General features: G+C 37.5%; 2 protein-coding genes across 3 annotated transcripts in view; one reads left to right on the forward strand and one right to left on the reverse strand.

The window, feature by feature from the left end:
• Positions 1-2,082: 2,082 nt before the first annotated feature.
• Positions 2,083-47,489, reverse strand: LOC149833840 (elongation factor Tu, mitochondrial-like). 2 transcript variants are annotated; one of them, XR_016432717.1, is made up of 13 exons: positions 47,145-47,489; positions 45,564-45,639; positions 45,301-45,393; positions 45,095-45,169; positions 40,376-40,480; positions 40,207-40,297; positions 39,623-39,828; positions 12,910-12,993; positions 12,588-12,653; positions 12,444-12,506; positions 10,166-10,406; positions 5,886-6,062; positions 2,083-2,509 (listed from the first exon to the last, which is right to left on the reverse strand). XR_016432717.1 is itself a non-coding variant. In XM_090011057.1 (12 exons), the coding sequence occupies exons 1-12, from the start codon at positions 47,330-47,332 to the stop codon at positions 5,992-5,994; spliced, it is 1,359 nt and encodes a 452-aa protein (XP_089867183.1). In that variant the 5' UTR covers positions 47,333-47,454; the 3' UTR covers positions 5,882-5,991. The 2 variants fall into 2 exon arrangements, 1 of the variants encoding a protein (XP_089867183.1); XM_090011057.1 differs by lacking the exon at positions 2,083-2,509 and having other exon boundaries at positions 5,882-6,062; positions 47,145-47,454.
• Positions 47,490-61,537: 14,048 nt separating this feature from the next.
• Positions 61,538-72,089, forward strand: part of LOC149833841 (glutamine synthetase leaf isozyme, chloroplastic-like) — an 11,474-nt gene continuing 922 nt past the window's right edge. Inside the window, exons 1-12 of the mRNA XM_090011059.1 lie at positions 61,538-61,916; positions 63,595-63,866; positions 64,577-64,616; positions 65,286-65,389; positions 66,185-66,233; positions 68,627-68,733; positions 69,092-69,308; positions 70,747-70,821; positions 71,177-71,230; positions 71,412-71,449; positions 71,803-71,962; positions 72,058-72,089. The exon at positions 72,058-72,089 is cut by the window's right edge and continues 29 nt beyond it. Of these exons, the coding sequence (XP_089867185.1) occupies positions 63,601-63,866; positions 64,577-64,616; positions 65,286-65,389; positions 66,185-66,233; positions 68,627-68,733; positions 69,092-69,308; positions 70,747-70,821; positions 71,177-71,230; positions 71,412-71,449; positions 71,803-71,962; positions 72,058-72,089 (1,142 nt within the window). The 5' untranslated portion in view covers positions 61,538-61,916; positions 63,595-63,600. The remainder of the gene's footprint in view (positions 61,917-63,594; positions 63,867-64,576; positions 64,617-65,285; positions 65,390-66,184; positions 66,234-68,626; positions 68,734-69,091; positions 69,309-70,746; positions 70,822-71,176; positions 71,231-71,411; positions 71,450-71,802; positions 71,963-72,057) is intronic.

Here is a 72,089-nt window from a genome sequence, read left to right on the forward strand (position 1 = left end):
AGAATATCAATGTGATTGTGGGGATGAAGGACAACACCAAGGACATTTGGATACACAATATGAATAAAGTTGAACGTCATATGGTCATCTGAGTCATTCGACAGTTTGGGTTTGTTCAGCAACCAGTCAGTCGCTCTTGTGTAGTTAGCAAATTTTTATTGTATGCCACGAAGGATTATCCCACGATATTCTTTTCCAAACTTTAAGACTGGCATGAGGGCGACGAAGACATCAGCTTGTCATCGAAGGAAAGTGCCACCAATGATAATTTTGTAGTCGCTTAATATGTTGTATATTCTTTAACGACAGAGGGTCTTTCAGGAAAAGAAAAAAGTTGGAGAAAAGAAGAGAAAGACCGTAAGTAGATTGGAATGAGATTTGGCTCTTGCACTTGAAAAAATCTACACGCAGAAGAATATGGTACATACTCAAGAGGATATGATACGTACTCAAGCTAACCGTCATCGAGAAGCTACAATTGTAGCAATCACAGCATCCTCATTCGCAAAAATTCATTTGATTGTTTTTTTTTACATATTCGAAGATCAACATTGTAACTCATTGATTTGTATATAATGTCATTTGAATATTTTTATAAATAAATTATTATATAAAATTGTTTGTTTGTCATTAATTTGTTTATAATGTCATTAATTGAATGTTTAACTGATTTAAATGTAAAATTGAAACCACTATTAAATGATTTAAATATAAAATTGAAAGCATTGTTGAATGTTTAAATATTTTGAATGTTCAAACTAAAAGTATGGTCGAATGATTTGTATATAACATCATTATTTATATATTTATATATTTATATATTTTCAAATAATTTGAATGTCTATTTGTTACATTCAGTTATTTGTTTTGTTATAAGCGAAAATCTGCAATGGGTTTATATATGATTCAAGAAATTTATAAAAAATAAGAAATTTTTACATATTTATCATAATTTTGCAACTATGTCAGTACGATATTTACGATATCTAGAAATTCACTAATAACTTCATGCGAGACTGTTCAATATATGTGAAAAAGTAAGTTATTTGTGAAATTAGTGGTAGGAGTTTCACAAATATATTTATGCAAAATATGAAATATATGTAAAATAATCAAATACTTGCGATTTTGGTGATTTCAGTTTCACCGACACTTCACAAATAAATTTATGCAAGTTCATGAAGTATAAATTCACATAAAAAAACATGCAATTCTAGATTTAAGTGAGTGTTAGACATAGTTGTGTAGTACAATTTTATCACAAAAATAACTAAATTTGCAGTTGTAAAGGATAAAAATATCCTAACAATGTCAAATATTTGTGATTTTGAACATCAAAAGAATATCAAAAATTGTAGAATTTTTAAGGAATCAAGTAAAATTACCGATAAAGTATAATCATTTTTCAAAGGCACTTGAGCACTCAAAGTGAGTATCTTCTTTTGTTTCTCATATGTTACCAAAACTGCATTCGTTGAGTTTTTTTTATCTAGCTGAATGGCGAAACTAAGAGAGTAGAAGAGATGGGGATTCAAGCTTAAAGTCTTCAAAATTGGCTTATTCTTATGGCAAGCCAAGTTGAGTTAGAAGCAATAATGAGCCCAAGTTAAACAAGCATGAGTTATAGATGGCTTGTTTGCAGAAATTTTGCATTGTTTTAGAGCTAGAAGAAATAGGATTACAAAAACATTGTTTCAGAGTTGGAATTAACAAGATTTTACACGCTAAACCCACTTTTTGTAAATCAAATCATTCAATTATATGTTTTACATATACTTTATGATGTGCTGTGGGCAAGGGGCATGCCACAGATTTTCACCATCGGAAAAGTGACTAAAAGTACAGCAGGCATAGCCAGCCCAACTAGGTCTCTAATGGGGGGGGGGGGGCACATAAGGTATACAAAATATATAAAGAAAGAAACCTATACAATAGTGAACCCAGAAAGGCACAATCTTTTGGCTCCATTGCATGAAAACAACGGAGCCACAGTAGCTAAAAACAGTGACCATAAGACCAAAAAAACCACAGCCTAATACAGTGTATAACAGCTGAAATAAACCAAACATCAGCACATACTGGCAAACACAAATCTCATTAAAAACTGAATTATCTTTGACTCTTTTTAATTGTCTCAGGGGATGAAAAGCCACACTTGAAGCAGAGGGCAAATCTTAGGAAGTTGCAATCGGCCTTGCTGCCCAAGTGTTGAAGTTCAGGCAGAAAAATTAGTGCAAATTTTATGCAATTATCCGAGGCCCTTAGTCAACGTGCCAAGGATGAGAAGGTTCATTATAGAGTAAATGCTATCAATGATACCAGTAGAAATAAAAAACAGACAACTTTTTAAGGAGCCTGAGTTGGAGGAAAAGCTCAAATGTGTTGCAGAAACCACTTCAGAACTTGAGTACTTCAATGTTTTCTCAGGCAGTGTGGGCCTGAGTCCATATACAACCTCTCCACTCACTTCTAGATGTGGTACAGGAATTGCTGCATGATGGTTTCATCTCTGAACGATGCAGACAGATAAGAGAAGTTGGATTAGTGTGGCAAAGGAGAGGAAATTTTATTGGCAGACATCCAATTCATTATAAAGCTCAGAAACATGTTTTCAAGTTTTATTTTTATGCTTTCAAAAGGCAAAATAATTTCCAGATGCAGTCGGAATTCGGAAATTTGTATGGTTTGTTTTCCCAAAAAATAAAAAACATTTTAAATGCATCTATGCATAAGAGCAGCACGTGTTGGCAATTCCATTCATGTAATTCTTGCCATTGCACGAGATAAATGCTTTCATGATTAGTGATGCATGATACTTTAAAATAGGTTTAGACTTTGTTTGGGAGCCTTCAATTGGAGTCGTTAAAGTTTTCCCAACACTCACTGCTAGTTGAGAGTGATGCATTGCAGTTTCTCCAACACCCTTTGATGTTTGGGAACCGTGCTGTTGCCAAAATGTTCGTCAATGGAGTTGACTTCAATACCACATTTCAACAAGAGAACTGCTTTTAACATCATCTCCAGTATCACACTTTGGCACCACCATATTTTGGCAAAATCATACTTTTGGTAACACAGAGAAGTGGTCTTTCCATCCCAATGCAGGGCTCACAAACAGACTTAAATTACTTATAGCCAACAATTGTGAGGAAATCACAGGGTTTATTTTCTGAAGCCAACCATAACTAATGCACGCTAATCTGTCCCACCACAAAATGAGGAATTTATGCCCGAAAGCATATACAGCCACAAATCAGAAACAAATGACCTGCAAAAGTGAACTCTTAATATGCTGACATTATGCTTAGATCACACCATGAATATTTGGACAATCAGATATTTCTTCCTAATTTCTTTCTCACAATAGCCTAAACCAGGATTGTGGCACAAGAAACCTAAACATATAGCATATAGGATCTTTGCTTATAGCCAGAAAAGGAGGTTCGGCAGAGAGAGAGAGAGAGAACCCTAAACACCTGGACTGTCTCCGACTGAGATAACACACCCAGTGTCAGAACGGTTCAGTTGGGGCTTCCATCAAGCAAATAACGGCTTACAACGGATTTTAAAGCATGTTCCAAACATAACATTTCAATGGGAGCACAACTGCAAGAATGTCTAAGATAATCACAATAACCTTCAAACTAATCAGCTTTCTAAAATGACAGCACGTAACATATATCATCCGCTGAATACTCCCACTGAGTAAATTTCTTAGGTGATATTCAAAGAAACATGTATCTCAGGAAAAATACTAAGAATATCGAGAATATTATAAAATTTTAAGAGTCCATGGAAATTCTGAGAAGAAATTTAAGAAATACTCTCGTTTTACAAGAGCAAAAAAAGGATGGTCTTTCAATTTTAATTACAAAGCCATGGAACTAATCAATGAAAATATTGTGAAATTATAACTTTAGATTTTCAAACCATGCAACAATTTGAAATATCAAGATAACCTGACTTTCAACTTCTAATCTATGTACTTCTAATCTATGAAAACAAGATAGATTAGATATAGATTGCTTTTATGATCACAAATGCCTTACAAATCAATTTTGGTCTTTGTAAACTAAAAATTGATTGGACACTATCTAAAGCCACTCGCTTCTTTGCTATTAACTGACATCTTGTGCTACAATACAACAGCCATTATCTATGAAAACTCCTTTTCTTGTTTTCAATCGCTATTATCTATAATTTCAGATCCCTACCTTCACCATATCAATGCTAGTACAACGATAAAAAAAATGCTGGGAGAGATTCAAAACTTTTATTATGACTGGAAACACCATTATAATAGATTTACATATGTTGGTGAATAGACTGACTAGAAATTTAATTGGGAGTCCCTAAATTTCCACTTTAAACCATATTCGCAGATATCGCTGATATTTTGAAAATATCGCGATATTAAAGCTGTAAAATGGAAAAATGATATTAAAGGTAAAATATTGCAATATTTTGAAATTATTGGCAATTTATATATATCGCAATAATATCACGATAATACCGCTATCGCAACCCAGCAGCAGTTACTTTTTTAGAACTGTTAGTGTAGGGGTATTTGGAGATTTTTGAAAAAAAGGGATACATATGTCGTTAACAAGTTACTTTTGGTATAAAATTTATAACTTTTTCCTTTGGGGTTTAACTTTAAGTCTTTTAAGTAGGAGTGTCAACGGGTAGGGTTTGGTTCAGACCCATGTGGAACGTCCAGATTTTCGGGTATGGTATCAGGTCCGGACCCGGGTCTAATCGAGTCCACTATAAGAAAAATCATACCCTGACCCAAATAAGAACTACATGAACCAAACCCGGACCATACCCCGTAAAACCATCTTTTTATCATTTTTACATTGAAAATTTGTGGGTCTTAATCGGAACTCGGGTCGGGTCTGGTATAAAATTTCACAAACTATACCCGGGTGCATGTATTAATTGGACCTTCAGGTCCAGATCCAGGTCTTAATTGGGTCTTCTTATTTATCACCATACCTGGAACCTATAGGGTTTGGTTAGGATAAGGTCCGGGTAAACCAGGCCTGTTGACACCCCTACTTTTAAGTAAAGGGGGTCTTTGAACCTAGACCCCACTAATCGACACTCAGGGATGTGGCAGGGAAAGAAGGAAGAGAAAGAGGAAGGGAAGGAAGAAAAGAAGGAAAGAAAGAAAGAGGAAGGGAAGGAAGGAGATGAAGAAAAGAAAGGAAAGAAAAGAGGAAAGGAAGGAAGAAGAGAAGGAAGGAAAAAAAGAGGAAAGGAAAGCGGGGCTGTCGGTGGCTGCTCTGCGACAGGAAAAGAAAGAAAAGAAGAAGGGAAAGAAGAAAAGAAAGAACACCTACAGAAATTTTCTGCATATTTAGGTTGTTTGTTATGTTGTTTATGTCATATTATGGCTCCTTTGCTTTACATATATTTTTGTTATTTTTCTTATTTTTTATTTTTTATTCTATTTTTTAAATCCCGAGATTTTTCCGAGATTTTCCTGAGATTTATTGAAAAACCTATAATATCCAGACATTATACCTCGCCAAGATATAGCCGATACAGATATTTGTGACTATGCCCTAAACCAACTTTTGTAATAACTGGAAGCAAATTAGATAACATAAACATTCTTTTGCACAGCGCTAGCAATAAATTTTATTATTATTTTTCCAAATAACCGACCTTATATGCACTACGTAACACCAATGCAAGGAACAAGACAGAGAACAATGTGTTAGACCACATTGCACCAAGTCTGTGTCCAGACTTAATAGCATAATGTAACTGCATTGATCTCATCGTACCAAAATTGAGAGGTACCGAGTGCTTTCCAGAATGATCAAAAGAGAAAAGGTAATGCAATAATCATATCTTGAGAGTGCACCAGCAATTACCGGAACCAATGTTTTGCCCCACTGCTGCTTGAATGTGTGGATTCTCTATTTTTCCTTGCCATGTAAATGGAATTAGAAAGAAAGAAAATGGAACACCTTAAGCATGTCAACTTATAACTTTGGCCACCACCCCAGCACCAACTGTCCTTCCCCCTTCTCTTAAGGCAAATCTTTGTCCTGACATAACCATCAAAAATTGCAAGGCTTCATTTGTCAAGAAACACAAGCAACAAAATATGAGATTCCCTTTTATAAGAACAATACAAGAATACTGAAAGAATGAAATGAAAAAAAAATTCTAAACAGATGCATAATTTTAAATGAAAAAAGTAAAGGAACAAAAAAGTGAAATCCTTGACTATATGGATAGAGAAATACAATCTTCGAACAAGGTATGAACAATCTGGGAAAAAAAAAGATGGATGGAAGCAATGCATAAATTTAAAAATTCTTAAAAAGGAGGCAAGTTACTTTTTTCTTCCTTTTTTATAAAAACCAAACATCATGTAACCAGATTAATTTTTACCAAAATGAGATTGGCCTATGGACAAGAGGAAGTTCAATCAAGTCCCACTTAATTCAACACGTGAGCACACCGTATTCCACAGGCAGCAGCAGAAAGTATTCCATTTCCCCACCATCTCCCTAGGATTGCTTCAACCTTAAGTGCTCACGTAGTAAGGATGAGGTCTTGACCTCAATAAAGGTGATCCTTTATTATTACAAATTATAGCACAGAATTAGAGAAAATGCCCTAATCTCCTAAAATAAGTTCCGTAACAAGGAAATCCTTCGCAAAGAAAATAACCAAGCTTACACAGCAATGACCCCTACTGTGTATGCGTACTTGAACCTTAAATAGTTCCATTGGAAAATTTATATTTCGCCAAAGCTTCAGCAGCAAACCAATCAAGCTTCAAGAATTTTGAATCAGCTGTCAAATTTTGGACAAATAACAAAGCTTTTTAACAATGTTTCTAAATATGGAGGCAGAATTTGAGGCATTGGACCCAACTTCTGACAATGTCTCTCAGCAATGTTGACTGACAACTGTAAACTGATGAATGAAGCTTCACTCTGGTATTAGATGAAGAATTATTTCCCTCTCTTCACTCTCAATTTTCTTGCTTTCTTCCCGTAAGAACACTTTACATTTTGTTTTTGTTTTTTTTAATATCTCCACTATGCACAAGAAATCCTCTCTTCTTTATGGTATCAAAGCTGTGTTCAAGATTCTCAAACCACATCATATCTCGTCTACGGAGCATACTCATTTTATCTTCTTGAAGTCTCTTGAACCGTGCAGTTCTCTATAACATGCCCTTTGACACATTTCAGTCTAATTTCCTCTTCCACCTATCTTACAAATTGTTTTAAAGAACCTACTCTAGATCAGTTTTTCATTATTTTCTACGTACTTCCTCTTTATTTATCTGTATACCACATCAACATCATTGTATCCGTCGGCATAACATCATATATCTACTACTCATACAAGTCCAAAAAAAAAATATGAAATAAGTTTTCCTTTCTTTTCTATATATATATATATATATATATATATTGGGAATCAGTTTTTGAATTGTCTGATTACAACACATAGGCAGGATCTTATAAGGTTTCAAAAATTGATGGTCTACAACATGCGATACTTTCCTGGTTCATAAAATCATGTTTTTTCGTCGAAAAAACATGATCCAAAAGCTGGGTTTCCACTATTTTAAATAGGCTGAATCCATCCATGAAGTCAGATTGGATCAAAACAACTTGTGCATGAGAGATCCAGAGGCATTTGTACGTAATGGCACCATTACCAAATGTTACCTCACATATATATATATAGAGAGAGAGACGGAGAAAGAGAGATTAGTGTAAGTTCCAGACCAAGGTTGTCAGACTAGGAAGGGAAAGCGAGAAACGATACAAGAAGCAGAAGCGATGCATTTTAAAATGTATAGGAAGCGGAAAGCAAGGAATAAAAAAAAAGCAATATGAGAATTGAATGAAAATCGACATGGAACGCAAATAAAAGTGACTATTCTTAAATTTTATAATTTTTAGTGCAAGAATTAAATTTTTAACAAAATCTGAAAATGATGATTGCCAATTTAGAGAAAGCACATTGAGTGAGAAGCGTGAGAGGAAACAAATAAAAAAACATGAAAAGTAGAGTGAGAAAACATATAAGAATAGATGAAATGTGTGAAAAGCATAAGAGAAGCATGAGAGAATCGAGATTCCTATCAAGTTTCGAAAGCGAGTATCGCACTTCCGAAGCGAGCTTCTCACCTATCTAAGAAGCTTCCAGTAACTCTGTTCCAGACCATCCCAGACCCCTTTAAAAAAGGTACTTGCATGTGTTTAATGATTAATTCAAACCTGAAGATGTGTTTATCATTGCTTATTCACTAAGAACCATGCTTTGGATCAAACAACTTGACAAGATTTCTTGATTTTTAGTTAATCAAGTTCTTGGTGTAATATGAATAGTTGATTTTTTTTGTTCAGCCAAAAATACATCTAAATATGGAAAATGTTTAAACCAATACACGTTTTCTACTAAATAAAGCATAGAGATTACATCAATTTATTTAGATTAAATAAAAAACACATGTAAATATGTGTTTTAAAGGGGTCTGGGACGATCTGCAAGATAAATGGCCTGGAACTTTCACATTAGTCTCTCTCTCTCTCTCTCTCTCTCTCTCTCTCTCTCTCTCTCTCTCTATATATATATATATATATATTTTTTTTTTTTTTTTGGGCATTGATTTTTGAAGCCCTTCAAAAGCCTACTTATGTGTCGTAATTTGACGATCCAAAAGTTGATTCCTACTAAACAAACCACATAGATCACATCATTAAGGTTAGACTTTTAAAAAAAAGAAAAAAAAAAGATCAGCTGACTGCACCGTGTGGATATATTTGAAGGGCTTCAAAAAATCAATAACCACAACTTTTATATTTTGAAGATAAAAAAATTTATGTTCTTTTCCATTGAAAACACACAACCCAATAATTGTTTCCTAGCAAATGGACCATGTTGAACACATTTGTGGGGTCTGATTTGCAAAACATGTCATGGAATCTACTTTACATAGGTATAGGTGCATGTACCAGGTACAATGTGCCACAGTTATCGGAAGCGCCTGGATGCTTAGAGTTCACTTCCAAAGCGCAAAGAGCAGCACTTCCCTGAATGGAGGAGAAGTGCCATGAAACTTGTTCCCCTTTAATGGGAAGCGCACTTCCCCCTCACTTCTCAACTCAATTCTCTTTTGCTTCCCTCGTTTCCCCATCACTTCCGCCTCACTTTTTATGTCTTTCATATTTTTTGAGGGAAAACGTCTTTCATATTAATATATACTATTAATATTATAACAAATTTGTATGTTTTTAAATCGCTTCTTACTTGTCTTTATGGCGTTTCTTATTCACTTCCATGTCATTTTCTATTTACTTCCTACACGTTTCCTTTTTCGATTCCCATATGCTTCTACAATCATTTCACAATTGTATCCCACTTCATGCTTCCTACTATTTTTAAACACACACTCCCCCGCTTCCCCTTCACGCATCACTTCCTTTGTCCATTTCGTAATCTGGTAACCATGTGATGTACAACATGAGGATTTCTAAAATGATGGGTACAGGGGTGCAGCTACACACACACACAAAAGATACTACAATATAGAATATGCTCTATGTATGAAGCTCTAGATAGTCAATTATGAAAGTCTAAAATATGACAAAGATACATAATGAACTAATAATTAATAATCGAAAAGTATATAGTTAACAATAGACTGAAAAGTATATAGTTAACAATGGACATGTTTGATCCTTAGTATTGACCATATTGACTGGCTGAGTCACGTTTCAAACCAGTTGAATCATACACCCCCAAGTGCCCAAGTACTAATGCAGGTACTCAGGTATGACATGGGTGTGGGAGGCTGGCAGAAGCACCCATATTAAAAAATTAGCACCTATGGACATTAGGAGGAACCAATTACTCTAAACGTGCGCACACACTCACACAGAAGGGGAAATATTAGCACTTTCATAAACATTGAACTAAAATAATTAAATACCACATAAAAAAATTGGCAATTGTGGAGAGCAACAGATCCCCATCACCCTACTTTTTTCTTTTTTTTATTTAACCACTGAAAACCAGGTCATATTTCAGCCATCATATGAAAAAACACGTAACAGCTCAAAATAAATGAGTTACAAGGCGATGGGAGACTTTTCTAGTAGATTAGTTACTGATATACCTGGTTCAAGCGGAACAGGTGATATAAGCTCAAAAGTTGCTGTTACATTATCCCCAGGCATCACCATCTTTACATTTTCAGGCAATTCCACCTTCCCAGTAACATCTGCAGTCCTCAAGTAGAATTGTGGCCTATAGTTTGAAAAGAAAGCAGTATGACGACCACCTTCATCCTTTGTGAGAACATAAATCTCTGCCTCAAATTTCTTGTATGTCTTCACAGCACCAGGCTTGGAAACAACCTGGAAAATGTGGAAACCATTAAAAGCAGTTAAACCACTGAAGCAACTTATGGAAAATTGCTTCAATGGCCTGACACATGGACTTGGGATAGCTACATCATAAACTCCTATGTACAGCATACACTTGAGAAACCCAGACAACTCAGCCAGTAACATGAATAAATCACCCAAGAAAGAACAGATTGGGTCCATGGAGTAAAGTTACCGGGTCCTGTACTTTGAGCAGCAAACCGCAACGATAAGTGAATGCTTTTCAGTTCAAATGATCCTAACCTGTCAGATGGCTACAGCTGCAGATATGGTGACGGCCATTTTTAAGGAGTTCTCCATTATGAGTAGTACAGAAAGGACACGGCACAAGAGTACAAATGGAGTATTCGCGTGACAGAGATCTTAAACATAATGAAAAGAGTTGAAAATGGAAATTTATCAAATATGAAATTATTGGGAGATTTTCCGGATTCCATTATCTCGGATTTAAATATCAGCAAAAATAAATAAATTTAAAAATTAAAAAATTCTAAAAGGGAATAAAACTGCCCCCGTGGGTTGAGCACACCTGGCTAGCAGGGGGTGTGTGAAGATGCTCGAGATGAAGGATATTGAATCAAATCCCATTGCTTCTAGGATGTACCCCATGTTAAAATGTATATAAATATAATATGTATATATACAATATATATATAAATGTATCTATATGTATACATACTTAAGTATGCATACATATTTATATATGTATATATCTATGTCACATGGGTGCGGGTGCGACACGGGTGCGGCACAATTTTAAAATTTTTGGACACGGGGACTCGGCAAAAATATATATATATATATATATATATATATATATATAATTTTATTTTGTTTTTAAAATGCCACAGCACAGTCTGTGCAGTGTGCACAGTCACAGTGCTGTGACTGCAGCACTGTCACAGTTTTTATATATATATTTTTAAATAAAAAATAAAAAAAATGGTTTTTTAGGGACATTTTTGGACTCGGTCAAAGTTGACCAAGTCCAAAATGTGGACGGACTCGGCCTGGACTCGTTGACCGAGTCCGACTCGGTGTTGACCGAGTCCGGGCCGAGTCCGAAGCCGCACCCGAGTCCGCACCCGTGTCGGGGCGTGTCGACTCGGGTGCGGCACCTCCTTAGCCGAGTCCGTGTGACATAGGTATATATGTATATATACATATACATATATTATATATGTATATATTGTAACTTGTAACTATTTTTCTCTTTTTTCTTTCTTCTTTTTCTTTATTAGTTAGGTTCTTTCTAGACTAGTCAACATAGAGTTGACTAGTCAAATAGAATTGGTGTTAAATTGTACATATATAGGTGTATAATATGGTTGTATATGCATATAATACTCACTAGAGGTACTCCTTTTGTGGGTTTCTGTGAGTGTGTCCATAGTGACACTTTTGTGCTTGTCCATTTGATTTATTGGTGGACATTTTGGTTGTATTTTCTTACACCCCATCACTATCATTGGTCAGTCCATGTAAGGCATGGGGGTTGGTAGACTGTCCGGGGTTTACTACATAGGGAGGTGAGCCCATTAAGTGACTTGTGTCCCTAGGAAGGTTCCTCTTCATAAAACAAAAGGGAATATATTTATAAAAATATGTAAAATTTCAAATAAAAACTTTCAAAAGGGAATAAAATTATAAAAATGTGAAATTTCAAATAAAAATCTTTCCCTCAGACTTTGCTGATAAAATGCATAAATCACAATGTATTCTTAAACCCAAAAAAATTGCAATACTATGAAAAACCCTTGATCTTATTCGAAGCTTTTAATGTTTAACTTATCCCTTTTTGTGATACTATGGAAAACATCAAGATAATTCCCTGTGATCCTAACCCAACATAGCGGGCTCATTAGGCATAAGTCATTCATGACCCAAAACCAAGTAAACCCATTTCACTATGCATGGACCCTTTCAATCAATGGAAAACGAGTCAATAGATTATTTTGAAATAAAGATTTTCATTATATCAAGTACAAGCAGAACTAAGTCAATCACCTGACCGCGTTGCACATCACCACGTTTTAAACCACGCAGAAGAAGACCCACATTGTCTCCAGCCTAAAAAGACCAGGTTAACTCATTAATTTATAGCAGCCAGCTAAATCAAAGGAATTCTAGAACAATGGGGAAAAGATTTACTTGTCCATGATCCAGTATCTTCTTGAACATCTCCACACCAGTAACAGTAGTCTTCAGGGGACCACTCTGGGAAAAAAAACAGAAATTGATAACTCATTCTCTTAGTACTAGAAAATACAGATGAAAAGAGAACTCTGACAAATAGCCAGGACTCTAAGTCCAATGTGAACTTCAGCGACCCAGTTCTGCAATGCATCAGTTACAACCATGCATAACTGGCCACAAAATTCGTATATATAAGTTTAACATGACCAACTGGGCCTCACAAGGTATCATGAACAGGAGAATTAAATCAACATTATCCCACATATTGATACTCCACCTGAATCAACCCTAAAATCTCAACATCCTCTCCAACCTTAATAGTTCCTTGCTCAACACGACCAGTCACAACTGTTCCACGACCCTGTACATAAAGAGTAAATAAGATAGAAAACATTTAACCATGCAGATATGGTGCAAGAAAAGTAGCAATGCTCTCAGCAGTTTCACCGACACTCAACAATAATGAGTTATTATCACATTAGAAAGACAACTTTATCAATTAAACCACACTAAGTGAGAAAAAAACAAATAAAAGAGAATCATTATGTTTTCTTCTTATCTCTGAAAACATAAATCCGCCCATGATTGAGGTCTTACTGCAATGTTACAACAGAAGCTCCATATGAGAAGGATTGAACTAGCTAATAACAACTCATAACAACTCAAAAGTGTGAAAAGTTGTTTAATATAATAATGTGCTAAGAGAAGCCCATGAGAGCTCCACTCATCTGGTAGGGGAAACTCATGAACGTCACCAAATTGCTATATAGTCAAAGTAGGCAACTAGGGGGCTAATCGCCCTAGGGATCGGGTCAGCACGTGCCTAGTCCAGGGCAGTTAGATTCTCTAGACTATAGTCCAACTAATCTCTGCCTAATCATAGACTTGACCCTTTTCTTTGATCATCTATATATATACACGTTTTTTCAGATACATGCTAAGCTACTTAGACACTAACACGCTTGCCGGTGTTGGACATGTGTATGAAGAGTTAGACACAACAGGTTTTGAAAAACAAGACATCAGTCGGTTTGGACATCCACTTAGGCTCTGTTTGGGAATTGTTGTTGAAAAAGGCGATTAGAGCGGCAACGGAATCAACCAATTTGGCAACATCCTCGCAAGGATGTTTTTGAAATCTGTTAGTTTTTAATGTCATCTCCCAACTGCAGTACCAAGAAACGAAAATGATGAGGATTCTATGAATCATCTGTTGTCACTCCCAACAATGGCTCCCAAACAAAGCCTTAGTTTCACCCACGCTTCATCTTGGTCATGGATAGATCACTCAGGTTCGGGACAATTGCCAAGAACAGAAATAGAAATGCAGATCTAGGTTTGGATATTAAAGATTAAATAAGACACTTAAATTAAATGATACTAAAAAAATATTGGGACTAGGAGTAGTAATTGAATTGTAGTAAATATATGTATCACACATTACCCTATTCTATCGATTACAACTTTGCAACGAAATCTTTTATAATTGGATTCCAGTTAGCAACTTATATTTTTTCCTTTCTCCCTTCTTCCACATTTCTACCTCACTTAGGAGTTTGGGACATGTCTCAATCCCAGTATGGTTGATCATCCTCTCAAACTAACTACTAATTATCGCCCTGGTACTAACTAATCAGACGTGAACCCCTCTATCATTTGCACTATGGTATAAGGGGAATCCAAACCATCCAACACACCCAAGAACATTTGAGTCTCTCTCTCTCTCTCTCTCTCTCTCTCTCTCTCTCTCTCTCTCTCTCTCTCTCTCCTGAAAACAATCTCCCTATTTGCCTAACAATCTCACTCTCCACGCTCCCCACTTCTTCGACCCACACTCTTTCTATACACACCACTGGATGGTCATCCAACGATTGTTAAGGCAGTCGTCTGACAACTGTCGGCCAACCCAAGATCTCTCTCTCTCTCTCTCTCTCTCTCTCTCTCTCTCTCTCTCTCTCTCTCTCTATATATATATATATATATATATATATATATATATGATCCCACCCTTTCATCCCCACTCCGCCTTCTTCTACATCTATGTCACCATGGTACGGGTAAGAGTGCAGGTACAAAAGGTACGACACAACAATTTCAAAAAATGAGGGTACGAAGACATGGCTATATATATATATATATATATAGTGTGTGTGTGTGTGGGGGGGGGGGGGGGTTCCAATGCAAGATCCATAATGGTTTGTTGGTTTGTAGGTCCAATGCAGTTTTTAGTAAAAGAGGGAGTTGTGGGATGATATTTTGAATAAAAGAGAGGGGTGTAGGTAAAAAATGAATAAAGGGGTGTCCTGAAACGATATTTTGAATAAAGAAGTGGGGTATAAGTAAAAAATGAATAAAGGGGGGTTGTTCAAAATTTTTTAAAATGTATAAATGAATAAAGGGGGTCTCCTCCCACCGCCTCTCTCTCTCTCTCTCTCTCTCTCTCTAGGGGTACAAAGAAGGTGAAGAAGAAGACAAAGAAGAAGATGGAGGTAAGTACATCTCTCTCTCTCGAGGGTGGGAAGGGGGAGGTTGGTGAACGTAGGCGAGAGCCAGAGAAGGAGATAAAGGGGGAGGAGGGGAATCGAGAGACAGAGGGGGAGGAGGGGAGTCAAAAGAGCAGAGGGAGAGAGAAGGGGGTTTTCGAGGGTTTTCGGGGAGATCAGAGAGAGTGTCCCGAGTGAGGGTTTCGTGAGAGAGGGAGGAGGGGGTGTTAAAGTATCGAGGTGGGGTGGGACCAAAATGGCCCTGCCCCCTTTGACTTAGGTCAAAATAGTTGTTTCGGTACTATGTTGGACCTGAAACCGCAGCATAGTGCGAGACACGACCCGCGGCATACCAACACTGCGCCTGATACCTGTGCCAGTGTCAACACGTGTAATATCGCATATTTTCACACTTAGTCATTTTGAGATTTTTCGAAAATTTGGCTAAGTATAGAAGAAAAATCGATAGATTCTCGATTTTAGGCCGATGCTTTTCAGTCTGGGCTTGGCCCAAGTCTCATTGTCGAGGCCTTAACGAGCTATTTAAAACGTGAGAAAAAGTTTTATTTTCAACATTTAAATTCAAGCAAAATTCGAGTGAAATTCGAGTTATATATCGTTGGATGCGTCTCAAAATTCTGAGTATAACGATATTTTACTCTTTTGCATTTGTACTACAGTTGACACGAAAATCGTGCTTTTTCGAAAAAGAAGCAGTTCGTAGGTTCGGATCCGGATTTGGATCGGACTGGATCTAATGGATTTGATCCAAATTAATATGGATCTAGACTCTATACAAGACCCATATTAATCTGGATTTGATCCATCCCTAGACTTATTTGGATTTTTAGAGATGAATTTGGATCTTGGATCCACATCTAGATCCAAATCTACGCCCAACGAATTTTTTAACTTTAAATTCATTAGATACCTTTAAATTGAAGTTAATTAATGTTAAGAGGTCTCCCAAGTTAATATGGCAACTTTTGGAAGCTTATAAATTTTTATTTATTATTTAATATTAAATAAATACATAAATAATTCACCCCAATTGTTTTGGGATGAAGGCGTAGTTGTTGTTGTGTTGTTGTTGTATTTAATATTAAATAATTAATTAATTAATTTTATTTAATTCCAAAATTTTATTTTGGTATTTGTTTAGGACTCTTAGTAGAGTCCTTAAACACACAGAAAAATCTAAGAAGGTTTTAAAAAGTCCATTTAAAATGGAAACTTTGAAAAAGTCAACACTTGAGAGTTTTAAAATTTTTGGAAAAAAAAGGAGAGTAAGAGTCCATTGGAGAGCTCTCTCTCTCTCTCTCTCTCTCTCTCTCTCTCTCACATCTAGAAGGGGCTGGAGAGAGGGGGGTCACCCCCCTCTCCTATTTATAGTCAAAAAAAAAGGAAAGAAAGAAAGAGAAGGAAAAAGAGAGGAGAAGAGGGAAGAAAGGAAGAAGAAGAGGGTTTTCTTCTTCAATAATCCAACGTTTCCACCATCCGTTCTCAATTCTTTTTCGTTCTACGGTCAAGGTACGTGTCTTTCTCTTGTTTCGAATGAGAAAAAGGACATGGATATGATATCCATGCGAGATTTTAGTAAAAAATCTATGAAAAAAGAGTAAATCTGAATATTTACTCTAATAGGGGTTTTATATTTCTCTTTTATGGGGTTTATTTTATGGAAAAAAAACTTATATTGATGCTTGTATTCGGGGATCCCTAAATCGTGACCGATTTGCCATGTTTGTAACATGCGCAAATCTGGCCCGGATTTAGAGCATGTAAAATCTTGAAATCTGGATGCAATAATGAGTATATGCATGAATTTTTGTAAATGAATTTGGTGGTACATGCATGCATAATTGAAAATCTGCATAAACATCATTGTTGCCTTATGAATCTATGCAAATATGAACATGCTTATATTATTGAGTGTGATTATGCATATGAATGCATACTTAAAATATGAATTTGTCCATGCATGCATAACTGAATGAAAATATGCATATACACGCATAATCAGAAACTAAAAGTGTGTTTTTTTGCATGTCGGAAATAAAACTATATATATATGTATATATATATATATATGTATATATATATATATATATGTGTGTGTGTGTGTTGGCCTAGCTGGCAGCCCAGCCGAGTGGGGCTCGGTTGGGCAAAATCTAGCCCGACCAGGCCCAGCCAGTCGGCTGGGCAAGGGCTGGTCTGGCAGCCCTTGGCAGAGATTGTTAAACCCTACTTGGCCCAACCGGTCGGTTGGGCAGGTGCTTTTTTTTTAAATATATATAAGTTTTTTGGGGATCCCAACCGACCCCTGTCGGCTGGGCTTTTGGGTCAGTCAGTCGCCAGCCGACTGGGTCGGCTAGGCTGGGGATCTAACCCAACCGTCCCAGTCAGCTGGGTCACATGTCTTCAAAAAAAAAAATCTGTTTTCAGTTTATGATTTTTCAATGTGCTTAATGGAAACTAAAATAAAAAGTGTATATTGCCACATAAATGTATGAAATTGCTTATGGTATTAGATATAGTTGTATTCATACCAAAGAATGAAATATTCGCATGCTTGATCTTAGTATATCATGTGTAATCAACGTATTGTTGCATAGATGGTTTCATGTACATGTGCATACAAGAGATAGATGTGTTATTGCATTAACCTACTTGCATGGGTGTTCACATGTTTTAAGTGAAGAGATTCATGAGTGAAAAAATGCATTTGTGAATTAAATGAAAGCATGCATTTGATATGAATATGTGAATTTAACATGAATATGTGAACTCATGTGCATGCATATGAATATTGTTGTTCAGGGACATCCTTAAATTGGCATAAATGAACGTGTATTGACAAGCATTTGAAAGGAATGCATAGTGGCATGTATTGATGATTTTTGCATATGAATGCATTGATGATCAAAAGGGATCATCATAGGCCGTGTGAGCCTTGAGCATGTATTGCTCTTTGTTTGAGTTATTTTATATATTGCAAAAATCAAATATGATATTATTGTTCTTATTACACTGTTCTATATTGCCACGGGTTGTAGTCCCGTGAAGAGCTGCGCATGTTGATTTGCAAGCTTGTGTTATTAATTCTGCATGCTGAATTGTAATTTAAAAAAGATAAATTGATAACAAGATAAAATAAATTAAAAGAACAGTGTAATCTACGTTTCTTTGATGTCCCTTCTATAGTATGGGAATCTTGGACATTGCGATTTTGGAAAACCGTGAGGATACTAAAACTTCGTGTGCGTTGTTGTTATCCCTGAACCCGATATTGAGGTTCTTCTTCTGGCCACGGTTTTAAGAAGAATCTGTCACTTTACCTGGAGATGGTGTGTAGATATAATTGTTGTTTTGGTATAACAAGAAAGTGACACTTATGGATTTTGATGTCCCTGGTGTCTCGACATTAGATTTGGATGTCTAATGTTCTGAAGGTTGTTTTGGTCGAGGGCTAAGTTTAGAACCCAGTAATAAAATACAACTTGTGTGCTAAGTTACCCTAAGCACCTAACTTGACCTCAAAAAATTTTACCCGTTTAGAGTATCCGCGGGCAACAATAATAAAAAAAGAAACTTAAATTGTCTGTATTTAATAGAGACATGAATATAAAAGAAAACTCTGATAAAAGATAATAATTTATTCATGCATGTGCATTAAAATCATGCATATTTGTGTTATGCATTAGATCATACATATTTACTTGTTTTCTTACTTATGATATATTGGTGATTGCATGATATCTCTTTTTATTGCATGATAATTGTTTTTAATGCTTAATTGATGTTCCCTATTGCATGAATAGTTAATTGAATTATGAATTTGTCATGACTGCATTCCTCTAGAATATTGAATGAATTTTATTTATGTTTTTTTTTACTTATTTGTTTCATTAAAGAGATTCGTAAACAAAATTCTTTGGATTCTGACATTCCTACTTTTATGTTTTTACAGCCTCAGAGGCGCAGTGAGGCGACTTGCTTTCGAGAGTACTACGAAGAGACCACACGATTGCTTGGCCGATTCTTTTGGACAGCGTGGCATTTCTTTCTGCTTTATTCATATTTTACTTGCTTATGTCTCATACTCTATGTACTTTAATAAATAAAGTTTGGTTTGGTTTCAAAGATGTGTATAAGATCCCTTGTGGTTGTAACTGTAAAGGCCTCCGATTTTTGGGAATGTTTTTGCACTTGATTAAAAAAAATACTACTTTTTCATGGGTACAATTTGGGGTCGTTACAACACGGGTATGGAGTGTCGTGGTTACATAGCTCTACATCTGTCGGCCAACCCAACTGGCGGCAATGGCCCTTTATGTCCTACTCTTCTTCTATCCTTGGCCTAGCCACCCTTCCTTCGCTCCTTTTTTTGTTGTTTGTTCTCTTGTATTCTGCACCATCACCCCACCTCTGCCTTCCTCTACCTTCATTGGCCGGCTAGTGGCAGTCATCCCCTTCCTAACCCTCCCTTCCACCCTCATGGCCAGCCTCTAGTGGTTACTGTTAAATTATGTATCAACCTTGCAATCTCGTATACATATATTCATATATATATATAGAGAGAGAGAGAGACATATCCATATGTACTATGTATATATATATATATTTATTTATTTATATATTTATATATATTTATTTTTTGTCTCATTGTTCACCCAAAAAGGGTATTTCTGTAAATACTTATTTTACGCATATTCCATTTTGGAATATGATTGTAACTTTTTAAATTCTTTTATTTTTTTTCTTTTTCTTTTTCTTTTTCTTTCTTTCTTTTTTATTTTTTTGTATTTTGTGCCACATAGGGAGGCTCCCCAAAGAGTCGTTGGGGAGCCTCCAACGGTCACATATGTGACCGTTGGGGGCTCCCAACGACTCTCTTGGGAGCCACCTATGTGGCTCCTTGTTTGGTTATAAATAGGGGCCTCTCCCCTCTTGTATTTTCATGGCTTTGAGTCAAAGCCCAAGCTTCTAATAAAGTTCGAATATTTATTTTTATGCCTTTGGTGCATTTGTGAGAGTTTGTGATTTTCTGCTTTTATGCACGAGTGTTCTAAGTGTTCTTATTGTGCATGCGTGCATATATTTGTTATCAAGAATATTAAGGTCTTGATCATAGTATCTTGTTGAAGATACTTTCACATGGTATCAGAGCCTCGTTTGAAGAAGAAGGATTGTGCGTTTGTTCATTTTTTAGTGCCTCGAAAAACGTGACTTCAAGCTATTCTTTTTTTGGAGTGGATCATCTTCTTCGGGCAATATTTTAGAAGCCTCCTTTATCAAGAAAGACTTGAGAAACCCTTGAGGTACATATTGTTTTTCATCATCTCTCATCTCTAATGGGTGAAAAAGACTCTCATTTCTCTCTTGGGTTCAAACTCAATGGGTTCAAGTATCATGTTTGGGCCGAAAATATGAAAGCTCACATCAAAGGAAAAGGGCTTTGGGGCTATCTCCAAGGCTCGATTCCCGAACCGGAACCCAAGATAACCTCGCTAGAAAAAAAAAGACATAAAAATTCTTGAAGATGATGAAAGGACCAAGGCTCTTGAAGAATATACGAAAAAGCATGAAGAATGGGAAATGAGGAATTTTAAAATCCTCTCTTGGATGTTTTCGTCTGAAGAAACGAGAATTAATGCAAATATCATCAAGTGCAAAAAGGCTTCTCAAGTATGGGAATATCTTGAGAAGATGTACACCTCTAAGGATTTGTCACATAAGTACTATCTCCAAAAAAAGGCGCTAACGTTTCAACAATGGGAGATGACTATAAGAGAGTATTTTGCCGAGCTCTCTTCTATTTGGGACGAGTTTGCTATGCTCGAACCTAAGTGGAGTGGTGAAGCCATAGAGCTTTGCCATAAACAATTGAAAGAAGATAGATTTTTCAACTTTTTGAATGAGCTTAGGCCCAAATTTGAACAAATCTGGTCTTCTCTTTTATCCGCTTTCACTTCCCCCTCTCTTGAAGATGTAATTACTAAACTTAGTGGGGCAGAGACTCGGATGGGTACAAGCAAGAGCAACTCAAGTGTTCTTGCTACACCTTCCAACAATGAAGAAAATGAAGGTGTTAATGTCGTCTCAAGACCGGGGAGCAATTTAAGGACCTACAAGCCCCCTCACTTCAAGAATCAAAACTCAAGTGGTCAAGGAGCAAAGAGGGACTATAGCAATCTTACATGTCATTTTTGTAATGAGTTGGGGCACATTAAACCTATTTGTCCAAAATGGAAGAAATTGCTTGCAACGGCTATGACATCTCAACCGGAGGAACGACCTTCATCGTCAAATGGGTCTCTTTCCCTTTAACAAATTGTAGAAGCTTTACAACCCCTTCTCAAAGGAGGGATTTCCGAAGCCGCTATGTCTACTTCCTCACCACCCGGTAAGACATCTTGGCTTCTAGATTCCAGTGCGTCCTTTCACATGTCTACTATGTTGATTTTCTTCAAGCTCCCAAAAATCAATTTTGTAATGTTGCTCAAAACAAAGATATTCATGTATGGCATAAGAGACTGGGACATCCCAACATTGTTAAAATCTCTTATTTGCCTTTTATTAAACATCTTTGTAAAGAGGATTTTGTATGTAATGAATGCATTCTTGGGAAAATGAAAAGTATACATTTCTTACAAAGATCCATGTTTACAACAAAACCCTTTGAAATTGTTCATTCCGACGTATGGGGTCCGGCTCCTGTGATATCTAAAGGAGGATTCTCATACTATGTGATTTTTGTGGACGATTACACTAGATTTTATTGGATATATTTTCTTAAACATAAACATGAAGTGTTTTCCACTTTTAAAACTTTTCATATGATGGTTTTTAACCAATTCAATGGAAGTTTAAAAGTTCTTAGATCTGACTCCGGTGGCGAATACATTTCAAACGAATTCAAGAGTTATCTTGAAAGCTATGGTATCTTCCATCAAAAATCATGTCCTAAAACCCCACAACAAAATGGGTTAGCTAAACGAAAGCATAAGCATATCATTGAACAACTAGAACCTTGCTCATTTCGCAAATTATTCGAAAAAAACTCTGGGTTGAGGCAGCCCTCGCATCTGTCTATCTCATAAATAGACTTCCATCAAAAAATTTGAACAAGATTTCTCCATTTAAAAATTTGTATGAGAAAGAACCTGATTATAGCAGGTTAAGGGTTTTTTGATGTAAATGTTTTGTTCTTACTGATAAAAACAACAAACTTTCCCCAAAGGCCATTCCTTGCGCCTTTCATGGTTATTCTGAAACCCAAAAGGGTTTTCGATGTTATGATGCTAAAAATGACAAATTATATGTTTCCAGAAATGTAAGTTTTTTTGAAAATCTTAGTGGTTTCGAAAACCGTGAATCTAATAACGAAAACGTAGATTATTCTTTTTTATTTGATCTGTTAACTGAAAGTGATGATACTAGTGATGATGAGTCAAATCAGAATGACTCAAGTAATAATGAAACCAGGGAAACCAGTCCTGTGTCCTCTTCATTTCCTCAACAAGTCAATGAGGAACCTCCTAGGGATCCCATCACCTATACTTATAGAGATAGAAACACCTTCAGAAGTGCCCTTGAAAGATATGATGATGCTAGTAGAACTGTTCCTCAAAGTGAGGAGAACCTTCGTAGGACCGAAAGACATAAAAACACTCCTTCTAGGTTCATCTCATATGAATCCTTCTCACATGAACATAGAGCTTGTCTAAGCGCCATTCATTCCTACATAGAACTTAGAAACTTCGAGGAAGCACGAAAATGTCCTGAATGGATAGCCGCCATGGATAATGAACTCAGAGCCCTGAGAAGAGCCAAGACATGGGAATTTCAAGACCTTCCTAGAGGTAAGAAAACAATAGGGTGTAGATGGGTATTTAAGGTTACGACTAAGAGTGATGGATCCCTCAAAAGATATAAGGCTCGGCTAGTTGCAAAGGGGTATAGTCAAGAATATGGGATTGATTATGAGGAGACTTTTGCTCTAGTAGCTCGGATGGTTATTGTTCGATGTCTTATAATTGTTGCCTCAATCAACAAATGGAGCATCTATTAAATGGATGTTAAGAATGCCTTTCTAAACGGAGATCTAACTGAAGAAGTGTATATGGATGATCCTCCTGGAATGGAGACTCCTAAAGGAAAGGTGTTTCGCCTTCGAAAAGCACTTTATGGTTTGAAACAAACCCCCAATACTTAGTATGATAGGTTTAATTCCGTAATGATAGAAAATGTTTTTCATCCAGTTTTACTGATACTGCTTTGTATGTTAGAAAATCCAATGCAGGTATTGTCATATTACTGTTGTATGTGGATGACATGCTCATAACTGATAGTGATTCTAAAGGGGTTAAGAGCATAAAATCAATGTTAAAAGATAAGTTTGAAATGTTTGATCTGGGTTTTCTAACTTATTTCTTGAGTATTGAAGTAGCATACTCTCATAGAGGGTATTTCTTATCTCAAATTAAGCTTGCTTCTGAGATCATTGACAGATCAGGTATTACAGATGAAAAGGTTTGTGAAACTCCTTCTATAGTAGGAGTTAAAATGAAGATTGATGATGGTGTTCTCCTTTCAGACCCTACTCCCTACAGACAGCTGGTTGGTTCATTGATGTATTTGAGTATCACCAGACCAGATATCTCTCATGTAGTCCATACTGCAAGGCAGTTTCAGCATGCACCAACTTTCGTTCACATGAGTGTCACCTTGCGAGTCGTAAGATACATAAAGGGTACTCTAAATAAGGGAGTTTTTCTTTCATCTTCTTCTGATTTAAATTTAATTGCTTACACTAACTCTGATTGGGGAGGTGACCCAAATAACCGTCACTCCACCACTGGTTTTTGTGTGTTCTTAGGAGACTCACTGATTTCGTGGAGATGTAAGAAGCAACAAAAAGTGTCTCTATCATCAACTGAAGTCGAATATCGTGTCATGGCAACTACTATCATGAAAATTGTATGAATCTAACAGGTGCTTGAAGACATGGGGATCACTATTGAAGGGCCCACTAAGTTATACTGTGATAACAAGAGTGCAATTTACATTGCCAAAAATCATACTTTTCGCGAGCAGACTAAGCGCATTGAAATGGACGGTCACTATGTTCGTGAAACCTATCTAAAAGGAATCATTGATCTACCTTATGTTACTTCACAATATCAGTTACTTTTTCACCAAAGCCTTATGTGCACCTCGATTCAACTTTCTTCTTGGCAAACTTTCGGTCATCATGCCCTAAGTTCGAGGGGGGGTGCTAAATTATGTATCAACCTTGTAATCTCATATATATATATATATATATATATATATATATATATATATATATATATATATATATATATATATATATATTCATATATATAGAGAGAGAGAGAGACATATACATATGTACTATGTATATGTATCTATCTATATATATATATAAATATATATATTTCTTTTTTGTCTCATTGTTCACCCGAAAAGGGTATTTATGTAAATACTTATTTTATGCATATTCCATTTTGGAATATGATTGTAACTTTTTTAATTCTTTTTCTTTTTCTTTTTCTTTCTTTCTTTTTTATTTTTTTGTATTATGTGCCACATAGGGAAGCTCCCCAAAGAGTCGTTTGGGAGCCCCCTATGTGGCTCCTTGTTTGGTTATAAATAGGGGCCTCTCCCCTCTTGTATTTTCATGGCTTTGAGTCAAAGCCCAAGCTTTTAATAAAGTTCGAATATTTATTTTTATGCCTTTGGTGCATTTGTGAGAGTTTGTGATTTTGTGCTTTTATGCACAAGTGTTCTAAGTGTTCTTATTGTGCATGTGTGCACATATTTGTTATCAATAATATTAAAGTCTTGATCATAGTATCTTGTTGAAGATACTTTCACAGTTACCACCCGTCCCTTCTTTGCTATGTGTTTGAGGGTGGTCGGCCAGCATTTGCCTCAGTAAACCGTCAATGGCTGCCCATTGGTGATGGCATCGACCAAGAAAGAGAGAGAGAGAGAGAGAGAGAGAGAGAGAGAGGGGTGTAATGTCGAACACCCAAGTTGATCAACACATTTCAAATGTGCATGCTTAACATGCAGAAAAACGACCTTTAGCGGCAGTCAACGACCACTGCTAAGTGTCCAAAATGGCCATGCAGTTATTAAGATTGGACTGCATGCATATACGGGTCCACATCTGGACTCGTATCTCTATCTTTATAATATTGGGTCTGAACTGAAGAGTCTCAGACCCGACCCGATCTGGTGGTTATAAGTTCACGTAAAGAAATAGGGCAAGAGCATTGGAGGCTTATTGATCTGCTGTTGTGGTTCTCCCTCCTCTCCCTTCCAGCAACCAGCAGAAGAGCCGGATACCAAAAAGGTGTGTTTTCTTTCATGGTATCAGAGTCAGGATGAAGTCTAACGACCAGGTCCAATTTCACCAACCTCTCTGCATCTTCTTTGATAGTTTCTTCTTTGATCGTCCCTTGCTCCTGTGAGAGTTAACAAAAAAAAATCTCATTTTCTTCTCTGATTCGATTCTCCTTTGATTTATCGTCCCTTGCTCCCGTGAGAGTTAACACAAAAAAAAAAACCATTTTCTTCTCTGATTCGATTCTCCTCTGATTTATCGTCCCTTGCTCCTGTGAGAGTTAACACAAAAAAATCCCATTTTCTTCTCTGATTCGATTCTCCTCTGATTTTTCTGATCGTACCCAATCGTGCCCCCCTTTCCCTTGATCCTGTGAGAGTTAACACAAAAAAAAGGATGTGGCCGACCTTATTTCCCCTCTTTTCTTCCTTTTCCCTAACGTGACCTTATTTCCCCTCTTTTCTTCTTATTTCCCTAAACAATTTTCTTTCTATCGTTACCAGCCACATTAATTTCATTACCTAATTTGTTCAGATCTGATCATTCAAATTTGATAATTTCTAATAGGCCACGCTAACGTCTGATCTGATCATTCAGATCAGATCTTAACGTCTGAACCCCATATTGATTTTGATTGCGTAAAATCAAAAGGTTGTTCCTTTCTTGCATATTTCCCCCTGCTCTCGCTCTATATCTGATTTTTGTTCCAAATCAGAGGTGCATATATCGTTCATTCACGCTATTTTTTTTTAGTCAAAGCATATATCCCAAAGCACGAGTTGTTTTTTGGATCATATTTATAATTGTTCCTGATCTCGATTTCTGCAAATCATTTCTGAAGAAATATATCAAGACTACCCAAAAACAAAACAAAAACAAAACAAAACAAAAAGGAACGGACAAGTCTAGGTCATTGCTTTGCTGAGCAATTTTTCTTACATTTCTTTTATTCAACTTGTGTTCTTCTCCTTAGACAACTCGTCGTGTCTTCATGGATTCTCCATCACTTTCGTCCAGTTTATTGGCCAACTCATATCTGAGAAATTGAATAATTCCAACTACTTGACCTGGAAAAGGCAAATTTTGCCTTTCATTCGTAGTTTGGACCTCTCTGGCCACCTTGATGGAACAATCCATGCACCATCTGAGTTCATTATGCAGGAAGAGCGAGATGATAAAGGGGAGGTTTCTTACAAACTAGTTCGCAATCCAGAGTTTACCACATGGAAAAGAAAAGATCAGGCTGTCGTGGCTTACATTACCTGTACTCTTTCTCAAGAGGTATTAGTGGTCATTCCAGATTAATGTTCAGCTAGAGAACTGTGGCAGACACTAGCACAGACCTATTCACAGATTTCAGAGGCTAAGATTCTTCATTTAAAAAAAGAGTTTCAGCTCTTAAAGAAAGACAATTTATCGGTTACAGAATACATGAACAAAGTCAAGATAATCACAGATCAATTAGCGATGGTGGGTTGTGTAACTCCTGACAAAGAAAAAGTTCAACAAGCGTTGAATGGTCTAGGACCTGACTATCACATGTTGGTCACCTCTCTTCTATGCCTTCCTTCATTGCCTAACTTTGATGATATGCGGGCGAAACTACTACAGTACGAAGTTACTATTAGAGGTGAGGAGCTGATTCAAAATAGCAATCATGAGGTTCTCGTCACAGGTATGGTGGCAGGACGAGGACGTGGAGGTTTTTGCGGTGGACGGAGACAGAGAAGAGGTAATCAAGGAGGTCGTGGATTACTTCCCACACCTAATATGTCATCCAACTCACTTCCAATGAACCAGTCCTCTAGACATATACCAACGTGTTTTCAGTGTAATAAAAGAGAGTACATTAAGGCAAATTGCTGGCATAATCCGCAAAACAAAGGCAGATTTAATGGTATTGGGGCTTCCACTAGAGGACAAGCAAGAGATGAAAATGAGAATGTGAAGAATCTCTTGATTTCTGCCCCTTCTAAGTTAAGTTTTAAGCAGACTGAGCAGGAAACTTGGTACATTGACTCTGGGGCTGTTGCACATGTGACGGGTGATGCCGGTAAGATTTCTCAACTCATTCCTTATCATGGTAAATTCAGTATTAAAACTGGAGATAATGCCCTCCGTCCTATTTCTCATGTTGGAAATGTTTCTCTTTCACTCCCAAACTCATCACTTCTTTTATCAAATGTTTATCACTCACCCAGTATTGTTAAAAATATTGTTTCTGTTTCTAAACTTGTTGATGATACTAATTCTTTTGTCAAATTTACTCTTTCTTCTGTTTGTGTCAAGGATCTTCTCACAAAGAAGACGCTCGTTGAAGGAGAACGACAGGGAAATATGTATGTCCTCAAGGAGTCTCATACTGCTCGTGCCACTCCAATAAAGTCACAGAAAGTTTAGCCAGTATCATTCAAAGATTGTTTTAGTTTGTCTCAGTGTAATAAATCAGACATTTGGCATCGTCGTTTGGGTCATTGTAATCATTCATTCATTGAAAGACTTGTGTCTAGTGGACTTGTTCCACGGTCTAGTTTAAATAATGAGTCTGATATTTCTCTTTGTCCCAGCTGTCATTTATGTAAGAGTCATGTTCTTTCATTTCACTCAATAAATCAAATGATGTTTGGGGACCTGCCCCACAATCGTCTTTGTCGGGTAGCCGCTATTATGTCACCTTTATAGATAGTTATTCCAGGTATACTTGGATCTATTTTATGAAACACAAATCTGAAGTGTTCAAGTTTTTTCGTGCATTTTGAGCCTTAGTTAGTAATCAATTTGCATCTTGTTGAGAGTAGGTGGTTTAAAGTTAAACCTTCTTAGTTTGGAGGTTATTTGAAAAGTTTATTAAATATTGGACTTGGATGTAATTTATTATATTGGACTCTCTCTATTTAACATAGAGAGAGCCCTAATGTCAGAGGATCGAGTTTCTCTTCATGTGCTGCCGTCTCTCTCTCTCTCTCTCTTCCTCCCTTCCTCCTCTCTCTCTCTCTAACCAGGGTTCGGTACAGCATTCTACATCATTCTACATGGTATCAGAGCATCGATCGTGGGATCTTACTCGATCGTGATCAAACTGTTGCCGAGTTTCTCCCTGCACCAACGAAGAATTTTTTTTTCTTCTTCAGGTTAGCTGCTTGTGTTTTATGTGTAAGATCTGATAACAGATCTGGGATTTGACCAAGGTCATGGCCCAGATCTGTCATCAGATCTAAGGAACAGGATGCGTGCCTCTAGTTTCCTGTTTTTTTTTCTCCGTGATTCTCTGTTGCCGTGATATCCCTGCCGTGATTCCCTGCCGTGATTCCCTGTTGCCGTGATTTCCTGGTGCCGTGATTCCCTGTTGTCGTGATTCCCTGTTGTGATTCCCTGTTGTCGTGATTCCTGTTGTAGTGATTTCCTGCAATCTTCTTGTCGAGATTTGTTTATTTCTTGTCGTGACTTCCTGCTATTTGGGAGAAACAGCAATCGCACTTGTTGTGCTGTGCTGGTGATTAAGATATGACTGTCGAGCTCTATATGTCTGGGAACAGCCTCTGGTATGATTCAATTTATGCATATACAGAGTTGTGTTGGTCGTGACTTCCTGATGTGCTGAAGAAAAAATTATATTTTGGAACTATTATTCATGTGTATGGGTTGTTGTTCACTACTGTCGTGGAAACTGTGTTGGGAAAGTAACCTTGTTGTGAGCTGCGGTTTCTTATTGTCGTGGTTTTGTGTGTGTGAACAGCTGCTGGTTGTCGTGTGAATGTAACACACGCTATTCCCTGTATTGGTTGAAGTCTCTCCAGTTTTTTTTTGCTGAAATAGAAGTATATCTTCAGTATGGCTGAAAGTTCGAAATGTGATTCCAAATTGGAACATGTTGGAGAGTATAAGGCATTTGCCAATCCCTTTTCGTATGGATCTTCTGTAAGGTTGAATGAAACTAACTATGCCAGGTGGTCCAGAACGTTCATGATGTCAGCATCTGGACATCGTAGAAAGCATATCTTGCTGGAAGAAGAACCCATTGAAAAATTGGGAAAATATGCTACCTGGGATGAAGATAATGACATAGTTATGTCATGGATCATGAATAGTGTTGAAACCCATATTGCAGATGGTTTAATTTATTATAATACAGCCAAGCAGATGTGGGACAATCTTAGAGATACGTATTCACAAGAGACTAATGTGAGTCGTATCCTGCAAGTCGAACAAGAGATATATAATTTACAGCAGGGAGATCAGACCTTGGCCCAGTATTATGCATCAGTAAAAGCTGCATTTAAAAGACTCAATGCTCACAGACCTCTTTGTTGTTCGAAGCAGAAAGATCATCAAGAACAGACTATGGTTGCTCGGTTTCTTACAGGTTTATCTTCAGAATTTTCTGTTGCAAAAGTCCAAATGTTGACTGGATCAGATGTACCTACTCTTGCTGATGCATATAATCGCCTGAGTAGACTTGCGATATCTCTTCCACAATCACAGCATGTGACCCAGTCATCTGCTCTAGTTGTCTCCTCTGGTTATGGGCGTGGAAATATTCAGAATATCAGAGGACGAGGTCGTGGACGAGGTATGGGAGGCAGAGGAAAGCTTCAATGCACATTCTGTGGAAAATCTGGACATTTAGAAGATCGGTGCTGGGATAAACATGGCCGGCCAACCTCTTCCTCATCAAATTCTTATGCTCCTAAAGCAAATGTTACTACTCTTGAGGCAACAAAGGTACAGGAAAATATCTCTGCTAGTGACAGTAGTATCACCCTCAGTCGTGCTGAATATGATGAGCTGATAGCCCTTCGTTCTGTGAGTTCCACCCCTCTTGTAGCTGGTGTTGCCTATTCAACAGGAAATCATCTACATCCAACTAACAGTAAGTGGATTATTGACTCCGGTGCATCCAGACATTTGTGTGGAAATTCTCTTGTTTTTTCAGATCTAAAGGATATTAATGCTCATCGAGGAGTCTCATTAGCCGATGGGAGTTCCTCCCCTGTTGTTGGTCAGGGAAATATTTCTATATCCTCCTCATTACAGTTGCAAAATGTTCTTCATGCTCCAAACTTTCCTCTAAGTTTACTCTCTGTTAGTTGCCTTATAAAAGAACAAAACTGTAGAGTAATATTTGATCCGACGGGTTGTCATTTTCAGGATTTGCTGACGGGGAAGAAGATTGGTGGAGGCTATGAAGCAAATGGAGTTTACTACCTACATCATCCAATGGGTAATGTTCATGCTGCCGTGGAACATTCATCCAGCCCTGTTCAGTGGCATCGTCGTCTGGGTCATCCTTCATTGTCAAAGCTTCGTTCAGTCTTTCCTCAAATTCCTTCCACCACATCATTTCAGTGTGAAGCTTGTCAACTGGGCAAGCATCATCGAAGCTCGTTCCCTTCAAGTCAGAGTCAGTCTAGTAATAAAGTTTTTGAACTTCTTCATGCAGATGTATGGGGTCCTAGTAAGATTCCTACTAGGACTCAGTGTCGTTACTATTTTGTTATTGTTGATGATTTTTCTAAGTTGTCATGGGTGTTTTTAATAAAGGAACGATCTGAAGTTCCACGTATTATTCAATCCTTAATTCTTGAAATAAAAACTCAGTTTGAATCTATTGTCAAGATTGTTCGCACTGATAATGCTCTCGAGTTTAAATCAAAAGGTCTGTTACAATTTTACCAAGATAATGGCATCCAACCACAAACTTCCTGTGCCTATTCTTCTCAACAAAATGGGGTGGCTGAGCGAAAACATCGGCACTTGCTTGATGTTGCACGGATGGGTACGATTCGTCTTGTTCTCTCAGTAGTTGTTCAGCATGGCTGGAGTTTGTACCAATTAGATGTGAAGAATGTGTTTCTATATGGGGATCTATCTGAGACTGTTTACATGCAACAACCTCCAGGATTCGAGGTTGAGGGGGAGTGTCAGAAAGTGTGTAGATTGAGAAAGGCGATTTATGGTTTGAAACAAAGTCCTCGCGCATGGTTTCAAAAGTTGTTTGAAGTGATGTCACGTTTTGGCTTTAATAGGTCAGCAGCCGATCATACATTATTTATCAAGAAAACTAGCTCTGGCATAGTTGTTATGGTGGTATATGTGGATGACATTATTCTTACAGGAGATGATGTGAAAGCCATTGAAGCCACAAAGGCTCATCTTCAAAAACACTTTGTTACAAAAGACCTTAGTTCACTGAGGTATTTTCTGGGTATAGAAGTTGCCAGGAGCCGTGAAGGGATGGTTTTGTCTCAACGGAAATATGTTCTTGACTTATTAAAGGAAACGGGAATGTTGGGAGCCAAACCAGCAAATATTCCCATGGACCATAAAGTTCAGTTGTTTGAAGAAGCGTCAAAAACGGTTGATAGCAAAAGCTATCGCTCCATAGTAGGGAAGCTACTGTATGTGACTGTGACCAGACCGGATATTGCTTTAGCAGTAAGCAAAGTTAGCCAGTTTATGGACAAACCAACTGAGGTACACTGGAATGCAGCTATTATGATTCTCAGATATCTAAAATCTTCTCCTGGAAAGGGATTATTGTTCAGGAAAGGTGGAACTCTGGAGATAGTGGCCTATTCTGATGCTGACTATACAGGATCTGTAGTGGATAGAAAATCTACCACAGGATTCTGTGTGTTTCTGGGAGACAACTTGATCTCGTGGAGAAGTAAGAAACAAAATGTGGTTTCTAGGTCAAGTGTAGAATCAGAATATCGGGCTATGGCCCAAACAGCTGCTGAAATGATGTGGGTTCGTACTGTTTTTCATGATCTTCAGGTGAAGGTTTCATCTCCTATGACCATGATGTGTGATAACAAGGCTGCAACATATATAGCAAACAATCCTGTCTTTCATGAGAGAACAAAGCACATTGAGGTTGATTGTCACTATGTAAGAGATATGGTTCAAGCTGGACATATCAATACCAAATATCTTAAGTCAGAAGATCAAGTTGCAAATATGTTTACAAAACCCCTTGCTAGACCAAATTTCTCAAAATGTTGTGACAAGCAGAACATGATTGATATCTATGCTCCAGCTTGAGGGGGAGTGTTGAGAGTAGGTGGTTTAAAGTTAAACCTTCTTAGTTTGGAGGTTATTTGAAAAGTTTATTAAATATTGGACTTGGATGTAATTTATTATATTGGACTCTCTCTATTTAATATAGAGAGAGCCCTAATGTCAGAGGATCGAGTTTCTCTTCATGTGCTGCCGTCTCTCTCTCTCTCTCTCTCTCTCTCTCTCTCTCTCTCTCTCTCTCTCTCTCTCTCTCTCTCTCTCTCTCTCTCTCTCTCTCTCTCTCTCTTCCTCCTCTCTCTCTCTCTCTAACCAAGGTTCGGTACAGCATTCTACATCATTCTACACATCTCAAATCTAACATTTTCAATGTGATGGTGGGGAGGGTATCTATCAAAGGAATTTACTGAATTTCTCCAGGATAATGGAATAAGTCGCCGAATATCTTGTCCACACACACCCCAACAAAATGGTGTGGCGGAAAGAAAACACTGACATATTATAGAAAGTGGCATGATACGTGGTACTAATGTCCCTTTAAGCTTGTGGACTGAAGCTTTTCATTCTGCTATGTACGTCATAAATCGACTACCCATGAAATTGCTTGCAAACCAATCTCCTTATTTTACACTCTTTGGGACTTACCCTAATTATAATGAATTACGAGTGTTTGGCTGTGTATGTTACGTTCATATTGACAGTTCCCAACGTGACAAGTTTCAGAACAAGGCAAACAAATGCAAGTTTGTTGGTTATGCTGATCAGTACAGAGGTTATCGTTGCTACGATCCTACTTCCCATCAAATCAGAGCCTCACGGAATGTTGTGTTTGATGAGACCCATACCGAGAGCTCAAGAATGATAGAAGAACATAACATAGTTGGTGACGGTTATCAACCGTGGCTTGCTGTTGAGGTATTCGATCAAATGGCCACTCTCGATACTTCCTCATGCCATTCTATATCGTCTGAACAAAGTAAAACCGATGTGTGTTTACAAAGGGAAGAATCACCAAATACCCAGGACACTATGCCTGCCATTTTAGATGTTGTCAAGTTCCAAGGAGTTGTCTATGTACAGCGGAATAAAGATAATGCTCAGCAAACTGATGTGCAGCCTAGAAGACCTGAAAGGATTCGTCATCCTATTGAAAGATGGGTTAGTTATAACAACTTCTCTACGGAGTTACAGTTGTTCCTCTCTCAGATTGAAAAACAGGATGAACCTATTAGCTTTGCACAAGCGTCTGTGTCACTTAAATGGGTTGAAGCCATGAATGAGGAAATAAGAGCCTTACATGAGTGTGGAACTTGGGAGATTGTTCCTAGACCATCAGACAAAAACGTTGTAGGGTCTAAATGGGTCTATAAAATAAAGTACAAACTTGATGGATCCATCGAGCGCTACAAGGCAAAGATTGTGGCAAAAGGTTTCACCCAAGAATATGGGCAAGATTACGATGAGACTTTTAGTCTTGTGGTCAAGATGGGAACTATTCGACTAATTTGTCTTTGTCGGTTCAGTATGGATGGACTCTCAGTTAGCTTGATGTCAAAAATGCATTCTTACATGGTAGCCTGAAAGAAGAGGTGTACATGGAACAACCCTCTGGCTATGCAGAACACAGCCCCAGCACACATGTTTGCAAACTACGAAGAGCCATTTATGGGTTAAAGCAGGCTTCTCGTTCTTGGTTTGACAGTTTTTCCCTCGAAGTTCAGCGATATGGTTTCATTTGTTCCCATCTCGATCATTCATTGTTTATCTTTTGTGACTGTAAGGTACGTACCTTGATTCTTATATATGTGGATGACATTATTATTATTAGAAATTCAGATGAACACATAGAAGCCACCAAGGACTTACTGAGTCGGCAGTTTAAAATGAAAGATTTCGGAGTCTTGCGTTATTTCTTGGGAGTTGAAGTGGATAGACAGAATGAATCACTATCATTAACTCAACACAAATACACCTTGGATCTATTGAAAAAAGCAGGCACGACAGATTGTAAACCACTATCCACTCCTAGTGTATTAAATCACAAGTTGAGTTCTCAAGATGGGGAACCATATAAAGACTCCAGGCAGTATAGTAGTCTCGTTGGTATGCTTCAATACCTCACCTTCACCATACCAGACATTGTGTATGCCGTGAACCAAGTGTCACAATTCATGCATGACCCACGAACAGAGCATATGAATGTTGTTAAGAGAATTCTTCGATATTTAAAAGGAACTCTTGGAGATGGCCTAGTCTATAATCAGTCCAAGTTCAAAGGAGAGTGACATCGAGTGGATGTTTACACAGATGCCGATTGGGATGGAGATCAAGATGACAGACGATTAGTTTCTGGGTATTGTGTTTTTCTTGACGGAAACTTGATAGCATGGAGTAGCAGGAAACAGCGTGCGGTTGCACGATCCAGTACAGAAGCTGAGTATCGGTCTATGGTGGCTGCTACTGAAGAAGCTACATGGTTGAGACATCTTTTGACTGAGATCGGAGAATTTATTATGCCTACTAATCTTTTTTGTGATAATCAGAGTGCCATACAAATTGCCCTCAACCCCATTCATCACAGTCGTACAAAACATATAGAAATTGATCAACACTTTGTTCGACAAAAAGTGAAAGATTGAGAAGTTGAACCAGCCTACGTTCCCACAGCTGATCAAGTGGCAGATTTGTTTACTAAGGGACTTACTAGCATCCATTTTTGGTTTTTAAAAGGCAAGTTGTCTATGATACAAAACCATGCACAACTTGAGGGAGACTATTAAGATTGGACTGCATGCATATACGGGTCCAGATCTGGACCCGTATCTCTATCTTTATAATATTGGGTCTGGACTGAAGAGTCTCAGACCCGACCCGATCTGGTGGTTATAAGTTCACGTAAAGAAATAGGGCAAGAGCATTGGAGGCTTATTGATCTGCTGTTGTGGTTCTCCCTCCTCTCCCTTCCAGCAACCAGCAGAAGAGCCGGATACCAAAAAGGTGTGTTTTCTTTCAGCAGCGTGGTCATGCGTTTGATAGTGTTCGACGCCCAGGGGGCTCGATGATACCCCTTTTCGTATATACAAACATACATACATATATATAGAGAAACAAAGAGAGGATAGTGTGCAAGTTCCAAACTATGTCACAGGGATTGAGCTAGCAGGGTGCCGCACCCGCGTCGACGCGGGAGCGGGTGCGGGTGCGGCACCGGGTGCGGTCAACCCGATCCTGGGTGTGTTGATCGCACCCAGGATCATTTAGGTCCACTTTTTTTTTGGATTTTTTTTTAAAAAAAAATTTGCCCTATGAAATGGGCTGCGGAATTTTTTTTTTAAAAAAAATCTGCTGACAGTTGCTGCTGCTCCTGCCTTTTTAAAATCGTTCTATTTCGTAAAGGATGTTCTCTCTCCATAATAAATGATAATGATGGTGGTAGCCTTGCTCTCTCTCCATAATAAATGATAATGATGGCGGTAGCCTTGCTAATCCTTCGTAAAGGATTTTCTCTCTCCATAATAAATGATAATATGATGGTGGTAGCCTTGTTGGCTATTAGCATTCACTGTTCTCCTGACGAACTCTTCTCCTGACGAGATAGAAGCCACAGTAACCAAGATCTGCTCTTAAGCATGAACTTGTTACAGATCGACGTGGCCTATGAAGACTAATAAACCTGTGAAATAAAATCTCACAAACAAGCATCCAATGCTAGGGCTGCAAATGGATTGGATTTGTTAAGATCTCTTATCCAAATCCGACATATTATTCTTAGACATGGATTTCAAATAACACCATATTGGGGTTGTACTCAGATCTACATGACCTGGTGCGCTATCGTGCAGCTGTATATAAAATGAAATTTAGAAAAATCCGCGTCGGGGGAACCCCCTTTATATATATATATATATATATATATATATATATATATATATATATATATATATTACATTTTTGCCCCTGTCGCACCCCCGCACCCGGGTTTTTTGGAAGTGCCGAATCCCTGCACCCGCACCCATGTGACATAGGTTCCAAACCATTTATCTTCAAGACCATCGCAAACTCTTTTAAAAAACATTTTCATGTATTTTTTACTTGATCTAAATCTAGAGATGTGATCTTTGTACTTTATTTAGTAGAAAATATATATTAGTTTAAACATTTTTTATGTTCAGATGTGTTTTTAGCTCAACAAAATAATCAATGGTTCATGTTACACCAAAAACTTGATAAACTAAAAATCATGAATTCTTGTTAAATTGATTTGATCTAAAGCATGGTTCTTAGTGAATAAGTAATGGTAGAGGCATCTATAGGTTTGGAAGGGGTCTGGAACGGTCTGGGACATAAATGGTCTCTCTCTCTCTCTCTCTCTCTCTCTCTCTCTCTCTCTCTCTCTCTCTCTCTCTCTCTCTCTCTCTCTCTCTTATATGTACATGCATGCATGCATACATACATACATACATATATATATGTATGCTACAGTCATTTGTACATACAATCTAGCAGAAAACACCATCTTTTCAACTTTTTTGCAAATTTTTTGTGGATCTAAGCCTATAGTTGTGATCTAGATAGTTTATTTAGTAGTAGCATTTAGATCATGTGTTTGCAACATGTAAATAGGTTTCCCAAGGGCTTTAAAAATCAATGGCCCACATTATGCCAAAATTTCAAGAATCAAAAGATCATACTTTTACATGGAAAAAATATGATCTAAGGTATGTTTCCTAGCAAACAAAACATGTTGAACACATCCGTGAGGTCAGATTGAATGGATGTAACTTGCATCTATGATTTTCCAACTAGATTGTATGTGTTGTAGACCATAGCAAATATTTATCAGAGAGAGAAAGAGACAAATGATTAAGTAAAAAATAAAAATATATATTTCAAAAAAGAAGAAAACTTTCCCGTATGTGACACCACACAATTTAATATATATCAAAATTGTAGAAAAGGAGAGTTAGTTCTTAAATGGAGCTGACTAGGCCTTGCTTATGGTGGCAGAAAGTTTTTTTATTGACTAGCAACCAGAGAGAGAGAGCCCTTTCTATATAGTAAAGTGGTATTTTGACTCATTCTCGTAGACTTGGGTCCTAATAAAATAACTAAAAAAATAAGGTTTAAACCAGGATGACACAAAGTGTCCAACATCAGATGCTTTGTCAAACACTCAAAGGTGTCGGACATGTAACACCGAGTGTCCAACTTTTCTTGGACACTTGTATATTAAAAAAATCAAGTGTCTAGGAGTGTTAGTGTCAGCGTCCAAGTGTCGAATACCAACTGACACATTGGCCCTCCAGAAGTGTCAAGGTAGCATAGATTATATGTATGTCTTTATATTTATATATATATATATGTGTGTGTGTGTTTGTGTGTGCATGTAGATTCTAATATATATTATTGTAAATCCAGTGTTACCTTAGCCTTTTTCTTTTGGTACTGACTAGGCTCCTAGGCCCTGACTAGGTCCTTTTGGACATATGCCACATAGGCATCAATTAGCGCTTTTAACTACATAGAAAAGTTGATGGGACGTTACGAGTTTGAAACCCATAGGTGTGTGCTTTCATCATGAAGCTGAAGTTAGGTGCACTCCCTAGTGGGCAAAGAGGACCTAAGCTTCTATACCAATGAACTCTGGAGGCGGTTTTCCCCAATTATCAGAAAGAAAGAAAAAACGCTAAGAAGGAAAAACCACTTATGCCAGTGTCATGTTAAAAGTTTGCCCTATACAATCTCAAGTAGTCGTTTTTAAACCTGTACACATCCTTAGTGGCATTAGAAGTTACCCAAACATCAATTCCATAAGTTTGTGAAGCTGATGGTGCACTTGCAACTTTGCAAAATTAAGAAAATTCTCTTCTAATGAAGCAAAGTTTTAGCAATGATAAGTGCAAGCAAAATTTGAGGTCCATGTCAATCAAACATTCGGGAGTGCCCCAAACATCAATTCCATAAGTTTGCAAAGCTGATGGTGCACTTGCAACTTTGCAAAATTAAGGAAATTCTCTTCTAATGAAGCAAAATTTTAGCATGTTAAGTGCAAGGAAAATTTGAGGTCCATGTCAATCAAACATTCGGGAGTGCCCAAACGAACAAAGCACTTAGCCCAAAAACAACTAAGAGGGACATGGTTCAATCTCTTGACAAACTTGAAGAAAAATTCACCAAAGGCCAAGTAGTTTGGTGAACAATAGCCTTTCTATAGAACTAGTAGTAGTAATGAACCTGCCTACCAGTGGAGAGCATGTTCACTCAAGGCTATCTGGGACTTGCAATTTGACAAAAGGAGGTGTACCAACCAAGCAGAGTGGTCCATAATAGGTGTCTCATTATAACTGATTACCACTGCTAAAAATACAGTGCCCATGGACTTTAGGCATTCCTAACAGTACTAGAATTGGGAAATCAATGAAAGTTCAGGTCTGTGGACAGCACCAGAACATACCCTTTTTTGTATAGTCCAGGGGAAAAAAAACCATCACCGAACCCTTGAGGTCCCTCCCGGCCACCAGGATGTAGACCCAGCTTCGACCTTGCAGCAAGGGACACCACCCGTGAGTTTCAAACTTGTGACGTTCACAAGATGCCCCTACCAGAATGAGCGGAGCCCTTGTGGGCAGCACCAGAACATACCCTAAAGTACCCTGAGACTAGTAGTGAAACTACAAGGTCAACTGACCGTAGTTGAAGAAGATTATAGCTGCTTTACATGAGCATGTGCATGCACATACACACACATCACCACCTGAGAGGCCAAGAACCCCTCCCCGACCTTGCCAAACATTTTTACTAAAAGATGCATTTAGTGCATAGCATCAGAAAGAAGGGGACAGGGCACTACGCAATTTTTTTACTCTAAAAAAAACATCCCATTCACTGATTTTTCCTGATTCATCATCTGAATCGGGAAGAATTGACTGACTCAGCTATCCTTTCCCAAACTAAACCGAAAACAAAAGATAAACAGTTTGCACAATGTGCCAAGTTCCATAACTTTGGTAGTACCAACAGAGATCAAACATGAAAAAAATGCTAAAAGAAATAGCACACTATATGTTTGCAGACAACAAATACTAAAAATTCGGAAGCTGTACTGAGAATTTTACCTGAATTGAGAATACATCTTCAATAGGCATGAGGAATGGTTTGTCAAGTTGTCTTACTGGTTCAGGTATGTATTCATCCACAGCATCCATTAATTTCAAAATGGCTTTCTTCCCTATTTCTTCATTTATGCCTTGTAAGGCTGATAAGGCTGAACCCCGGATTATAGGAATTTCGTCACCAGGAAACTTGTAAAAGCTTAGAAGCTCTAGAAAACAAAATGAACATCTAAGCCCATAAAACAAATTTGAACAGAACATGTTGAATTAGAAACAAGTTACAACCTGTGCACCAAACGTATAAGACAAGGGAATGGTACTAGCCAATATTGATTGGCATGACTATAAATAAGTTCACAACTTCAACTTGTAAAAAATACAAATCACTTTTTCAAGTCATACTTATCCAGTGTTATGTATACTTTAACATAATTTGTTTATATTTTGCAGATACTATTGAACCATTCAGTTTAGTCAACCTTGTGAACTATAAATACCAATTACCCATTGTGTCAGACATAGGTCATGACTGATAAAAGTATCAGAGTGACAACAACAACAATATTAATAGATCATCTAGAAAATACCCCGTAGCTCCATCTCTACAAGTTCCAGAAGCTCTGGATCGTCAACTGCATCAACCTTATTCAAAAAGCACACCAGAGATGGCACTCCTACCTAGAACACACAAATATGAACTGTTATTTTGCTCTAGAATGGAAACATCCATCTAGCTCACAAAAATGGGGTAGCAACCTGACGTGCAAGCAAAATATGCTCCTTTGTTTGTGGCATTGGCCCATCAGGAGCAGATACAACGAGTATCCCACCATCCATCTGAGCAGCTCCAGTAATCATGTTCTGCATTTCATCAAACCTTACATATGTTACCCAAAAACAGAAAAGATAAGAAGCATGCATGCAAAGAATGCCATAAACAGGTATAAAGATATAACATTAATAATTATAGCGACTATCATTGCCGTTTCTGAAATGTTGCATATCACATGTCGATACCAAGAAGAGTCAGAGATGTGTCAAGTGCCTCGGAAACTCAACCAAGAAGTCATACAAAGCAAAGGGATATTCCACCAAGGAAAGAACAAAAGTTTCAGCTGATTGCCAACTAGTCTTGCTTATCTGAAATAAACAGATAACTTGAAACAGGGTATCTTTACCATCCCCATAATGGGACTACTCTTGCATATTCACAATTATGCAAGAGTAAAAAGCATTAATTTCTACCATTAAAGGCTTGAGAAATTTATGAAAATGCACTTCAGTAAATAGAAGTCTAACAGACCTATTCTCATAATACCACCTAGCAATACAATGAAAATGCCTGGATTGACTAATCCACAATTTGTTGCCTACTTGCATCCATTGCCTGGGCATATCAAGGATGAATTTGTTTATTAATGACCAACCCAGACGGCCATATAACTACAAAACTTTCGCATTTCTCACATAAGTTTTGACATACCATAAGTCTTCTACCACTAAAGTTCTATTTTATCGGTTGACAAGGGCAAGATAAGGTATGATTCTACAGCTAAAATTCATGACAGAATATATAGTTTGAAATGTCATCTTGCAATTTGCAAGGTCATGCAATGAATACAGAAAGAAATGAAAACCAGTTTGCAAAAAATTACAAGAAAGATATAGTACACCGTGCTTGCCGAATGGCACCCAACTGAAAAGATAGCATCACATGGTTGTATTAAACATCGGGTGGTTTTTCTTTTAACTCTTATTACATGTCATAATAGAAACAGTAGCACAGCCATATCCCAAGAGAACTACATAGAGCAAAGATCCACATCCAAGGGCAAAACCCTTCAGGTGGTTATTATTTATGGACTGCATACCTGTTGTCAGTTTGAGGTTTTAAGTTTTAACCATAGTTATTGGAAGCACTCAGAGTGGGCAGTCGGCTTTCCACTTCCCAGGAAGCCCAATGTAAGTGATAAGCCACCCACTTCCAAAAAGGAGCATGAAGCAGCCAGAAATCCAGGTTCCAATTATGAGGATCTTGAGTCCTCATATTGAAGAAATGGCAGACTCTAGTTTAAGCAACTGGGATTCTTGAAGCAATTATTTTAGTTTTGTTACCAAACAGTACCATCTATCTCTTATAATGTTTATTTAGGTTTATTAATACTTAATATACATTGCAGAATACATTTAATTGTTGCATAATTTTTTCTTCTTAAAATCTTTAGTATCTACATATACAAAATAGACTTACTTTGCAAATGTCATCTTGCCTCAGGTATTGCATATACAACCACTGCTTTTAAATGTTGCAAGTTTATTTTCATATTGTTCTTTTAAATAAAGTGAGTTAGGATGTGTATTAAGCCTTTTCCTTGCTTTTCTCATTTCTCCATAACTTCACACAAAAATCCTATTTTGCTTCCCACAACTTCTCTTTCGTCACTTCCCTCCCACTTCTCGCTTCCCCTTACTTTTAAGCTTTAAAATTGTTGTTTCCCACTTCCGATCACTTACTGCTATATTTTCTGCAGTGGCAACTACAGTTTCAACCTACCGTGTTGGTATGCCATGTGCAGAAACACTTGAGAAAAAACTCTTTGCATCTCTTTTGAAATGCTCTTTTAAGGAGGTTACTAAGAAAAGCCTCTTCACATCTCTTTTGGCAATCCTCTTTTTAAGGAGATTTATGTCCTTGTCTTGGGCAGATTGGAATATTATAATCTAGTGGTTCTTGGTTTAAGGGATCCGTTTTTTTATTATTGGGAAAGGAGAAATGGTAAGAATGATAGGTCAGTTGGCAGTTGTGAATTTTGCAGCTTGGTGGTTCATATGGAAAGAAAGGAAACAAATAGCTTCTAAGGAAAAGACGTACAGTGCCTACACCATACATTGCTATGACCAAAATATACTCTATCAAATGCAAAATTAAATGGCTAGGGGAAAACTTGGAATGGATTGGGAGGAATGAAATTAGTCATTTGCAAATTTCCTAAGTGTGGAGTTGAGGTGACACGTTGTCATGTTTCTGTAGGTGTTCATTGATTAATAAATTTCTTTATTAAAAAAATAGAAGACAGTGAATACTTGAAGTTTATAAATGAAGACGAATGGCAACTATAAATGAAGATCATTAGATCAATTAACACCACCAGAAGATGTAAATCAGTCATCACCACTAAAAATGGAGAAAGTTTTGGAACATATGAGGTTGGAAGAATTCTTAAACACATAAAAAAACAATGAACAGAATCAACGACAAGATATCTAGAAAATAACTTTATTTATATTGTCATTTATGTTATCATGAGTTATGAACTAATAGGTAAACAAGTATTAAGACCTAAGAATGTGTTTTAGTTTATTATAACTATATTTTCTCATTTATGTGCATTCAATTCTTTGTTAATTGTAACCTCCCTCTTTGCAGCAAAAATGTTAAATATACATTTTAAAGAATTTTGCTTAATAATTTAAAAATTTTGCTTTCATATTTTCAACTTTAAATTTTTATTTTTAAAATTGACGTCTTTTTCATGTATCCTTGATACAACACAATATGATACAACAAATTTATATCTTATGCCCTTCTTACACGTGTTATGCTATTCTTTTACAACATTGTTACCGCATACTGTAGGTATTGATTGATGAACAAAAGGATAAAAAGTTTCATGCACATTATACAACAAGGTCATATAGCAAGTATCCAGCTAATCGAAAGTCGAAACCTATCAAGAGAGATTTGGTAAATCCCTGGTAGATCCAATTAGACAGATGGTTGCATTTCTTATGGGCGTTTCAAATCTGAACTTGATAAACATCCAAAACCAACTATGTGCAAATTTAGTTTCAATAAGTGTGAAAAGCTGTTAGGAGATCTGGCAAGAAAATTCCCTACCCGAGTCCGATTCCAATCTAGTAATGCAGCTTATGCTTATGTTTATGCTATATCCAGTTAGATAAGATCTGGTTAAATTTAATTACATTACTAAATAGTAGCCAAATACGATAAAGTAGATTTTTTTTTAGATATGTTTTATGATAATAATAATAATAATAGTATACTTGGGTATACTAAAGAAGTTTGTGGTTGTCACATGGGGTCCAAAATGGAATTGAGTTCCAAAAGAAGGGGCAAACCTCTTGTACATATTTTTTCCCCTAATCTTAGAGTAACCAATCTATATGCAAACAATTACAAATGGAAGGAAGCTAAAAGAAGTAAATAAATGGGAGAAAAGGCAAAAAAAACAGAAGTCACAAATAATGAAAGTGAGAAAGAGCACACAAGTGTATCAGAATCTGGCTTCAAATGCCAGCATCTTTGCTTGAACAGTTCCAAAACCACGATTCACATCATCCTGAGAATGAAAGAGCCCTTGGCAGAAGGGTGAAAAAGAATCAAGAAAACTGGAACAAGAGGCCATTTGCCAATACGAGTATTTATGCCTAGCAAAAAATAATGTATGGTAAAGATAGTCATTTCTCTTCTGAAGATGGTTTTCTACAATTAATAAATGTTGCATTTTGCAGCGAGATGCAAAAGTTCCTTTTCATTTGTTATGTGGACAGATAGATAAGAAAGATGGACAAAAGAAGGCCATGTTATTGCAGCTAATGAGGAAATTATGTTGCAACAGAATATTTATTAGCAAAGAATATGTACACCTTTTCTGTAAAATGTATACTTCCCACTCAAAGTATTTTTTTAAGACAAAAAAAACATTGTTGATGGCATCACCAAAGAAATTAATGTTTTAATCACTTAATTGGATATGAACTTGGTCTAGGAAGAAAAGGAAGCTTATAAATCCATTGTCAGATGGTACAACTCACATTTCACTTAAAAGCATGTATAACATAGAACATATTACAGTAAAAAGAAACATATACTTCAAATGAGTGACATGAAATCAAGTGACAAAAGCAATAGATTGGTTCCAAGGATATTAAGATTTGATTCCAACTGTCACTATATACACATTAAAGCAAAAAACAAAAAAAAAACGTAGTTGGATGGGCAATAAGGTGCCTGTACAGGGGTCAGTTACGATATAATGCAAAGGGCTAAGGAGAAGGAAAAGTTGCAACTTGGAAATGTGTGAAAAATAAAATTGTGCATAAGATCAATCTGACAAAAAGATAACAAGGCTTTTCCTAATTTTAATTTTCCAATCCTTCTTGCTTCTAATTGACAAGTCACCAAATGTTGCCTCCCCAACTGCCTAAGCGACCTATGCAAGCTAGACATGACATCAGAATTTCCAATAAACTTTCTTTCCTTTAGGATTTAAACGCATTAAAAACACCAACATAAATCTATACTTCACAAAACTATCCATGCCCTAAATTTCTGCGACAAGAATGACAACCACCACCACCACCACCACCACCATCGTCAGCCATTGAGATTGCACTGCAAATTACAAATTGAAATAAGGGAAAACTATGAGCTGCAATTAAAAGCAAACATACTTTTACGTAATCAGCATGTCCAGGGCAATCCACATGTGCATAATGGCGCTTTGCAGTTTCATACTCAACATGAGCCTGCAGCATCAAAACCTTAGTTTTCAATTCAAGACAAGAAGGGAAGTGTTTGCAGTAATAATCCAAAAAGTTCATAAGCCCAAACTGGATAACAAACAAAAAGAACATGATGATGATGATGATATTTAGACCGTTGCAATGGTAATTCCTCTGGCTTTCTCCTCTGGTGCCTTATCAATCTCATCAAATGCAACAGCCTTAGCTTTTCCCTCTTCTGCCAACACCTGAGACAGAGAAGAGCAGATTCTGAAGAGATCAAAGACAACCATATAAAATTCCCTCAAAGATTGTATACTAATAGCCAACCTGATCCTGTGAAGTAACTGATTATGTAAAGATAGGAGAAGAGTCATACAATGAAGACACCATGGGAAAAAGGCAAGGATGATCTGACCTTTGTGATTGCAGCTGTGAGAGTAGTTTTCCCGTGATCAACATGACCAATGGTCCCAACATTCACGTGAGGCTTCCTGTACCAATGCCAAATGAATATATATGAGAACATAACATAATAATTTTAATATTTTAGCGATAAGCTAGCTACTATCACTCATATAATCAATCATTCTGGAGACAAGATAAAGAAATCCAACTGCATACACAATTAATGCCACTAGATGATTATCAACATGGTCTAAAGGGCTCTGTGTAATTATTCCTCATTGAACATGTCACAGAGAATAGCAAGATTTCTGAGATTAATAACACAAAAATAAAGCAAAGAAAGAGGATGAGACATGATGCTTTTACTTCTATACCACAGCACACCTATGTGTTTGTTAGAATGCTTCTTCATCAAGAAACAGTTCAGTGGTTAAAATTGCATCAAGCTATTACAAATGACTAGCAAATTGACAACATTAACCAAATATTACATAACAATATCTTCAAAAATAAGTGAAGGACAGAATTCATATTTCCAAAAGCAAACATTTGGATAGATACAAATACAAATCGTTTGACCAATTTATAATGGTCTATGCCAACTGAATATTCTTAAACATTACCAATGAAACTCTATGATATGGCTAAATCAAACATAGCTTTTAACCATATGCAATCCTTTCAGTGCAATTTAACATTTTTTTTACCAATATAACATTCTAGCCGTTAAACATAAGAAGGAAACGGACCAGAAAGATAAGAATCCATATCCACAGCCTAGTTTTAGAATAAATACTCCAAAGATTATCTCGGTGTCTATGTTCCTCATGTCCCATACCGAAGGCTTCCTAAATTAACGAACACTATAAGTCTATAAGCCACGCCAAGCAAACATGGTTCAACGGTAATCTCAATTTCCAATTTGAAAGATAAACCATTACTTTTTACTAGTCAAAACGGAAAAACACAAAGTGAATGAGTGGCCAATCCTCTGACACAAATACCATGAAGAAATTTAACTGAGGATACAAAAGGGAAGTCAATAACCAGGAAACAAAACCAACATACAAAAACCATTGTCATTAATAGTATGGACATCTGCCGAAAATCGACGCATTCTAGCCTGGAAGCACACTCTACTATCACCATCACACACCGGACTCCAGAGTTACTTCTACCTCAGGGGGACACTGAATAAATCCATGGGATCGGTATGGCTGTCACCAATTGGAACGAAAAATAAATGCTATGCCTGCTCCAATCAGCAGCTGCTGCATCTTGCTCAAAATGATTGGTCAAATTGGCAAGAAACCACCATTTCGACCTTCCTGATTCGTAATCCCGCAGAATGACGACACAAGATAGTTTATCGGTCTATATGGGCGACTAATGAGAAGCTAAAAGATTGCAAGAGGATCTAACCACACATTTTTTTCACTACTGATGAGTACTTTACAAAGTTGTTCGCAATAAAATTGATAGGAAAATTCGAGATCATCAAAACGAATGAACACCACAATCATCTCGAAAACAATCTAATGGTCACAAAATCAAAATAAACAAAGAAATAAAACAGAACACACTAACTTACGTGCGCGTAAACGTCGCCATCGATCGGCTCCACCAAGACCCACCAAGGGAATCGCCGTTCCGACCCCCATTCTGCAAATCGCCTACGAAATTGGGGTTCACGAACTCTCCTCTGCAACAGGAATAAAGCGGAGAAGAGAAACCGATGAGGCGCTTGGTCGAGTGGCTTCTGAGCAACGAGGACGCCATGAGAGAGAGAGAGAGAGAGAGAGGATCTCTTGGAGGAAGGAAGAACGAAAACCAGAACCCCCCTAGAAGTCGGAAGAAGGTAGCTTCAGTGGATCAATGGAGAGAGAGAGAGAGAGAGAATGGGGGAGGGAAGGGGTTTTAGACTAAGTACAGTACCAGTGGTAGAGGGAATAGAGGAAGGTTTTTAGTATGGATATGAAATGACGAAAGTGTCCTAAAACTCTTCCATTAAGGACTCGAATGTCCTATATCGGGTCAGGGTTTGATCCAAACCATAGTCTCAAATATTGGCCATTTTTCGAATATCTCTGAGTTTATCGTGAGATTTAAAAAACCAATATAATCATGAAAAAATGCACTATTTACCAAATCTTTCCTATTTTGAAATTGTTATGCTTTTATCACAATATTATCATGTTATTAATGTGGTATATATATATATATATATATATATATATATATATATATATATATATATATATATATATATATATATATATGTGTGTGTGTGTGTGTGTGTGTGTGTATTTTTTAAAATTCTTAATATTTTATATATTTCTTATTTTTAAAATTTAAATATACCGACATTTTCTCAATTTTTTCTGAGAAAAACATGCTTTTAGTGTGTCATGAGATTTTTAATTTTCCAATAAAATCCAGGTAATGAGATTTGTGACTGATCCAAACTAGCTTTGACAAAACCGGGTAAGAGGTCCAAGTCCAGGTGGTAAGATCTAGACCCTGGTTAGTCTAATGAAACCAATGCCGCAGATGTAGATTTCGGGGTTTTCATGCCAAGGGAAAATATCACGATAAATTATAAGATTTTTTGTTGTGCACAAATTTGTTAAAAATAAGTACATGTTTAAAATATTAAAAATGTAAAAATTATAAATGATATGGAGGGAACATACAAATTTTAAAAATTTAGGCATGGCTTTATCGAATAAACAGCTGATTAATGTCATGATATTCTGAACTGATCTCGTGGGTGTTCTTTTGAGAATATAGCAATAGTTTTTAAATTATGTCGATATCCATAAATATCGCGATAAAATCGTGGTCTTTTTAAAATGTCAACAGCATTTGTTACATGTAAAATTCTTAGAATCCTCGTGAACAAGTCAAACTTTGAGTATGGTTTACAATACGGGTGTAATTGGGTCGGTTCAGATTGGGTTAGGTAGAGTTTTGTCGAGCTAGCTTTTGAAATGGATCTAAAAAACAAATCCAGACCTACCCCAATTTGATTCAAATTTAGGTGTGGTTATGGGGCTGACCAAAATTATATATCTGGATGGGTTAATTGGATTCGGGCATAAATCTGATTGGGTCCAAGTGGGTTGGTTTTAAAATAGGTCCATTTTTTTATGAAAAATTGGACAAAGACCCAATCCAACTTGATTTGGGTTCATTTTTTGGGTCTGAATATGACAAAGATGTTACAGCTCCTTTAATAGGATTATATATTATCAAATATCTATTATTGAACAATTAAAATTCTGATAAAAATCGCTATTTTAAAGCTTACCAAAATTTAGCAATCTTAAGAACATTACTTGACCAATGTGTAGTATAGGCCCCGGGGGCACCTCGGAGTTTTACGCTGCTGGGCCGCCGGCACAACGACCATAGGTATGGCAGGGTGAGCCAGCGCGATCAGGTCTTCGTGCCGGGTGCAGTTTTTTCCGGATATAAATTCAAAAAAAAAGAAGAACATTACTTGAGTCAGGTTTGGATACATTTTGGTTGGGTTTGGGTCGGTCCAGGTGAACGGGTTTGGGTATAAACTGGGTTTAAGTTTGGGTCCATTCAGGTATAAATTGCACAGAACCGTACGGTTTGGGTCCAGATTTCGTACCCAGTATGAATGCACGAGTTGATCAAGATAAGGTTGAATTGGATCTAATCTGTGTAGCTTAGATATATTGGACCCAACCACTAGTTTGTAAACATCTAAACCTGACCTACCGTCAGTTACTACTCAGACCCCTTGGGTCTGTCCCGATTAACTAGTCAGGGCAATTTTAGTAGGTCGATACTGGGGATGTCAACAGATCAGATTTATTTGATATCCAACCCAATTCCAAATCAGAATTTGGCTAAGAAAATTGAACTCCATTAGTAATCATATTCGAATTCAGTTTAGGATTTCATAACCATATCCGGCAGATATCCAAAACTGATTGCATGTATTTTCTGGATTCAGTATTTACTTTTTTTCATCCAATATGATTACTCGAATATGGTACTGGCTACATCTGACCCGAATCCAAACTGTTTGCATCCCTAGCCGATACTGGCCCGGGTCGGGTCAGGTGAGACACACGATCCATTGATGGCCCCTCAGGCCTCCACAAGCGTCTGAGAGCCGTTCAAAATCGGGTTGGATCTAGGGAAAGTATTAGCAAATATAAGACATGAAAATATAAAAAATAAAAATCTAGAATTTTCAAGTGTTTAGCTAATTGGATTTGGAAGGGCATGTGTAATCCAGATAGAAAGTAATATCCGCGAATCAAGAACAGGTGCAATGTGATTGCACACTTTAAGTGTGCTGCTGCACCTGATTTGGGCCCTATAGCTGACAGGCTGTATCCAAAGTCCCAAACCAAACCTGATCCTTCTTCTCTCTCTCTCTCTCTCTCTCTCGGCCCACATATCCAAACCAAACCTGATCCATAGACTCCCCTACCTACAACGTTTGACTAGACGGGAGTACGGTTAGGCTAAATAATAACCAGCTAGAATGATGCTTAAAAGATACGTGGATCAGATCCAATAAGAACTTTGAGTATCCAGATCCATAGCTAAAGGAGGATTACAGAACCAGAAGAGTCACATGGATCACATTAAACCTAAGCCCTTACATTTTTTTTGGAAAATGATTGTAACAAAAATAACTTGTTTCCCAAAAAACCTTCCAATTTGCCAAAATTTATACAATAACTAAAACTCATAAATATTAAGCATTAAAATAACCATTTTAACCTTCACATGTGAGAATCTGTTGAAGAAGACTTTACTACTGATTTTTAATTAAAAAATTGAAAGATTATAAAGAAACACACAAAAAAAAACAAGAAATTAAACATAAACATTTTTTCAAAAACATTTGAATTGCTGAAAAATACTGAACTAAGATAGAGCCTTGACGGTGTTCCGAAAAAAGATGGACAAACACGGTTGCATCAAGTTTTATAATTCTATATTAATTTTTGGCCACGAGTCAAAAATCTGAAAAAAATAATTAAAAATGATAGACATGTCGATGTTTTGGCTTTTCAATGCCACCAAGATTGTTTTGATTTGATGAACAATTTGAGAGAAGCATCGTTTGAAAGATAAACTTTTTTGTTGTATCGCACCTTTTGAATAAAACTTAGATTCACACGATTTTTTCTGCAAACCTCACAAAGTCCACATAAAATATAAGCAAAGATAAAAAAAATGTATAAAATATAGGCAAACAATAACTAATTATCGCGAGGATAAGGAAGTTCACATATATTTTATATGATCCTAAGAAAAATGATGAAACTGGACTGAAATTGCGCCACTGCTTCATATAAAGCCTAAAACGTATTGAACCCATATCCGTGCAATTATGCAAATCCATGCTTTGGTTAGGTTTCAATACGTACCCAGTCCAGACGACTCAAAACAATCCAAATATGAGTCAGTTCTGGGTGAGGTATCCGGTGCTATCCAATTGTGAATTGCACCCTCAAATTGAATCTCCTAATTTCTTAAGTGGATAGGTCTAATGGGATTTATACTCTAAACCCTAAAACCAGGAACAATTTGAGTGCTTACAATATGTTTAGATATTTTTTAACCACCCACAGGTAAAAAAAAAAATGCTTGGTCGATATCATTTTACATAGATTACCCATTTTCCTGTCAATAGATGGCAGAAAACCTTTATTTTTTTTAAAGGCAAGCTGGGGGTGGGGAAACGTACTATATTTTGAACCTGGGGTTTGAACCCCCACCAGTTATTATTCAAACGCGTCTACTGGGGTTTGAACCTGCAACGTCCCACCACAAGGAGCCATGCACTGACAGCTCCTACCAACCGCGAGGAGGCACAGTTGGTCTGAAAAACCCTTTTGTTAACCATATTTTGTAACGGAAAAATCGGTTGTGGCTTTTAACCGTGCTATATATCTTGTGGTGGTTCATGCTCTTGCTTGTGTGAATCTAACCACAGTTTTTTTTTTTGGAAAGGCAAGCTGGGTTAGTCCGACCCCCCGCCAGTTATACAACTATACCATTAGGTTTTGAACCTGCAATGTCCCAACACAAGGTGGCCTGCACTGGCTGCTCCTACGAGACAAGGGGAGCCCCTACAGAATCTAACCACAGTTGGGTCCTTCCATATAGATATGTTTAGCATGATTTGTTTACTATGATCATCATCAACCAATATAACATGAGATTCTAATTTTCAATACTGTAAAAATCGATGGCTCACAGTTAAAGCATCATGTCAAAGTCAAATTGAACCTTTTTTTTTTTCTTTCTTGGACAAGGGAAATCCCTTCCTTGACATTGACAGGCCTCCAGTTGGTAAATCTCTCAGGTCCCTCTGCTGAGGAGTACATCTAGCTTCAACTAGGGGTGGCAAAATCTGACACTACCTGCCAACCCGCTTCTGAGCCGAGTTTGGGTTTCGCTTAAACGGGTTCGTGTCGTAAACGAGTCAACCCGCCTAACCTATTTATTAAAGGGGTCAGGTTGGTGTTAGGGGTATGCCAACCCGGCAACTAGGCTGACCTGTTTAATAAACAGGTTAGGCGGGCAGGTCAACCCGTTTACCCAAACCCGACCCACCAACTCGTTTACCCAACCCCGCCCACCCGCCAACTCGTTTACTCGAACCCAACCCGTTTACCCGAACCCGCCCACTAACCCACCAGCCCCTTTACCCGACCCGACCTGTTTATTAAATGGGTTAACCGCATTGTGTCAGGTTACCCGTTTAATAAATGGGTCAAGTTCGTGTTTGCCACATCCGACCCGTTTAATAAACAGGTCAGATTCGTGTTGAGGTATGCTGACCAGCCAACCGGACACGAATTGCCACCCCTAGCTTCAATCTTGTGGCAAGTGGCTGGTTCCCATGGTATCGGCTGAAAATCGGTGACACTTCACCCTTAATTGGTAGTTTTTTAAATAAATAAAAAACACAAAAAAAAAATTATTTTTTTATTTTAATATTATTTTAATGGTTTTAACATGTGGCCCGTTATAATTGACATGTAATATTTTGTTATTATTTTTTGGCTTGAGTATCGTATCGTATCGGCTCGGCCGATGCAGCTCAATCTGTGGCCCAACAATTCGGGTGGATACCAATACTGACAAGGGACACTAATTAACCATGAAACTTGTGTATATTTTGACATCTTCCAAAACTTAGGTGTTTTTCATTATTCCCAAAAACTTAAGGGGACTCCGTTTGTCTGGTAGGAGCATTGAGTGCACGTCACCTTGTGTTATGTTCGAATCCCAATGGTATCGTCGTATAACTGGTAGGGGTTTGCCTAACCCCAGCTTGCCTTTAAAAAAACTTGAGTTTTTTAAAACTTCCCTGTTCATAAATATAATTCCATAAAAAAAAAACTATTGGATGCATTTTGCATATAATAAATAGTTAAAAATTACATGTCCCTGTCTCCTAGTTTTCATAAAAAACACATATTTGTGTCTCTTCGCCGATATCAATCTTGTTAAAATTGATCCGAATCAGTCTGAATTGGCCGATTCAGATAGAATTGGCTTTGGGATGGTCCAATTAAAAAGCACTGTTTCTGAACGATTTTATCCTCTTTTTTTGTTAAACCAATTCATGTACCAATTTTAACAACATTGGTCATAATGGTACAGGTACAGGTCCAATTTTGTAGCCCAGTCCAAAATCAGGTTTGATGAAACCTAAACAGAACCAGACCCAATTACAATCCTCCTACTCAATGAATCGGATTTGGGTTTATCTGCACTTAATCCAGAAGAATCTTCACCCGATTGTAAAGGTCCGGATACACCCAAGTCTAGGTCCAACAGTTTACATTCCTTTTTTTTAATATCAATGGCCTGCCGCGTCCCTTGTTTGTTCGATGCGGTGTTTCAACGCAGCTGCAGTGTCCAGCACGACCCCTTAGGTTTACTTCATTTGTCCTTGTCGTTCCACAACAGGAAATAAGCAAAGCTTGTGGATTGCATTTTTCACAGACAAAAGAGAAAAATCATCACGTCTCCACAAAAGCCTCCATCTTGTTGGATAACAATAAAAACCATTTTATCATGTTTTAATGTTAAAAATGCACTTTTTTGAAATAATACCGTAAAATGTTTTAAAATATTAAAATGATATTAAAAATATTATATGTGCATGTTGTGTCTGTCCACGTGTCCGCTCATGTCACCTATGGCACACGACCAAAATGGCTCACTATGACATAGGATGTGCTATGTAGCGCCCAACCAGATACAGATCCAGACATGATTTTAGGAGACGACATATCTTAGTTAGCTGTGTTGGCATATTCGCAAAAACAGAGCTGAAATGTAATTGCGTATCTGTAGACCCCATAAAGTGACATGTGGATGCTCAGCGTTCTCCTCAGCCTATCGATGCCCACGATGAGCCTAGACCTTAGGTCGATGGAACCCAATAGGAAATTTTCTGAATGTGGGCAATGAGGGTGTTTGGCTGATGTCTCTCATTATACGTACAACCCAAACCCCTTTATATAATGGGAGATAAGGGGTGGTTACATGAATGTGGTCTCTCCACATTCATGTAACTCCCACCCCACTAACTTTCCTCTAAACAACTCACTAACAGTGTCAAACTGAGTCACCTTATGGGTTGGACTCAAACCCGTAATGTCCAACATTCTCTCACTTGACTCATTAACACTTAAAAGTGCACTAAATTGAGGTTTATACCGTTATCTCGATTTAATTCTTTATGTGGGTTCATATGTTATCCTGTATCACAAGAATGAATCATATGAGTCATGAAGATGAACACTTCTTTATGAAATATCATATTTCTATGTAGTACAATATAATTTATTTTCAGTGCTTTAGCATATTAAGATTACATTTATAAATAGGTTGGTCTCTAACCAATTTTATTGGTCATTTAAAATTGTTATTTTGTTAATCTCACTAATCATATGAGAGATCTTTTATGCAAAATCAACAATACACAATCTCATTAATATTTTTATTCTGCTATTCTTTCTAATCATATGAGATATTCTTCATGCAAAATCAACAATACACAAAGTCATAGACAATCAATTCATTGTCACAAATATGATCACATATAATGTATTGTCATATATCAAAAGGAATATAAAAGACACATCTCCCTTACATGTTAGGAATATAATCTCGGTGCTAGCCCTTTAGTAAGAGAATCCGCAGTCATTTCCTTCATTACAATTATATTAATACATATCACATGATTCTAGTCACTTCTTTAACAACAAAATATTTTAACTCTGTGTGTTGACACGAGGTTGTGCTCTAATTTTTATTTAAAAATGATACGATAGCTTCATTATCACAAAAGATCTTTAGTGGAGTCCATAATACAAAAACCCATAATGAAGTTTTCTATCTAAATGGTCTGAGATGAAATCTCGTATAGAGCAATAAATTTTGTCTCCATAATATGAGCAGCAGTTGTAGACTATTTTCCACTACTCCATGAAACGACACCACCTGCTAGTAAGAAGATATATATAGTAATAGATTTTCTATTGTTGAGACATCATCCTAAGTACGCATCAAAGTATCCAATGACTTCTAGGTGATCAACTTTTTTATAGGTCAGCATGTAGGCCTTCATTTCTTATAAATAGTGCATGTCCTTCTTCGCTGCCTTTCAGTGCGCAATGCCTGGATTTGACTGATATCTACCAAATATTTATACAATAAATGATATATCAGGTCGTGTGTAAGTCTGCACATACTGCAAACTCTCAACCGCTGAAGCATATAAGACAATTGTCATCTAAGTTTTTTCATTATCATTCTGAGAACAATCATTTAAGCACATTTTATCTTCTTTCATTATGGGTGTCGAACCAGGACAATAATTTTCCATCTCATATCTTTTAAGAACCTTTAGGATATAGGATTTTTGAGTGAGGTGAAGAATATCCTTAGTTTTGTCATGACGAATCTTGATTTCAATGACATATGTGGCCTCACCCATTTCTTTCATATCGAAATAAAAGGAAAGAATTTTTTTGTCTTATGTAGTAGACTCAAATAATTAGTCGCAAGAAGAATATCATCAACATATAAAACCAAAATTATGAATTTACTCCCACTAGTCTTAATGTAAATGCACTGATCAACAACGTTTTCAGTGAATCAAAAGTTCATAATTATCTGATTAAACTTTTTATACCACTAGCAGAAGGCCTATTTAAGTCCACAAATTGACTTCTTCAATTTGTAAATTAAATTATTTGAGTCGTTTATACTGAAACCAAGAGGTTGTTGCATGTATACCCCATCTTCTAGATCCTCATTCAGGAAGACAATTTTTACATACATTTGATGTACGCCTAAATCAAAATGAGCTACGAGGACCATGAATATCCTCAATGATTTCTTAGTTGAGACAAGAGAAAAAGTCTTATTATAATAAGTGTCGACTATTTATGTGAAACCTTTTACAACAAGCCTAGCTTTATACCTTTTTACTTGACCCTTAGAGTTTGTTTTGGTCTTGTAAATCCATTTACAACAAACAGGTCTAACTCCATCAGGTCAAGGTACAAGATCTCACACTTGGTTATTTGTCATAGAGTCAAGCTCTTCTTTCATAACATTGATTCAATGTGTTGATCTTTCGCTTTCAATGACTTTTGCAAATATGAAGGGATCTTCATTAATATCTATGAAATTATTAGACTCTTGCAAATATACTATATAGTTTGGATGGATGGTGAATTTTATGGTCCTTGTAAACCTCCATACAGGTGCTACAGGTGGTTCAAAATGAACTTCAGTATTTTGTTATTGTTGTATATCCTCATCAACAACTTGCACTATTTGAGATTGATGTTCATTGACTGAACTTTTCCTGACATTATTCAAAAGAACAATGACAGAAAAACTAGGTAGTCTCTTTTGCAGGCATGAAACCTGAATTTTGTATTTTATCAAAATCAATACTTTGAGATGCATCTATCCCAATAGAATAATTTTTCAGAAATCTTGCTTTATCTATTTTTACTATCTGTAGTGTATGAGATTGACAATAAAACTTAAAGCCCTTTGACCTTTCTGGAAAACCAAAGAAAAATCTACTACTCATCCTAAGATCAAAGACTTTTATATGTGGGTCATACAATTTCGCTTCAGCTAGATATCCCCATATGCGCATATATGACAAAGAAGGTTTCTTACTTGTCCATAACTTGTAAGAAGTCTTTTGAATAACCCTCGTAGAAATCTTATTCAAAATATGCACTACTGTCCTAAGAGCTTCACCCCACAAGGTCAAGAGAGGTTTGAGTGATTCAACATCGCTCAAACCATTTCTTTAAGTGTATGATTTCTTCTTTCAGCTACATCATTTTGGTAAGCACTACCAGGCATGGTATACTAAGGTACAATGCCTTCATCTTTTAGAAATCACGATAATGACCTTTTTTTGTTTTATCTTAGCAAAATAACTATAATATTTGCCACCTCTATCAGACCTGACAACCTTAATAAATTCATCAATTCGTTTCTCTACTTCTTTCTTGAATTCCTTAAAAACCTGAAAGACTTTTGATTTTTCAAATAATAAGTAGAGATACATATACCATGAGTAATTGTCTATAAAGGTAACAAAATATTTTTCATCCGTATAACACTGTGAGAAGGGACCACAAACATTCGTATGCACTATCTTCAACTTTTTATTGTTGTATTTGACATCTTTCTTATACGTGTTAGACTGCTTAGCCTTTATGCAGTCAATACATGGCTCCATATCTGTAAAATCAAGGGATCCAAGGATTTCTTCTTTTACAAGTCTTTGGACTCTCTCTTTGGAGATATGTCCTAACCTTCGATGACAAAGTAAGTAGGATTGATCTTTCTTTAGACCACGTTTATTACCAATCAATGTGTACTCAACAGAATGGGATTCCTGAATTTGAAATTCAATTTTTAACTGATACAAACCACCACACACATATGCAGAACGTACATTAATAAATTTTTTATAATAACAAGCTTCGAGTTTTCAAATTTAAAACTAAAACCAAACTTATCAAGTTTCGATATTGAAATCAGGTTCTGACTATAGTATAAAACATGAAATATATCAACAAAATTCCAAAATAAATCCTGATTCCAACACAACTCTGCAGGTCCCAATGTTCTTGACATGCAAACACATCTTATTTCCTCAGAAGATACTTCTTTCATGCTCTGTTGGTTTCCTTTTGTTCAGAAATGCCTGAAAAGAGTTGGCAATGTGCACCATAGCATCAAAATCAATTCACCAACTATGAAATAAAGAATGAATCAAATTACACTCGTGAGAAATGAATGACTCATTACATTTAGTTTTGAGTCATTTCTTATGCTTTAAGCAGTCTACCTTCTTATGCCCCTTCTTCTTGAATAAGAAACACTTTATGGAAAAGCCTCCTGTCTACGATTTGGCTCTGCCTAAGAGTTAGAACTCTCTCCAGAGGCCTTCTTATTGTTCTTCCATTTGAAGAAACTTTTCTTTGGCCCTAACCTCTATTTTTTTTATGAGAGGTCATATGTGCACTCGACACCCTCTCACCCTTCAGTCTCCCATCTTTTTCAATATACTTGGATAATAGGTCATTAAAAGATCACTCATCGTTATGTGTGTTGTAGGAGATTTCGAAGGGTCCATATTCAGTAGGCAACAAAGTCAAAATCAGATAAACAAAGAAAGAATCGAAATTTGTGAACTTTATGTCATTCAGCTGAGATGCAATATTTCTCATTTTTAAAATATGATGTTGGATGCAACTGTCACAAATATATTTCATAGATACCAGTTTGGACATGAGTGTACTGTCCCTTGCCTTATTAGAACTGACAAATTGAGACTCAATGGCTCCTAGAAATTTCTTCACTGTTTTGCAGTGAGGAATAGTGCATCGAATATTCTTAGTCATTCAAGATTGCAAAAGCAATAGGCTAAGTCTATTCTAGCACTCGTACTTTTCAAAGGCAACCTTCTGTTTGGCAGAGCTCTGCTCTGTAAGAGCAGAAGGTTCATCAGTTCTAAGGAACAAGTCAAGATTCATATAACCAAGAGTGAACACTATTATTTCTTTCCAATTTGAAAAATGGCATCCATCTAAAAGGGAAATGTTACTGCAACCATCGATAAGGAAAAAACCTAATACAACAAGGAACAAAAGATAAAACTTTATTATTGCTCAAACGAGATTTGTGATGAAAAGGTAAGAGGTGAGACCTTTTATTATTCATCTTTTTTGAGACAAGCATAGTTGAGCCATTATCATTCAACTTTGATGGAAGCGATATTACTCATAGTTGTTTGTCTCTTTAATTCATAAGTAATTTACTTCAGTTGGTGAAACAAGCAAATCATGTAACCTCCTTTAACAATTCATAAGTCATGTTTTCTTAACAATGACCACTTATAAAGCATGAAAAATAACAAAATCATGTTAATATGGGTAAAACCTTGGGTCCTCAAGTTGAAACCAGTCTAAAAATACCCTAAACCGATGTAAAACAGCTATGAACCAGTCATCTAAGGGTCTAAATTGGTTCTAAACCTAATGAATCAATGCAAAACATGAATAAAAGCTCATAAAATCCTATAACTGAATGAAAAATTGTTGTTTTTTCATAGATTTATGAAAACAGGGTTTCTATATCTCGAAACTAGTGAAAAATCGAAAGGAACCAGTCCAAAATGACTCTGAACCGGTCCCAGAAAGGATCGTATCGATCGCTAATCTGATTCAGGTTTAAATAGTGCTTGGACCCTGTTATGGATCCTACCCAATTTAATTCGGATCTAAATTTGATCCATAATAGTAATTTGGGTATGACTTGGTCTAAATTGGATCTAGATCTGGATCTGACTCGATCCAAACAGAATCTGGGTCTGACCCAGTGCATACAAGTTCTGGGTCTAACCTGATCCAAACTTTATATGGGTCTGACCCGGTCCAGACATGACTCGGTTCGGACCTGGGCTATCCAGATCAGACCCAGATCCGATTAGATCTGGATCGCAACCTGATCCAAATAGGATCCAAGTTTGGCCCAATTCAAACAAGATCTGAGGCAGATCCAATCCAAATAGGATCTGGGTCTGACCCAATCCAAAAAAGATTAAATTATGACCCGATCCAAATAGGATCTACGACTGACCCAATCTAAAATGGACTCGGGTCCGACCCAATCCACTGTTGGCATGTTCACAATAACAGAGCCAAAATGTAATTGTGTACTTGTAGATGCCATGAAGTGATGTGTGGGTGCTCATCGTTCTCCTCAGCCTATCGACGCCCACAATGAGCCCAAGCCTTAGGTCGATGGTGAGCAGGACCCTAAACCCAATAGAAAATTTCTTGAATGCGGGCAATGAGGGTGTTTCGCTGACTCATCATCGTACTTACATCCCAAACCCCTTTATATAATGGGAGATAGGGGGTGTACATGAATGTGGTCTCTCCACATTCACGTAACTCCCGCCCCACTAACTACTGTCCACTAACTTCCCTCTAAACAGCCCACTAATAGTGTCAAACCGGGTCACCTTATGGGTTGGACCCAGAGCCGCACTGTCCAATAAGCTGGACCAAGATTTCAACTGTTGGTGTCAATGGGTCGGATATGACTCGATCTTGACCTGTACCGGATCTGGTAGGGTATGAGTTTGGTAATAAAGAAAAAAACTCCATTAGGGCAGGACTTGGTCCTATTAGTATACTAAGCCGGTGTGGTTTACAAAATTTCATACCAGACTGAGTTCTAAACCAAGCTCTGATTTTTTTTTTAATGGGAAAATAACCCACTACCTAAGGATCAGAGACCCAGTCCTGCTGGATCTGCCTGTACTATGTTGGCTATCCTGAGAGCTTAAAACTCAGAGGGCTTACCAGCCAAGTTCTGATTAAGATATGCAAAATTTTACGGTAAACAAATAATAAAAATTACTTTAGTAGGTATGAACCTGGTCTGATCTATGTATATCACATGAGACCAACACATGTTTTTCCTTATAGTAGTTCCGGAGGACCCTAGAGTCGGACCCACGTCTGGACTGGTCTACTAAAGGTCCAGCTCTTGACATACCTAATCCCAACCATGCATATATATTAAGCAAACAATTCTCATCATGATATTCAAACTAGATTGCAGGTACAATCCATATACATATATATAGCTTTATTCGCTATTGCTGGCCATTACCTACAAAAGCCCTTTTGGTTTTATTTTTATTTTTTTAGATAGATGTGATCAACATGTTTCACTTATTGAGAATTAGCTTTTGAATCGTCTGATTACAACACATCGGATTTTATATGACTTAAAAAATTGAAGGCTTACAATATGTGATACATTTTTGCATTATAAAATCGTTTTTTTTTTTTATCAAAAAAGCAAGATCTAAATGCTGGTTCCCACTATTTTGTACATGTTGAATTCATCCATGAGGTCAGTTTGGATCAAAACAACTTGTGAGTAGGAGATCCAAACTAGATTTTTTATACATATATATTGAGTAATAGGTAGGTGTGAAATGATACGTGCTGAATGAGTTTTTCAGGGTTTTTCATTTTATTTTTAAATTCTGATGTGATCTAGGTACTTGATTTTATAAGTTCAGCTTTTGAAGTGTTGATTTCTAACACATGGGTGGGTTTTTATAAGGTTCTAAAAATCAACTGTCCAAAATCTTTTTAAAATTTTGAGGCTCCAAATATCATTTTTTTCATGAAAAATACATGATTTAGGTGTGGATTCTTATTAAATCGACTATACCTAACACATTTGTGGGATCTAAACGAAAAAAAAATTACAAAAAGAGAAGAAAAATCCCATTTGGCAAGCACCTACCCATTTCTCTCTCTCTCTCTCTATATATATATATCTATATATATATATAGATATATATATATATATGGTTTACGAAGCAATGCAAGTAGGTCTCGTACCTTATCTATTAACGAACGTGCATCAATGGCGGAGAGAGAGAGAGAGAGAGAGAGAGAGAGAGAGAGAGAGAGAGAGAGAGAGAGAGAGAGAGACGCGTTTCCGTCCACCCAAAAGACAGCCCTATCTGCTAAGGAAAAGCCAATCTCCCACCTTACGCCCCCTTCGACCTCGCTTACAACGCACCATTACTTTACAAGTAATACTAACACAACCACTTATGACTTGACCACCTCACCTCTTTAATAGGCCTAATTCACTTCAACTACTGATACACTTTCCCTCCTCCTCCTCTCTCACTATCCCACATTTTCGGACGACCACTTTCATTTTACCAGCGAATTTCCGGCTGCACTCTTCGAATTTTCCGGTGAGTCTCCCTGCCATCCCTTTAAATACGGGTCCAGAAACGTAGTTATGCCACCTTTCTTTTATGCTTTTTAGTTTCAAAGCAAAATTTTATGTCTTAACTCCTTAGAATCTTACGTCATGGCCACCACATGCACGTTGATGCCACCGGAAAATGGTTGCTCTGACGTTTTCCCACCCCGGGTTCTGTTCAATAGTCTGAATCCGGCAGCTATTCATCGAGAGGCCACTGGGTTCTGGCTAACTGGTAAAGCGAGGGGATGCACCTTTTTTTTTTTTTTGATTTATTACTCGAAGAAACTGCACCTAAGATGAAAGAAGAAATCCTGGATCTCCTAGATTTTGGAAGTTCATGCTAGCAGGAGAAAATTTGTAACCTCATGAAGTCATTATTCATGACTCGGGTTTTCTTGTCAAGTTTGGGCTCGATCTTGCTGTCTTGCTTACACAAACCAAACTCAAGACTAAAGTGTTTGATTTGCGGACAGGGGAGGACAAGGACACCCTGTCTTGTCTTGCCTTGTCCGCAGACAGTGTTGGACAAGGATGGAGGGGATGCTTTTTTTTCTTTCTCAAAGTTGTTTTGTCTCGTCCTTTCCTCTCCTGTTCCAGGGGAGAGGGTGGAATGCTTTGGGACAGGAGTGGAGCGATTAGTGTCTCAAACTGACTGACCTAATTTCTAGATCTTTCCAGTTTTCATACATGACCCAGATCTTACCCGGTACGAGTGGAGCAATTAGTGCCTTTTTAAGAAGTTATTACATGTAAATGGGAATCATATACTGAGACCATAAGCCTAGGGTCCAGGTCCGGTGGGCTTCATAAGCTGAGCCATCAAGCCACATAAGCCTAATTAAGAGGCTCCCTGGGGTTGTGTGTGGTCCAATTTTATTCATTGAGCTGGGGAGGGCCCTGGTCTTGGGTCCATACTCATAGGTTTGCTAAACGATCTGAATGAGCCAGGCTTGAAGTATTCAAGCGTGCGCCAAGCCGAGTTTGAGCTCATAATGAGTTCAAGCTGGCTTGTCTACAAAAAAATCACATTATTCTACAGTTGGAATAAATAGGATTACAAAAAAAATACATTGTTTCCGAGCTAGAAGTAATAAAATTTTACCACTAAACATATTTTTTGTGAACCAAAATATAGTTGTATGTTTTACACACACACACACACATATATATATAATATATTTTTTACTACTTAACGAGCTTGCACGAGTCAAGCCGAGCTGAGTACCTATTGTTCATACTCAGCTTGCTGAACCTATTTTATGAGTTTGAACGAGCTATATAGAGCTGAACATGAGCCTCGGCTCGGCTTGTTTCCCAGCCCTACAAACTCAGGTTGACTAACTTGACTTGAATTTAATCAAACATTGGGTGTTTGGATTCGAGAACATTCTGTCTTCTTGGACCCCAAATGTTTCCTTATGGTAGTGCCAATTCATGTCAGTTCCTATATCCCTTGTTTGGGTACTAACACCAAACATTCATGTCCTTGTCACATATGTTCCAATATATGGTGTGTGTAAGGCCAATGTCGATCACAGGCATACTTCCATTCACTCTGGAGTCGTGTCCTTTTATAAACTATTGTTCTTTTTGTCCGTGTCCATGTGACAGTGTAGGGCATATCGATTTAATAGCGTGTTTCATCTTGTTTGCATGGAATATAGGTAAAGATGACGCAGATATTAGCACCATCAATGCAATGGCAGATGAGGATATCGGACGGTTCGATGCGAGCGAGGCCCATGACAACCAAGATGTGGGGCTCTCTCCTAATTCAGAGGCTGAAGACCAAGCCCAGGAGCTCAGCCAAGTTTGGCAGCTTCACCATTGTTGCTGCTTCCAAGGACACCGACAACTCCACTGTCAACAGATTGGAGGACCTGCTAAACTTGGATATAGCTCCATACACTGACAAAATCATTGCAGAATATATTTGGTAGTGACACATCTCCCGAGAAATCACCTAAAAGTTAAAAAAACAGCAATTGATTCTCACGATATTTTCAATTACTTGTATTTTTTTTCGTTAGAAACATAAATATCGCGTTTTAAACATGATATTTATGTTTTTTATCGGTTATTTATCATAAAAAAAATGTGTGTTTTATTTTTAATATTTTATTTTTAATATTTTATTTTTATAAAAAATAATTTTGTATTTTAATTTATTTTTTATTGGCGAGATTTTGCAAAAGAAAATGCAAGATTTACAAAAAAAAATATTTTTTTGCGAGTTTTTGGCTGCCGAGATTTTTCGCCACTTATTACTCTAGATTCCTTTACACACTACTGTCCGTCCGTGTGTTACTTTACACTCAGATGAGGACATTGGTTATGTTCAGACCCCACCGCACATCTTGCTTGGGAACCGTGAGAGCGGGACCCACATACATCAAGTCAGATGTGGAGAGCAGATCAGTAAAGTGATTTGACATCTTCACCGTCCATTGCTTCATCACACAAGGACCTCATGGTACTTGTGTACATTGTGGACTGTGAGGATGCCAAATCACTTTTTTAAAAGTGATTTGGCATATCACTTGATCTGCTCTCTCAGATGTTCCTGCTTCTATGTTTAGTGTAGTTTCTACTTTCTCCTAATTTTTTGTTAATAAAATCATGATTCCTCGTTTGATTGTGAATCAGGATTGGAGGGTCCGGTACAGACCTTCGTAGCAAATCAAGGGTAACATTCCTATCCCCTCCATATTTTTTACGACCTTTTTTATTTTTTTTTCTTCTGAGAGTATGACAATTATTAAGTTAAAAAAAATAATTTAAAAAATAGTGTTTAAAGATGCAAAATGGTGGAACATCAACCAAAATATGGCATAGGAGAGAGACATGAAGGCCATTCAAATCTCTCCTTGGATATTGGGTTGCAAATGGATTGGTTCATTTGGATCTCAAACCGAACATACACTTTTTTATAGGACTAAATCTGAACATTAGATCCAAATGAACATTTAGATCAGTTCAAACTAATGTGACTGTTTTTTGTTTGGTTCTGGATCCAGATTTTCAATCTGTTTGCGTTTTTTACAAGTAAAACCCTTGTTTCGGAGCATTTTTACCGGTTCCGGTACAAACATTTACAAATCAGATCAGTTTCAATTTAGCTTTTGTTGGATCTAAGTTGGTTATGGATGGGTATTTGGATCGGCTGCTTAAAGTTTGGATGAACTATGATCTAGTTCTGTATCTGACCCATATTTCATCCTTACTCTCAAACTAATAGACCCAGAAGGGGCCTCTGAATCAACCAAGGGTGCTCTTTCAAGTTGAAATTCAAGACCCCTCACCTTCACAAACATGCTCTAACTAATGAATTTGTTTCTGTTGTGCACTTGCTCAGACAATATCTCGTCCTGTTGAGCATCCCTCTGAGCTCCCCAAATGGAACTATGATGGATCCAGTACTGGTCAAGCACCCGGAGAAGACAGTGAAGTCATTCTTTAGTAAGCTCCCCATCTCAGACTTTCTTATATCTGCTTACTTGAACCAACTTGGACTAGGCCAAGGACCAGGTTCAGTCCTAGGCCAACCAAGTGAGCTACATCCCTCATTTGCAGGTAAGGCTGGGTGTTGTTATGGCTTGTTAGGCTAATTAATGGTCTGGCAATGCAAAACATGTCCATGTTTGTGCAAGTTCTGGCCTTCTTGGACAGGTTGATCAATGAGGTCTACCATCCCTTTTCACGCCCCATTTAGTCGGTGCGCTTCGGGAGCACTCGACCATTCTCCAATCCATACTCATATTGATGTTTGAAGTTCTAGAGTGAAGACATGCCGATCCAGTGTGAGCTAGCTGACCTTGACCTTATCCAGCACAGTCAAGCCAAGTTGGCCGCACCCACTGAACATGGGTGTCAAGCCACCACCAAGAGCAGATCCAGTGCTCAGGGCCAAATACTTGGGTACTATTTGGATGACACCCAAAATCAAGGTGAAAACCTGGATTGGGGTGTCAAACTGAAAAAAACACCTAGTTTGGTGGCTGTTTGGGTGCCACCAAACCAGGTCTAAAGTAAAATCTGGTTTGGTAAAACTGGGTTTTCAATCTAGGGTACTTGGACCTGTCATTGGACCAGGCCTCCAAGCCACCTGAGCTAAGCTGGTTAAGCTAGAGGGTTTTTGTATAGTCATTTAATTAATTGTTGGGTGGTCAAGTTCAAGGGCCTTTTAATCATAATCATTATGGGCTATTGTTAAAGGTAAAATAATTACTAATCTTTTTAATTTTTCTTTCACAGCCCTCAAGCTATTTTCAAGGACCCTTTTAGAGGAGGCAATAACATATTGGTGAGTATTTCTATAAAAAAAAAACATATTGGTGAGTAGAAAATGATGTTCTTTCTTCTCATTTGAGCACCACTGCTTTATGGATTGGCCGACACGTATCGTATCGATATGACACTGACTTGAATCGGTTATTTTTAATATATATAAAAAGATAGCTTAAAATTATTTTTTAATTTTATTTTACTACTATTTTAATGGCTTTAACACATCTCATTCTGATTGACACGTAATATTTTTTAATTATTTTTTGGCGATTCACTTGAGAATCGGTATCGCCCGATTCACTTGAATCGGTGGCCAAATCGATACAGGTCCGATTCAAGAATGGTTTGCTGCTTGTGGTGATCATAAGGTTGTGAATCCTCAAAGGCATAATATGTGGCTCAGTCCCATCATGCAAGAATGCTTGCTACTTGTGGTGTGGTTGGATAGCAAGGAGCATTCCCTTTGTTGCGAATGCTTGCTTGACGTGGCATAGCTTGAATATAGACCTCTCAACGGGTCCGGTTTATATGGGGTACCCAACATGACCTTAATGTGAATACTGGGATATGATCATAAAGAATGCTGACCCCCACCCGATCCGAGTAATATGCAGGTCGCATTGGGGTTATGATTTTGTTGGATATCCGAACCCACACAGATTGACTCTAGTATTTTATATGTATGTTTAGTTGAATATAATCCTCAATTATATAGATACGGGCTTGTAATTTCATTTCTTGACCCGACAAAATCTGAAACCAAACCTGAACCTGGCAACTAGTTATTTCGGCAGGGTTGGGTACCCTGTTTAAGGCCCTAGCTTGAAAGCCCGGTGTTTGTTTGAGCAAACATGTATCAGAACAGAGGTGGAACCAGAAAATTTATATAGGAAGGGCCGGACACACATGCGTGCACACACACACACACACACATATATATATATATGGGGTAATGATAAGGTGCCCCCTGAAAGCTTTAGATTTTCAAAAATTTTAAACTTTTTTTTGTTGATCAGACCCTATAAATATGATCTATAAGCATTATTTAGTAGAAAACAAATTTTTGGATCATGTTATTGTAGCATACATGTATGTTTTTTAAGACCTTTAAAAATCAACCGCTCACAATGTATCAAAATTTTATGACTTAAAAATATCTTATTTTTATGTCAAAAAAACATGATCCAAAGAAGGATTCCTATCAAATAAAACAACCTACAACCATGATTTCTATTATGTGGGAGTAGAGGCCTAGCTAGGATTCATGTGAGGGAGGGTGGCAAACAGGGTTGTAGCAAAAAAAAAAATTGGTGTGATAGTCTGGGGTAGGGGGTAGGGGGCAGCGCCCTTGAAAAAAAAAATTAGATAAAATAAAAAATGGCTACAATTATTAATAAAAATCTATTTCATATGGACAAATCAAACTATTTGCTGCAGTAAGAGCTGGGCTAGGACTGGGCTACAAAAATGGATAAAAATCTATTTCATATAGAATCAGGGCTGGGCTAGGACTGGGCTTTTAAATTTATTTATTTTTTAACTGGGTCGGGAGGCAGGACTGGGCTACAGCCCAGTTCTGCCCCCCCTCCCCGCTCCGCCTATGCTCCTGGAGCACCCTAGCATTACTATATATATATATATACACAAAGTGGCGTTTGAGAGAAAAAAAAATGCTAAAATGCTATAATTTCACATTTTATAGCCTTTTCGACTTTATAGAATCCAAACAATTGCTAGATGTGCTACAGGCAATAAACTTCTTTGTATGCATTATCAAGGTCCTCACCTCCCCCAAGCAATACTTTTCTTATTGTACTTTGAATTTGTTGTAAAAGAGAAAATCATATTAATGATTTACAAAAAATAAAAAATAGATTTGAAATTTGCATTTAATTTACTAATCTTTCATAAAGGAAATGCATATAGAAAATTTAAAATATCTCTGAAAAAGCATACTGGCACTGATCATATACCTGCTGAGTGTTGATAATACATTTGAGAGATAAAGAGAGAGATGAAGTCGCATAATTAGACTGCAATTCTACAAGGTCTGTTAGGACTATACAAAAGTGCCACGATATGGAAACTGCAGAAGACAGGATGAGAAGGGATGCAATAGGGTGCTGATTTTGGGGAAACAATGAGGAATTCCAATGAACTTCACCCTTATCCTGTACGTTTCCTTATCAAAGAAAATTCTAAAAACCTTAAGGGCCTGTTTGCATGTCACGGAAAAGGGGGGTTTTCCGTGGAAATGCGCCCGTGCCATTTCCGTGGGTCCCACAATGCAACACAAACATGGGAGATGCTTTCCTTAGAATTTGAGTTGGGTCTGGACCAGACCCAATCCATTGGTAACCCTATGGTCGAGCTCGTTTTGACCACTCAATCCATGTTTTCTCATTGCAGGTGATTTGCGATTCCTACACACCAAGCGGCGAACCTATTCCAACAAACAAACGCCACAGGGCTGCTCAGATCTTTAACGAGAACAAGGTCATAGGTGAGGTCCCATGGTGAGTTCCTAAGCTCTCTCATGTATGTAATTGAATATGCAAGTATAGATAGATGCACACAATTTTGTGTGCATTTTTCTAGGTTTACATGTTGCTAGCTAGTACCTAATTGTGATCATATAAAATTATTAAGATCTTTTGCATAGATATGCTGTTAGCATGCCCGGCGGCGACTCTTCGGGGGCAAGGGTAAGCCCACGGAGTTTTACGCTGCCAGGGCAGTGACCATAAGTACAGCAGGCAGAGCCTGGGCTGCTAAGTCTATGTTTCTGGGGGCAGTTTTTCTGTGTAAATATGAAAAAAGAGAGCACTAGTATGTTCTTACTTTTCTTATTTGCGGTGTTTATGCTGTATATAGGTATGGTATAGAGCAAGAGTACACTTTGCTTCAACAAAATGTGAAGTGGCCCCTGGGGTGGCCCAAGGGAGGGTACCCTGGGCCTCAGGGACCCTACTATTGTGGGACGGGTGCGGACAAGGCGTTTGGGCGTGACATTTCGGATGCACATTACAAGGCGTGCTTGTATTCAGGCATCAACATCAGTGGCACCAATGGGGAGGTCATGCCTGGTCAGGTCAGCTTCTCTCCTCTTTATGCATGCATGAATGCAGGTCAGCATAGACAAATATAATTAGGGATGGCAGTGGGGCGGGGCGGGGTGGGGGACAAGGTCTCCACCCCCACCCCGCCTCAAGATTTTATCCTCCACCCCCGCCCCGCCTCCCCGGCGGGGATGGATTTTATCCTCCACCCCCGCCTTCATCCCCGTTTCATGTCCTCCATCCCCGGTTCAAACGGGGATGAGGCGGGGCGGGGATATTGCGGGGAAAAGTGGTCGGGGCGGGGCGGGGAAAAGTGCAGGTCCATCCCCGCCTCCACCCCCGGACGGGATGGATTTTAACCTTCGTCCCCGCCTCCATCCCCGTTTCATACCCTTCATCCCCGGTCCAAACGGGGCAAGGCGGGGCGGGGCCTCGCTTTCCCCCTGTCCACTGCCATCCCTAAATATAATTAGTGTTCACATTATATGCAGTGACCTGCTTGACAGCCACCCATCTTGGCATTTCTAGAGATGGGTGTGGTGTCATCTAGAAAAATGTTGAGATGCATGGTCATCAGCAGTAGAGCTGTATGCTATGCATCCAGTGCCGCTGTATAAAAAATGACCTCATAATTATAGGGAGAAGATTCATTCTTATTCACCAACCGGAGGCTCAGCTTGTTTGGTAGGAGCTGTCAGTTCACGTCACCATGTGTTGAGAGGCTGCAAGTTCAAAACCCAATGATATGTAGTGTAATTGGTGGGGGTCTTGCCTAACCCCAGCTTGCCTATCAAAAAGCCAAAAGATCCTTTCTTATTAATTAAAAAAAATGTAAAAATCATTATGGGTATAGGTTCAATAGGACTACTACAACAAAAAGTAGGTATATCAACGGCTGAGAGGGTCGGATATCTGTTCAAACCCGAATTCTTTTGCTCGGGTTCTATGGGTCTTCAACATCTGACTCTGAACCTAACTTCAAATGTGGTTGGGCAGCATCATGATCCAAGTCCAACCTTAGTCTGAACCTTTTATATCCCTAGCTACAAGGTCCTTTATGTAGTTACATGCCTCTCTGGGTCTGGGTTTGGGGCTCACAATGGGGCTGGACCTGGGAATACGTGGTTGGAGGCAAAAGTATTATTCATTTTATAGTGGGATTAACTCTTACAAAGGTGAGCCCCAAGGGGTTTCTGACATTGGAGGGTGCCTTGGCCACTAGACTGGTGGTCAGGGTTCCATTCCCATGAGTATCAAACCCTTCTCATTAATGAGGGCAAGGGATAAGCCCTTGATCAGCCCAAGCCAGGCGACTCCCTAGGAGCAAGAGGTGGGTCACAGGTTTACAATGTGGGAATGCAATCCTAACCGACTCAGCCAGCGCCACTAAGTCTCTGATCTTGAGGGTGGTTTCTCTGTTCTTCGCAAAAAAAAAAAAATCTTACAAAGGTACTAATTTTATTCTGACAGTGGGAATACCAAGTGGGTCCAAGTGTGGGGATTGATGCAGGTGATCACGTTTGGTGCTCTAGGTACATACTCGAGGTAATTTCGCAAATGTTTCTCATGTTTAATCATTTTCCAGAAATGTGCCTGTTAGCAAAATTTAGTGAGCATGGTTTTGTTTGGCTGCATTGAAAATTTCATCAATACAAAGGTTGGGATTCATGATACTGGGAATTACACGTTATACGTTCCCAAACATATCTAAATTTTGTAAAAAAAAATTTACAAAAAGTTAAAGAAACGTTAAATTTGAGAATATATCTTCCCTTAACTTTTAGGAAGGAATCAATTTTAAATTTTCTGACCGTTACATCTGTTGTCAAGATTTTCAAATGCTCCACTGTTGTGATATCAAACTTGACTTTAACTATACACAATTAATGTCTTATTACAGAGAATTACAGAAATGGCTGGAGTGGTTCTGACACTTGATCCCAAACCAATTGAGGTATGTCATTCATCTTCTCATTTGTGTTTGGTATCACATAAAATCATAAGCTCATAAACTCTAAAATTCCTATTTTTATTTGTGTTCATGAACTTGGCCAATTTCATAATTATTAGAAACCTAATTAATTTATTAATTTTCTCTTGTTATTAACTTGTACGACCGGACTATCGTTGGACAGGGTGACTGGAATGGAGCAGGATGCCATACAAACTTCAGGTGAGTCCCTAAGTGTTCAATGTATCAAAATTTCCAAGGGCATTTTACATCATATTCAAAATATACAAAAATTCATTTTTTGGGTACTGAATTTTCAGCTATCCTTTGTCACATGGAAGCCCATCCAGCATAATATTCTAAGCCATGTTTCTACATCATGTGGAACATGTAACTTTATAAACTAGCACAATTGTAGAATTATTGACCATGGTCACTTAATGCCAACACACCTTTAATTAATATAACCTTTGTAAACCAATCAGAGTTTGGATTCTAATTAGCTCAATGAATTGATAGACATGAGATATAGAATGTTGCTTGTAAAACCTATGTGGTAATTTCTGGCCATGCAGCACAAAGAGCATGAGAGAGGAAGGAGGATTTGAAGTGATCAAGAAGGCAATCCTGAACCTCTCACTTCGCCATAAGGAGCACATTAGCGCGTACGGCGAGGGCAACGAGAGGCGATTAACCGGAAAGCATGAAACTGCCAGCATCAACACATTTTCTTGGGTAAGATTCGATCCAGTTCTTAAATCCCACCTTCCCTACATACATTTCTTGGTTGCTTAAATAAATTCATGTGGTTTCTTAATTTGTTTGTCAAGGGGGTTGCCAACCGTGGCTGCTCAATCCGTGT

This window comes from Nuphar pumila, chromosome 6, assembly GCF_984573655.1.
Source record: "Nuphar pumila chromosome 6, dmNupPumi1.hap1.1, whole genome shotgun sequence".
Classification (NCBI taxonomy): Eukaryota; Viridiplantae; Streptophyta; class Magnoliopsida; order Nymphaeales; family Nymphaeaceae; genus Nuphar; species Nuphar pumila.

Bases quoted from the DNA above. Each gene is read 5' to 3' on its own strand.
- LOC149833840 (XM_090011057.1), bottom strand. From the start codon at position 47,332: ATGGCGTCCTCGTTGCTCAGAAGCCACTCGACCAAGCGCCTCATCGGT. The intron at 12,654-12,909 runs GTGGAGTATCAA...TTTTTTTCCCAG, and splicing joins AGATTTTAGGGTTGATTCAG to AGTGGTCCCCTGAAGACTAC. The intron at 6,063-10,165 runs GTATATCAGTAA...TGGTTATGTCAG, and splicing joins ACCTGTTCCGCTTGAACCAG to GACAAAGATTTGCCTTAAGA.